Genomic DNA, 72089 nt, shown 5'->3' on the forward strand with positions numbered 1-72089 from the left:
TACAAGTGATTAATGACGTTAGATAAAGCAAATTAAAGATATGGTAATTAGCCACTGATTTTTCGCTGATACGGGCCGAAATTCACACCGTGATATCCGGTTGGCCCTTTGTTAATCGTGTGCGGCAGTTTGGTAGTGCTCTATGAGGTTTAGGGACTCAGACAGGACCCTGGGGACGTGGTCTCGATGGCTCTGAGGGCAAATGTTTTGCTCAGGCCCTGATACGGGAGCCTCCTGGTTCTGATTCTAATTCCTTGCAATCACATCCTAGCTCAATTTGCCTCACCGAAAAATTGGGTTGCTCATTGGACTCGGTGTTACCTATATACAATACTATACAATAGATGGTGACCTTAATGCTGTACTTAGATGGAGGTACAAGTCAGCAGCAAAAACAGACATGATTTTTTGCTAGTGGTATCAATCTATTGTATGTGTCTGGGGCGATGAGTACCAACACTTCACTTAATTCCTCCCCCAAATGGTGTTTATTTTGAAACATTATCAAGAGATTTCGATCTATATTATATATGCATGTACAATCAAAGAGCTATTTCAACGATTCCCATGTTTGTAGTTTGAAAAGAAGATTCCCATGCATCCCAGGAAATTTATTCGAAGCTAATTAAGAGATATTCGAAACAAATTACATGCTCGTGCCCCGCAATAACTAATAGGGCTAACATTTTAGAACTACAATTTTAATTTTGGCATATACTGTATTATTTTAAATTTAAAAAATGTTTTTCATGTACACACATTATTTTCAAAAATATATTTTTATTATGGTCATATTTATGTAGTTGCATTTTGTTCCCATTTATATTTTTCGCCTATATATATGTCATCCCTTTGTTTCTTGCCATAGTTTTATGGATCATAAAATCATAGTATATCTCAAAGAGATTTTCATTTCCATATAAAATCTGATATCATTTATGATGACGCGCTACTAGAAAATAAGCCTATTGGAACGGATATTTTAGCAACGATGACATAACTATTGCAATTGACCATCTACTGTAACGGTTGTTAACGTTGCATAAGACATTCCACCCTATTGAAACATTTCTAAGATTAAACCGTTGCCAAAGATAAATCAACAGTAACGGTTACTATAACTGTTCTAATAGATTCATCATTAGCAACGGTTATTTGAAAAATTGGGATATTGCAACTGTTTCATTTTCCCACTTCTAATTTTACTAAACTAGATTTTACTTTTTTCTTTTATCCATCCCTAGACCTATTTTTATTCCTCTAACTTACGTCTTAAACATCAGAACATATCCAGCCCCCTCTCTTTGCTTCGAACCCTAACCTCTTGCACCAGTCAATCCGGCAAGGCTTTTCGTCATGACTCCAGTGTATACGGTCGAAATAGATTTCGGCCTTCCTACGTTCGATCGAGTTCAAGTGTTAAAAAGTCAGAATGAGATTTTAGGAGTGAGCTACGAAGTCAGTACTAACGAGCCTCGAGTCCGAAGGTCGCTCGAGGAGTCAGCTCGATAACCTTATCAAGCCCATGACCTAATCGATCCGCAAGACATTGCTTCAAGGTAGGAAATGCGCGACACCCATCTCGAAGGTCGAACTTGAGCCATGACCGAAGGGCCCGATCCAGTAATGAGTTCGAGCCAGTATCGAGCTCACAGACAAGAGCCGTTGAACCGCACCAAGAGAGAGAATCTTGACGGAAATCGAGGAAGAGACAAGTCATCATAGGCCTTCCACTATATGCTTTATTTTATTATTTTTTGTAATGACCCTCTACTATAAAAGGGGGAATCCTTGTAAACTATGGGAGCAAAAAAGAAAAACACACTATAACGAAAAATCACTTCTCATATTGAAAGATATCCCTTTGTGCTTGTTTTACTTTATCTTATTCATTCTTGTTGCTCACTATTTGCATTCTCATGGTCAAGAATACACATATCTCTATTTCTCTACACGATTTATATCGAATTGTATCGTATATCCTTAGAACCATATACAAATCTAACGTTATCCAATTTTTCCGGTAAACAGTTTGGCGTCCACCGTGGGGCTAAGGGTAACAGTGATCGTTTGATATAAATTTTAAGTGCACGGCAGCTTGCAACTTCAAATCAGCAATGGCTTTACCTATCGACCATGAAACCGGCCTTCAAGATGAAACCAACAACTTGGCACCCGGGGCCGGAAGGCCACTTAACGATGGCACCGAGGCTCAAATCGAAGTACCCTAAATTCGAGCCGAAGTACAATTGGATGTCAATTCACAAATAGCTTTGGAGGCAAATCAGCGTTCCAAACCGGAAAGAAGGATTCAAGGCGGTACTCGATCCGAAGCCCGAGACACCCATAATGCGGGGAAAATCGGGGCCAGCTTACGTATGATCTTCGAGATACTACAAGCTCAACAAGTAGCAATAGCTCAGTTATAGAGCCAAACTCGCGTACAAAGAAGGCCGGATTCTAATCCACTTAGAGAAATCACCCCCAGAACGGAGCCCGCCATAGTGAAATCAAACGAGCAAGAATCGGGGACCACTCCCGGAATTACTAAATTGCTCGAGGAACTCATAAAACGAGTCGAAGCCAACGATAAGGGAGTGGAAACATACAATTCCAGGTTCGATCAAATTTCGGGGGCATCACCAATGATAAAAGGGCTTGATTCGAAAAAATTCATACAAAAGCCTTTTCCCTCGAGTGTGGCACCGAAACCAATCCCCAAAAAATTCCATATGCCCGAATGTCCCAAATATAATGGTACGACCGATCCTAACGAACATGTCACCTCTTACACATGTGCCATCAAAGGTAACGATTTGGAGGACGATGAGATTGAATCCGTGTTGTTGAAAAAGTTTGGGGAGACCCTGTCGAAGGGAGCGATGATCTTGTATCACAATTTACCACCACATTCCATCGATTCTTTTTCCATGTTAGCAGATTCGTTCGTAAAGGCACATGCTGGTGCCATAAAGGTTGCAACAAGGAAATCATACCTCTTCAAAGTAAAGCAAAGGGGTAATGAAATGCTGAGGGAATTCGTATCCCGATTTCAAATGGAACGCATGGAATTGCCACCGGTCACAGACGATTGGGCCGTACAAGCTTTCACCCAAGGGTTGAACGAGCTAAGTTCGACAGCATCACATTGGCTGAAACAAAATTTGATTAAGTATCCAGCAATAACTTGGGCAGATGTACACAACCGATACCAATCAAAAATTAGGGTCGAGGATGATCAGTTGGGAGCTCCGTATGGACCAGTGCATCAGAACAGGACAGCTACTAAAAACCAAAATGAGATCAACAGAGAACAAAGGTCGAACAGAGACCGATATCAACCATACATCGCAGATCGGGTGAACAACGGTTTAGCACGCAATACAGTTCGGAACAATCGAAGGAATGATCGAGGGAAAAATTCTCGGGGACTTATGAGTAAGAGCGACTTTGATAAATATGCTGATCCTATAGAAGCACCTCGATTATTAGAATATAACTTTAGTGTTGGTGCATCCGCTATCGTGTCGGCTATCGGACACATCAAGGACACTAAATGGCCTCGACCCATGCAGACCGATCTTGCCCAAAGATATCCCAATCAAATGTGCGAATATCATGGCACCCATGGCCACATAATGGAAGATTGCAGGCAACTAAGAGAGGAAATAGCCCGCTTATTTAACAAAGGGCACCTTCGGGAATTTCTGAGTGATAGGGTGAAGAACCATTTTAAAAATAGGGATTTCAGCAAGCAAAACGATCAAGAAGAACCGCAACATGTCATTCACATGATCATCAGCGGCATCGATACCCCTCAGGGACCAGTGCTTAAATGCACTAAAACATTGATTGTGAAAGAAAAGCGATCTCGGACTCAAGATTACGCACCCATGGGGACTTTGTGCTTCGATGATGAAGATGCAGAAGGAGTCATCCAACCTCATAACAACGCACTGGTAATATCCATACTCATGAATAAAACTAAAATTAAGCGTGTGTTAATCGATCCAGGTACCTCGGCCAACATCATCAGATTGAAGGTCGTAGAATAGCTCGGCCTGCAAGACCAGATCATACCCGCAACTCTGGTTCTAAACGGGTTCAATATGGCATGTGAAACCACCAAAGGCGAGATAATCCTACCAATAAACGTGGCTGAAACCATCCAGGAAACAAAGTTTCATGTGATTGAAGGCGATATGAGATACAACGCATTTTTTGGAAGGCCATGGATCCACAACATGAGAGTTGTACCTTCGACGCTACACCAGGCTCTCAAATTCCTGACATCAAGAGGTGTCAAGACGGTGTACAGAGAACAACTAGCCGCAAAGGAAATGTTCGCTATCGAGGAAGCTAAACCAATGCCCTTGCCTTCGCCGATAAAGGGATCCGGCTCAGAAGGAGAATGGGACACCAAATAGCAATCATAAGCATCGGCTTCAACCCAGCCAGATAACCAGAAGATCAAAGAGGATGATGATCAAAGGGTCCCTCGATCTTTCATGATTCCCGATGACTTAGACGCCACCAAATCAACAATCGAGGAACTAGAGCAAGTCACACTAATCGAGCACTGGCCCGAGTGAAAGGTATACTTGGGAATGGGGTTGAGCCACGAACTCAGGAAAAAACTTATTCAATTTCTTATCGATAACATCGATTGTTTTGCCTGGTCCCATTTAGATATAACAGGGATCCCACCGGACATAACGACGCATCGGCTAAGTTAGACCCTAGGTTCAGACCGGTGAAGCAAAAGAGAAGACCTCAGTCCGAGGGAAAGCACGCATTCATAAAGGACGAGGTAACCAATCTTCTCAAGATAGGGTCCATTCGGGAGGTGAAATATCCCAAATAGTTAGCAAACGTAGTTGTAGTGCCTAAAAAGGGAAAAAACATAAAATGTGTGTGGACTATAAGGATTTGAATAAAGCATGCCCCAAAGATTCCTTTCCACTGCCTAACATCGATCGCATGATCGATGCCACGGCCGGCCACGAGATCCTTACCTTTCTCGATGCCTATTCCGGGTATAATCAAATCCATATGAACCCGGAGGACCAGGAAAAGACTTCATTTGTCACCAAATATGGAACGTATCGTTATAATGTGATGCCCTTCGGGCTAAAAAATGCAGGGGCTATTTACCAACACCTAGTAAATAAAATGTTCGAAGAACAAATAGGAAAATAAATGGAAGTTTATATTGATGACATGCTAGTTAAATCCCTGCGCGTAGAGGACCATTTGACCCATTTGCAGGAAATGTTCGAAATTTTGAGGAAATACAACATGAAGCTCAACCCCGAAAAATGCGCTTTCGGGGTCGGTTCGGGCAAGTTCCTCAGCTTCATGGTGTCAAATCGGGGAATCGAGATTAACCCCGATAAAATCAAGGCCATCGAAGACATCAATGTTGAGGACAGCGTGAAAGCCGTACAAAGGCTAACGGGTCGGATTGCAGCTTAGACCGGTTCATTTCGAGATCATCTGATCGAAGTCACAAATTTTTCTCTCTATTCAAAAAGAAGAACAATTTTTCTTGGACCTCGGAGTGCCAACAAGCATTAGAGGAACTAAAACGATATCTATCAAGCCCACCACTACTTCACACTCCAAAAATAGACGAAAAACTTTACTTGTACTTGGCAGTATCGAAAATCGCCGTAAGCGGTGTCCTAGTTCGAGAAGAGCAAGGTACGCAATTTCCCGTTTATTATATGAGTCGAACCTTAGGAGAAGCAGAGACTAGATATCCGCTCCTAGAAAAATTGGCATTTGCATTGATAAGCGCCTCTAGAAAGTTAAGGTCGTACTTTCAATCTCATCCCATATGCGTATTAACCACTTACCCGCTTTGTAATATTTTGCACAAACCCGAGCTATCAGGCCGACTGGCCAAATAGGTCATCGAACTTAGTGGGTACGATATCGAATATCAACCCCGTACGGCCATCAAGTCTCAAATTTTAGCAGACTTCGTGGACTATTTCACTCCAACCCTAGTACCCGAAGTCGAAAAAGAACTCCTATTGAAATCAAGTACATCATCGGGGGTATGGATCCTTTTCATGAACGTGGCTTCGAACGTGAAACGATTCGGGCTAGGAATAGTTTTGAAACCACCCATGGGTAACACTATTAGGCAATCTATTAAAACAATCAGGTTGACTAGCAACGAGGCCGAGTATGAAGCCATGATTGTAGGTCTTGAGCTAGCTAGAAACTTGGGAGCATAAGTCATTGAAGCCAATTGTGACTCTTTACTGGTGGTCAGTCAAGTAAACAAAACCTTTGAAGTTCGAGAAGGTAGAATGCAAAGGTATTTAGACAAACTGCTTGTCACTTTGCACCATTTCAAACAATGGACTTTACTGCATATTCCACGAGAATAGAATAATGAGGCCGATGCGCTTGCGAATTTAGGATCGTCGGTCGAGGTAGATAACTTGGGCTCGGGGAATGTTGTTCAACTTTCGAGATTGGTAATCGAAGAAGGTCACGCCGAGATAAATTCTACAAGCTTAACCTGGGATTGAAGAAACAAGTATATTGAATACTTAAAGAGAGAAAAGCTCCCATCGGACCCTAAAGCTTCTAGGACCCTACGGACTAAAGGTGCTTGATTCACGTTGGCTTTGGATGGAACGTTGTACCGAAGGACATTCGATGGACCGTTGGCAGTATGCTTGGGTCCGGGAGATACCTATTACATCCTACGGGAAGTGTACGAGGGCACTTGCAAGAATCACTCTGGTGCCGACACATTAGTTCAAAAAATAATCAGAGCAGGGTATTATTGGATCGATATGGGAAAAGATGCGAAGGAATTTGTTCGTAAATGTGACAAATGTCAAAGGTTAGCGCCAATGATCCATCAACCCGAAGAGCAACTTCACTCAGTCCTATCCCCATGGCCGTTTATGAAATAGGGAATGGTTATCGTCGGCCCTCTACCATCGACCCCAGGTAAAATCAAATTTATTTTATTTATGACTTACTATTTTTCTAAATGGGTTGAAGCACAGGTGTTCGAGAAAATAAGAGAGAAAGAAGTTATAGACTTTATTTGGGATCATATCATATGCCGATTCGGGATACCCGCCGAAATAGTATGTGACAATGGAAAATAATTCGTTGGCAGCAAAGTAACAAGATTCCTCGAAGATCACAAAATAAGAAGGATAATATCAACGCCATACCACCCCAGTGGGAATGGACAGGCCGAATCAACGAACAAAACTGTCATTCAAAACCTAAAGAAGAGGTTGAACGACGCTAAAGGAAAATGGAGAGAAATCATGCCCGAAGTCCTTTGGGCATATCGGACGACATCAAAATCCAGTATGGGGCGACCCCATTCTCCTTAGTATATGGGTCCGAAGCATTGATACCAGTCGAAGTTGGTAAACCCAGTACTAGATTTTGATTCGCGATGGAAGAATCAAATAACGAGGCTATGAATACCAGCCTCGAATTATTGGACGAAAGACGAGAAGCTGCTCTCGTCCAATTGGCTGCCCAAAAGCAACGAATCAAAAGATATTATAATCGAAGAACCAAGCTCCTCTATTTCAAGCCCGAGGTCTTAGTGTTAAGAAAAGTCACCATCAATACCCGAAATCCGAACGAAGGAAAACTAGGACCGAATTGGGAAGGACCATATCAGGTGCTCGAGAACATCGGAAAGGGATCGTACATGCTCGGCATTATAAATGTCAAACAGCTATCAAGCAGCTGGAATGTATTACATCTGAAATGGTACTACTGCTAAGAAGTCCGAACAAGGGCTATGATGGATCTTTCGATTGAAAGCACGCATTGCACTCTTTTTCCCTTAGACCGGTTTTATCCCAAATGGGTTTTTCGGCAAGGTTTTAATGAGGCAACCATTGATCGTGCTGCACTTACAACAATATCTAAGGCCTCTTTACAATCGACCTCGAATATTGAAGGGGCATTAGGCCCTCAAATACATTGAGTTCAGATGCAAGAGAGTTATTTTACAACAACAGGGTTCCAATAGGAAAAATTGTAAGAGCCAAATGGTCAAAACGAACCATGCTCATTGGCCCGAACCCAGGCGTGAAACATGAACACATATGTAATGACATGCGAAGAAAGTTCTCTTCTTTATAGACATCTTATATCCAAGGAAAATTACTCTATTTGGAGATTTATTATGCAAACACAATCGAGTTAAATTCGACCGTTATGCCTACGGGCTACCTTTTATTTTTTGAATTCGAGCAAGAGTGCTTTTCGGGCACATGTTCTTTGAGGGTTGGGGCTGAGTTTCTGGCTAAGCATTATCATGAAGTTAGTATTCCTCGCTCCTTTTCCCTTTATATGTCTAAATCAAATGGACACTTCTATAAGCGTCTACTGTTTGTTTTGTTGCTAGCATACTATATATATACCACAGCAAACATGGGGAAACCATCCAAAAGTTTTCACTTTAGCTGGGCTTTAAGTAAAATATTACCGTTACTACGATCCAGCAACACGAGGCCTGGATTTCCAAGGTACTACTTTAATCAATGTTCTTAAAGTTCTACAGTTGTAAGTAAGAACCGATTTCTCTTTTTCATGGACAAGTGAACTTGCTCCCCATCCTCGGATCCTCTCTTGCTACAGTCATCATCATCATCGCCATCAGAAGCCAAGGCTTCAGCTTCAACTTCGAGCTCTTTAGCCTTTTTTATTTCTTCAGTAAGGTCGAAACCCCAAGCATGTATCTCATCGAGCATCTCCCTCCGAGACCTACATTTAGCAAGTTCGGCAATCCAATGTGCTCGTGTGTCAGCAGTGTCCGCCGCCTCTCGTGCCTGCATCTGAGCAGCCTCGGCATCAACCCGATACATGGCAATGGACTTATCTGCCAAGATTTTTGACGACTCAACCTCCGCCTTGGTTTCAGCAAGATGGGCTTCAAGCTCCTCGATCCTCATAGCTTGAGCCGAACCCTTTTACTTAACGTTTCGAAGCTGAATATCGGGCGATAATAAGTTGGTCAAAATGGTCTTTTTTTCCGCAGCCAGGCGATCGATAGTCTCCTTCCACCGATTACATTCAGCTTTGATTTGATCGACTTCTTCCCGAAGTGACCCGATCTTTTCAACCTTTTGCTACAGCTGAGACAACGAAGGGTTAACTTCCACAGTCGAGTCAAACCCATACTTTAATAGAACGAGGATCACATGCTTGTCAAGTTCGGCCTCTTCTTCACGAGCCTTAGCCAAATCCGCTTGGAGGTCTTTTATAGCCTCGTCTTTTTAGCTGCAAAGAATCCGCAAGGCGTCTCTCTCCCACGAGACCTTCTGAAGCTCGACCTCACACTGGCTAAGGTAGAATCGAAATCTACTAATGGCCTGCACAGTAGGGAAAGAACACGAGTCAAATTCGGAAAAGAACAAAGAAATCAAGTATAGTAAAATCATTACCCAAGTAATGAAACATTGTCCTCTTCTAGTAGAAGAGAAGCGTCCCTAATATAGGAAGCATCATCGACTCCAGTAAAGCAATCCCGAAAGGGATCCCCTGTACTAGAGCCTCCGCCCATATCGGGGGTCTTCAATTCTCGAGCTTCCTTTAATGCCTCCTCAGAAAAGGTAGGAAGAGAAGGCGAATAACCCACTGTCATAGTCCCAAGCGAATCACTCGGGGCGTTCCGATCAAGACTCGGGATCCCGGGGTCAACCCCGACCGGTACAGCTGCCATCGACTTAGGAGCTTCGGTGACCTCGATAGCTCTCGCAGATCGGGTCACCAAAGCCGAGGCACCTCCTTCTTCCTCTTCTTCTTCTTCTTCTTCGTCTTTATCTTATTCTCTCAGTCGTTGGACCGAGTCAATCGAAAGGGCAATTGCCTTCCTCCTCACCCTTCGAGTTTTGGGCTTGGGGCCCTCTGACCGAGAGGCAGCTTTTCGCTTCTTGTCTTTCCTCGATTTCGGGACCGGGGACTTGGTTCCTTCTTCACCACTCGAAGGACTCAAAGCGGCGTCCTTGGTCATGCCTGCGTGAAAGGAAATCGGTAAATGGAACACAAAGAACACTTCGAAGGAAACGAGAAGTAAAACCTTACCATGGTTCTTGACTTCCCATCTGCCTTTTTCCAAATCACGCCAAGCGCGTTCAGCATAAGAGGAAGTCAAGGCTAACTTCCAAACCCAATCCTCAAGGTTGGTCACCGCTTGTGGCATCCAAGGGACAGCTGTATATCGGGAAGAGACATCAGAAAAAATCGAGAAAGGATACAAAAAGCAACGTCTTATGAGAACAACTTACGGTCGAAATTCCATTCCTCGGGGAACGACATCTTATCTTCCGGAATAAGGTCATGGGTCCTCACCCGAATGTCACGCCCCATCCAACCCCGATCCTTATCTTTGCCGATGATCGACATCAAAGCCTTCAGTGCCCGATGATGAAGTCTAATTAATCCTCGAAAGATTTGAGGCCGATACAACCGTATGAAGTGATTCAGGGAAAAATCCAACCCCCCGGCTTTGATGGAGAAGAAGCGAAGTAGGATTAATATACGCCATAGAGAGGGATGGATTTGACCGAGGGTGACCTGATATCTCTTGCAAAAATCAATGATCACTGGGTCGACCAAACCCAATGTGAAGGGATAAGTGTAAACACTTAAAAACTCCTCTACATGGGTGACGACGCTCTCTTCGGGGGATGGAATTTGCAGCACAACCTCGGAACCCCAGTTGCATTCTTTTCTAACGGCCTCAAGATGACCCTCCGTTATAGAGCACATATACATCGACACGTGCTCGCATCGACCTGGGACGGATGAAGGATTCTCAATCTTAAAATCGATCTTTAGAGTACACGGGCCGGGAATGTAGTCATAGGTGGACGGCTCCACCGGTGGCTTATCGCCGGACGACTGTGAAAAAGAAGCTTTCTCCTTCTGAGGCACAGTTTTTGAAGTCTTGGCCATTGATATGGGAGGAAGAAAGACAAAGGAAAGTGAAAAATTGACGACACCAATACTCTGGTAGCAACAAGAAAGGAAGAAAAGATGAGAAAATTTGGGGGAGTGAATGCGTGAAAGTAGTAAATGATAGATGGAAGAGCTATTTATAGGCTCGCATCATGACGGTTCAATATCACAGGTGGCCGACCGCCATCTGACAAGCATTAAATACCTTAAAAGGCTGAATCGATGGGACAGCTAACCCATACGTCTTAATCAATCCCTGTGAAAACGTCGGCTTATGACCCGATCGAACCACCAAAAATCACATCGATTCTCACCGCATCCTTCATGAGAAAGGAGGGGACTATCTGTATACGGTCGAAATAGATTTCGGCCTTCCTACGTTCGATCGAGTTCAAGTGTTAAAAAGTCGGAATGAGATTTTGGGAGTGAGCTCCGAAGTCAGTACTAACGAGCATCGAGTCCGAAGGTCGCTCGAGGATGCAGCTCGGTAACCTTATCGAGACCATGACCGAATCGATCCGCAAGACACTATTTCGAGGTAGGAAATGTGCGACGCCCATCTCGAAGGTCGAACTCAAGCCAAGACCGAAAGGTCCGACCTAGTAACGAGTTCGAGCCAGTATCTAGCTCACAGACAAGAGTCGTTGCGATCGCACAAAAAGAGAAAATCTTGACGGAAATCGAGGAAGAGACAAGTCATCATGCACTATATGCTTTATTTTATTATTTTTATAATGACCCTCTACTATAAAAGGGGAATCCTTGTAAGCTGTGGGGGCAAAAAAGAAAAACACAGTGTAACCAAAAATCACTTCTCATATTGAAAGATATCCCTTGAAAGATATCCCTTTGTACTTGTTTTACATTATCTTGTTCATTCTTGTTGCTCGCTATTTGCATTCTCATAGTCAAGAATACACATATCTCTTTTTCTATGTGTGGTTTCCCAGCTTCTATTGCTTTCTTTAGTTATCTCTATGTGTCACTATTGGTGACTTTGGGTCTATTGCTTTGTCCATTTCACTTATTAGTTAGTTCTAAATTAATTTTATGCTAAAAAGTTTTGCTTTAGTTTATGAGCTCTTTGAAGAAATATATCAACTGGATTGTTTGTGAATCTTCATGACACTAATAGGTATTGTTGCTCCTGCTTTTATTTACCAAAAGAATTTAACATCATAGAGATCAAATTTTTACATGAGTTAATAGAAAGAATTGTAATAAATTTATCAAGTATCTGGCAACGGTTGCTATATCATATTTGGTTTTCTGATTTGTAATCGATTTCTTTGGAATCATGGGAATTTGCATGTTCCTAAATCCTAGTTACAGTTACATGGAGCCTAATAGAAAGTAATACTGAAAGGAGCATTTTGTGGACATTATGGCCGGGGACTTATGGTAAATTTAAAGTCTGGTTTCTAACTTGTAGTTTTTGTGTGTACATCATCATTGGCAATGGTGGAATAAAATGCTATCGAATTTGTGCTGAGGCTTTTTGGTAGCAAACGGACACAACCAGTAGTGCAAGAATCTGCAGCTAAGGGCATTATACAAAGGTTACCTGCTGGCCATTTGCATAGTTTTGGATTCAAGATTATCTCGAATGTACTATACTGCTATCTCCTTTGTTTTTTCAATTTTGGGTCTATCTCATTGTCCCTTTGTTTTGTGGAATTGGTAATTTGTAGTTTATACTTAAGGTTCACTACTTCTCTTGATTTAATTAATAGATAAATGCTTATGATCGCTAAAAATATCTTTCTTGAAGAACTAGTTGACTGTATTAGTTATAACACAAATAGAATCTGTATGTGTTCTTCACTGTGTTCTTCACTGTGGAACTAGTTGACTGTATTAGTTGTCCTCGTTGTGAAGTGAAGGAAATTTATGGTTGATTTGTGTTGTTTTGCGTGAGTTTTTAGTTGTTCATTAATAGTTCAAAATTACCAGTCACTGCTTTGCAATGTCTCCGGGCCTTCAGCTTAAAACTTGAACAAAAGCTTCCACTTACATATTTTCAGAAATATCCTTGAAAGCTCGGGGGCAAAACCATTTAGGTTTCGATTTTATGGTTGAAACCATGAGATTTTCCTTGTTCGATGTTTGCTATCGATGTTCGATGTTCGATGTCTTGGTTATTCTTGTCACGCCTCCTATTTCCCGAGGATAGAAAGTTTTTCCAATTAAATTGACATTGTTCGAAATGAGATTATTTATTTAATTCAGAGTCGCCACTTGGAATAGTCATTGTGGTGTCCCAAGTCACCGGTTTATTTTAAAATCCCAAATCGAGGAAATTGACTTTATTTATGGTCCGCGAACACAGAAGATCGGGTAAAGAATTCTGTTAATCCGTGAGAAAGTGTGAGGCACTTCCGAGTTCCGTAGTTTTAGCACGGTCGCTTAACAATTAATATTTGACCTAAATATCTAAAAAAAATTTTACGTTTTAATTATCTGATTTATTACCTGTTTTAAACCTATTGTGCATTTTACCTTTGACCGCTTTTAATTATGTATTTAAATCGATTTTTAGTATTTATGAAATTTATTTGAACAAGCTATGATGTCGCACACTTGTCGTTTTGGTATTGCAAACTACGACATGTGAAACGCACCCGCGATTTACAACATGTTTATTTTATTATTATTATTTGAAGTTATGGTCAAATCGCATGAAACACGCACTTGAATTGGGGTTTACGTATCATGACTATGCAACGGGAACCGTACCCACAGTCACGATAATTTATTATTAATCGCACCTAAAGCAAGCTACGATGTTCGAATATTATTCAATTAGTAATTTTGAGATTATTGTAAGGTCATGAGGTATAGATATTGTTGTGGAGGAAATGAAGTAAGTTAATTATGAAAAAGTTGGCTAGCTTGAGAATGTTTATTTATTTTTGGTCCTGGGCAACAATTAGCCCATAAATACGTCGGGGAAGTCTAATTAAAGTCTTACACCAATCATGGCTCAACCTAATCTCTTATAATTTTACTGCTAACCAATATTTGAAACTAGACTAAATTTATGGTAGGAATAGATAGATACGGGCATAACCAATTTAGTCACTAAGATAGGAGATCAAAATGAAACTAAAGCATGCTAAAATGGAAAGCCATTACTTCATTGAATAAACAAGAAAAGTAACAAATTAATACATATTCATCAATAAGATTAACTATATGAACTACCAAAAAGGACAATAAATTAATCTTAACAAATACTCAACATGAGAACAAATTAATCTTAGCACACTCAGATGCAAACTCGACCATATCATACTCAAAGTTAAATTAAAACAGAGTGACCCAGAACATTAATGAGAAAATAAAATAGAAAGAGAGGTGAAACTTTCTATTGATGATTGTATATTTAAATTACAACCATTCAATGATCGGATAGCTCTCAACTGGACCGTTCGGACTTCGAAAAACACGAGCGGAAAATCTCAAACTTGCAACCTCAATCGACCTTGCAAAACCGACGATTTGGTGGTTATTTTTGGAGCTTTTTTTTGAGGGGGGAGGTGGGGGACTAATGATGGCTCAAAATTGGCCAAGGGGTGGTGGCTTTGGGGTAGTGAAGCTGCAGTTTTTTCGAAAGAAAGAATGACACGAATAGAATTTTCCTTAGCGTTGAAAAAGCAAAAACATTTCTCTTCAAATCGCTCCCCTCTTTTTTTTCTTTCTCTCTTTTTTTTCCTCCTCACATTTCTCTTCTATTTATAGAAAAAGTTTCGAAATTTTTTCAGATTTGTTTATATTATTTTATTATTGTTTTATTTTTTTAATTAAAAGGAATTCCCACTTCCTATTTTTTTTCTTTTTAAAACAAAATTCAATATTTTCCTTTACATTTATTTTTTAATTTCTCACTTTTTTACTTTAATTATATTTAAATTTTCACTTTTTTATACTTTTCTTTTTTTATGTACCACTTATTTTACTTTTCTTTTTTTTAATTTCCACTCGCTTTTACTTTGTTTTTAAAAAAATTCAACTACCTTTACTTTTATTTTTTAATTCCAACTTTCTTTTACTTTTCATTATTTAAAATTTCTACATTTTATACTTTTATTTTTTTAATTTTCCACTTTCTTTTATCTTTTTATTAAATATTTCCACCTACTTTTATTTTTATTTGTTAATTCTATATTTCTACTTTTCCTATTTTTTTATTTTTAAATTCCCATCCGAAAGTTTTTTTAAAAATATTTAATATTTTTATTCGGTTCTTTTTAATTTATTTTATTTTAAAATAAATAAAACAAATAATACTAATAGTAATAATTGATCTTTTAAATTATTATTAATATTTACCCTATATATATATATATATATATATATATATATATATATATATATATATATATATATATATATATATATATATATATATAAGTGTAACAAAGCTAAAAAATATATATTAAATTTCTAAAAATATTTACATAGTAAAAGGTGATAAAAATTCAAATATAGTAAAATATTAGGTGCTCACAATTGCCCCTCTTTGCTTGGAAACATGAAGAGTTTTCAGGCAAAGACTAAGTGAGTCATGTGACTAATTTTTTACCAAACCATTATTCAAAAGGAAAAGAAATAAAAGATAGGGCGCAACCGAGTCCTGGTTTTGGACAACCTACATATCCCGGGTTATAGGGGAATCAGGTTGCATATAGTTCAAGGACAATGGTGGAATGATGAATTGAGGAGTCGAGTGAGGTTCTGTGAAGCCTCCGATCTGTGATCCCGCTATTATATCAAAATATGAGTTATGAGTTACAAGATTCCTATGTATGAGTCTTCTGAAACTTGATCTTGAGTCTTGACTGGTTTTTCATGCAGACTCTGATCTAAACCTTGATGCTCACTAGTTGTAGGTTCTAGTTCATTATTCTATAGCTTCTTCTAATCAAAACGGGACTCAAATGCTCGTGGCTTCAGTCATGTCTTGAGCTTTTCACATCTTTTCAACTGCTTTTGCATGTTGGATTCACTTATTTTTTTCTTTTTTCTTTTTTTCTGAATTGAGACTTCTTGTATTGGTCATTTCGAACCCTGTTCCTCGAGGTAAAACTTAATCAGACACCAAAACAAACAAATAGGCGAAATTGTTCTATCGCAGTTTGCACTAGGAAAGTTTCGTGAGTTATTGTAACAAAATTCTAAACTACTTCTTTATTGAAAGCAATAAAAGGTCGGGAGTAGTGTACCCCGAAAAAGTCATGCTGTTTTTTTTAATTTTTATTTTTGGATGGTGTTCCTTTATTATCAAAAGAATGTCTCAACTAAGGATTGGTGTACCTTATGTTGGAAAAATGTGGCCAAGGAATAGGATACACTATATTGGCAAAGATATCAGGGAGTGGTGTACCCTACATTTAAGATAAAATCAACTAGAGTGTGAATACCCTATGTTAGAAAGGAGACTAGGGAGTGGAGACCCTATGTCTAAAATAAAATCAACTAGGGAGTGGAAACCCTATATTGGAAAAGAGACTAGGGAGTGGAGACCCTATGTCTAAAATAAAATCAACTAGGGAGTGGAGACCCTATGTTGGAAAAGAGACTAGGGAGTGGAAACCCTATGTCTAAAACAAAATCAACTAGGGAGTGGAGACCCTATGTTGTAAAAGGCGACTAGGGAGTGGAGGCCCTATGTCTAAAAATAAAATCAACTAGGGAGTGGAGACCCTATATTGGAAAAGAGACTACGGAGTGGATACCCTATGTCTAATACAGAATCAACTAGGGAGTGGATACCATATGTTAAAAAGGGCGACTAGGGAGTGGAGACCTATGTCTAAAATAAAATCAACTAGGGAGTGGAGATCCTATGTTGGAAAAGACGACTAGGGAGTGGAGACCCTATGTCTAAACATCATCAACTAGGGAGTGGAGACCCTATGTTGGAAAAGAGACTAGGGAGTGGATACCCTATATCTAAAATAGAATTGGAGTGGGATACCCTATGTTGAAAAGGGCGACTAGGGAGTGGAGACCCTATGTCTAAAATAAAATTAACTAGGGAGTGAAGACCCTATGTTGGAAAAGACGATAGGGAGTGGAGACCCTATGTTGGAAAAGAGACTAGGGACTGGAGACCTTATGTCTAAAATATCATCAAATAGAGAGTGGAGACCCTATGTTGGAAAAGCAGACTAGGGAGTGGAAACCCTATGTCTAAAAACACCAACTAGGGAGTGGAGATCCTATGTTGGGAAAGCGACTAGGGAGTGAATACCTTATGTCTAAAATAATCATCAACTAGAGAGTGGAGACCCTATGATGGAAAACCAGACTAGGGAGTCGAGACCCTATGTCTAAAATAATCATCAACTAGGGAGTGGAGACCCTATGTTGGAAAACCAGAATAGGGAGTAGAGACCCTATGTCTAAAATAATCATCAACTAGAGAGTGGAGACCCTGTGATGGAAAAGCAGACTAGGGAGTGGGGACCCTATGTTGGAAAACTAGACTAGGGAGTGGGGACCCTATGTCTAAAAACGTCAACTAGGGAGTGGAGACCCTATGTTGGAAAAACAGACTAGAGAGTGAAGACCCTATGTTGGAAAAGCGACTAAGGAGTGGAGACCCTATGTCTAAAAATCATCAACTAGTGAGTGGAGAACCTATGTTGGAAAATAAAAAGATTAGGGAGTGGAGACCCTATATCTAAACATCATCAACTAGGTAGTGGAGACCCTATGTTGGAAAAGAGACTAGGGATTAGAGACCCTATGTCTAAAAATCATCAACTAGGGAATGAAGACCCTATGTTGGAAAAGCGACTAGGGAGTGGAGACCCCATGTCTAAAAATTATCAACTAGGGAGTGGAGACCCTATGTTGGAAAGGCGACTAGGGAGTGGAGACCCTATGTCTAAAAATCATCAACTAGGGAGTGGAGACCCTATGTTGGAAAAACGACTAGGAAGTGAAGACCCTATGTCTAAAGATAAAAACCAACTATGGAGTAGAGACCCTATGTTGGAAAACGCAGCTAGGGATTGGAGACCCTATGTCTAAAAATCATCAACTAAGGAGTGAAGACCCTATGTTGGAAAAGCTACTAGGGAGTGGAGACCCTATATTGGAAAAGCAGACTAGGGAGTGGAGACCCTATGTTGGAAAAGCGACTAAGGAGTGAAGACCCTATGTCTAAAAAGCATAACCTAGGGAGGAAAAGAGACTAGAGAGAGGAAGACCCTATGTCTAAAAATCATCAACTAGGGAGTGAAGACCCTATGTTGGAAAACTAGACTAGGGAGTGGGGACCCTATGTCTAAAAACGTCAACTAGGGAGTGGAGACCCTATGTTGGAAAAACAGACTAGAGAGTGAAGACCCTATGTTGGAAAAGCGACTAAGGAGTGGAGACCCTATGTCTAAAAATCATCAACTAGTGAGTGGAGAACCTATGTTGGAAAACAAAAAGATTAGGGAGTGGAGACCCTATATCTAAACATCATCAACTAGGTAGTGGAGACCCTATGTTGGAAAAGAGACTAGGGATTAGAGACCCTATGTCTAAAAATCATCAACTAGGGAATGAAGACCCTATGTTGGAAAAGCGACTAGGGAGTGGAGACCCCATGTCTAAAAATTATCAACTAGGGAGTGGAGACCCTATGTTTGAAAGGCGACTATGGAGTGGATACCCTATGTCTAAAAATCATCAACTAGGGAGTGGAGACCCTATGTTGGAAAAGCGACTAGGGAGTGGAGACCCTATGTCTAAAAATCATCAACTAGGGAGTGGAGACCCTATGTCTAAAAATCATCAACTAGGGAGTGAAGTCCCTATGTTGGAAAAGCGACTAGGGAATGGAGACCCTATGTTGGAAAAGCAGACCAGGGAGTGGAGACCCTATGTTGGAAAAACAACTAAGGAGTGGAGACCCTATGTCTAAAAATCATCAACTAGGGAGGAAAAGAGACTAGAGAGAGGAGACCCTATGTCTAAAAATCATCAACTAGGGAGTGAAGACCCTATGTTGAAAAAAAACCAGGGAGTGGAGACCCTATGTCTAAAAATCATCAACTAGGGAGTGGAGACCCTATATTAGAAAAGCAGACTAGGGAGTGGAGACCCTATGTCTAAAGATAAAAACCAACTAGGGAGTAGAGACCCTATGTTGGAAAACGCAACTAGGGATTGGAGACCCTAAACTACCATGATTTGGAACTTTCTTTCTTTTTTTGTTTTTCAGAGAATGAGTAAAATGGGGGAAAGAATTTGGAGAAGACTGCCCTTTTTTGTTTTTTTAAGTGGTTGTTGATGCAGAGCTATTTCAGTCTCCACATGATTTTCTTTTGGTTGCACCTGCTTCTTGCAAGGTTGCTTTGGATTACACCTCTTTCCTGTTTCTCAAACAAAGAACAATTTGTCAGTTTGAAACAGTCGTTGGCTTTGTGGCCTTGAACGTTTCAGTCACTTGATCTTGGCCCTTTCAGCTGCAACTGGTTATTTCCTGAATACCGATTGCATTTCTAACCTCGAAGAACTTTTGGCTTTTCCAGACTTTTCCATGACAGTTACTCATGTGGGACTTAACCTTTTCAACTTTATTTTGCCTTTGTGAACATTTGACTTTGAATTTCCTCTTTCAACAATTTTTGATTTTGAAGCAGCGGCCACCGTGGCTAGTCGGAGTCGACTTGATGCCCTTACCGAGGCTGGGTGCCTTTTTTTGCATATTGGCTTGTATCAAGTGAGAACACTGTAAATTAGTCTTGCCATCCCTTCTTCGTCTTAGTTTTGGAACAGAGTTAGACCGAAAGGGATTCAAAGAAAAGCAAACAATGGAATGGACAAATGAATTTAGACTAGAGGTATCTCTTTCGGGGAAAAGAAAGAAGGATTTATCTGGAGTGCATGCGTACTTCAATGAACATGACATGCCTCTTGGACTGGATGCCTGATCTGTGTAAATCGTCTAACTCTCAAAAATTCATCACAATTAATGCCTCAAAATCGAGAAACCTTTCCAGGACTCTGTCGATACCTATGGTTGTGAGGATCCTCTTTTCGATCAGTGGCGCCCTCTGCGGGTTTTTACCAGCTGACCTCTCTCATTTCCCTTCTCACCGTCGCCTTATAGTGCTCTTGTGAGTTTTCACAAATAAAACTCTCATTTTCAATTTTTCTGCTTAGCAACGCCTTATGGTGCCCGTGAGGGTTCGCACCGATAAGACTCTCTTATTTTATTTCTCTGCTTACCATTGCCTTATGACACCCGTGAGGGTTTTCACCTATAAGACTCTCTCATTTTATTTCTCTCATTTTGTTGTATCAGATCTAGGTAACTGTATCCTCCCATTTCGAATCTCTTTGCCGATTGATCAGAAGGAATTGAACAGGGTTTTTGGGGTAAAAAGCATTTGGATTGAATTACAACGTTGGAACCTTTTAGGCGAACCCATCGCCGAATCATTGTAACTTCTCCCAAGTTTCAAATTTTGGGGGAATTTTGTCACGACCCAAAATCCCACCACAGGCGTCGTGATGGCACCTAGTCTCTAAGACTAAGTAAGCCGATTTCAATTATATTTTTGAAGCCATTTTTTTGTTTGAATTAAATAAGTAATCAAAACTAACTACAGAACAAATATGAATATACAACTTCCTAAGACTGGTAGTACTGGGTCATGAACTCTAATTGAATACATGGAATGATCACAAGGACCGAATATACAATACTGTTTGATTAAAACTAACAGTACAATGAAATGAAAAGACTCCAAGGGACTGTGATGAACAAGCAGCTCTACCTTGAATCCTTACGATCCCGCTTAACTCTGCTCAAGTCTGATATCTCCAATACCTGGCTCTGCACAAAAATGTGCAGAAGTGTAGTATGAGTACATCACGGTCGGTACCCAGTAAGTATCAAGACTAACCTAAGTTGAGCAGAAACGAGGTACAGTTAAGACACTCACTAGCCTAAAAACCTATGAAATATGATATACAAGAATAATAGAAAGCAAATAACAATAAGGGAAACACAAATCAACCAGTGATATGCAGAATAGGGCAATAATAACACAATTAATATCGCTCAAAAATTTATAAATATAAGTATACCCAATTAAATTAAATCCTTCAAATAAATGTCTTTCACATATAATTCTTCCAAATAACTCTCTTTCAAATATAGTTTCTTCAAATAAATATTTTTCCAAATATACTTCCTTTAAATAAATTTCTCTCAAATATAATTTCTTTAAATAAATATCTTTCGAATGTAATCCTCTTCAATAAATCTTTTTGAATAAAAACCTTCCAAATAAATATTTTAAATATAATTCTTTCAATTAAAAAGTCACCATGTGACACCTTATTTCATAATCATAAAAATACGGGTCTCAGCCCATTTACATATTTTTCGTTAACACGGGTCTCAGCCCAATTTCATATTTCCACTGCACTTTGTGCCCATAATTAAATCATCATATTTTTCCGGCACCTCGTGCCCACTTTTCATATAACAGTTGCACAGACAGTTCGCGTGCCAATATTATTATCATTTACTCACGGCAACTCGTACCCATATTTTATTTTATAATCCGCCTGGCAATAGCCACAGGCCCTCAATTTCAACATAAATCAGATTGTTATCAATTTACCAACAACAAGACAATTTACACAAGGTATAAAATAAACACAAGAAAATCACAACATCACATGAAAATCACCAACATCACATAATCACATATCGTCCCTAACAATAGTCGCCCTTATCGCTCTTATTGCCACCCTTATCGCTCTTATAGCCACCCTTATCGCTCCGCCCAGACAATATCAATAGTCACCCTTATCGCTCCTATTGCTACCCTTATCGCTCCGCCCAGATAATATTCCAACAAACACAACAATAATATAATGCCACCCTTATACCCTCATAATATCAATGATGAAATGCCGCCCTTATCTCCCCAAAATAATAACTCACACAACGTAATAATTTACACGGAAAATTATCACGGCATAATAACAAAATCAATTCATATCACAATTTGCCCAATGGCCACAACCAAAGTTCCAAAGATACAACCAAATCAATTAATTTCACAACAAATAGCCGAAGGCTACACACAATGTGTATATCACCACAAAAATAATTAACCGAGATAGAAATTATTCAACCTAATGCAAAGCCTTCATTAATCCAAATTTAGATAATTATATTAACACTTCTTTTTAAACTTGCTTATTTAATTATTTGCATAAGGAAAATTCGTATTGAAATTTGATTCCAAGAAATATCAAAACCAACAATACTCATGAAATTACATAAGTTTTCAAGTAACCACATCAAATTGTCATATAAAAACAAATGCAACAACAAGGATTTAGGCATGGCAAATAGATGATTTAATAAATACTAACAATTATCCAAATTACTACACAATATGCCCAACACTTCAACTCTATGAATTTTGCACATACAAGCCCGAGCACGTACTCGTCACCTCGCGTACACGGCTTTTCACATTTCACAAATGGTACATAAGACTCGATGCCTAAGGGGTAATTCCCCCACTCGAGGTTAAGCAAGACACTTACCTTTTTGAAGTTATGTCGATATTCTAAAATCACCTTCTTTCTTGAATTGACCTCCGGACCGCTCAAATCTATCCAAATTAATTATATAACTTCATTAAAATTCATCGAAAATAATTCCGGATAATAATACGTCGACTTAAAAATTTATTCCAAAAAGTCAACCAAAAGTCAATGCGGGACCCGCCCCTCGGACCCAACATAATTTTCATGAAATTCGAACATCCATACTGATACGAGTTCAACCATACCAATTTTATCATATTTCAATAACAACTCGACCTCCAAATCATAAATTTTTGTTTTTGGAAGATTTTACAAAAATCTTGATTTTTTCTCCATTAAAATCTGAATTAAATGATGGATTCAAAGGCAAAATCATGAAAATTAATCAGAACTGGACAAGAATCACTTACTCCAAACACCCACGCAAGAATTTCTCCAAAAATAGCCTTCTACCGAGCTCCCAATTTGATTTTGTGTTATGAACTCAAACCCCCATTTTTAGGACTTTTAATTCTGCCCAGATAGCCCTTCTTCACGTTCGCGACCTCTGTCTCGCATTCGCGAAGGCCAAAAAATCAGCTGCCTCAAATTCTTCTTTGCGTTCACGTTACCAGCATCGCGTTCGCGAAGGCATTCCCATGCATAGCATCGCGTTCACGTTCCAGCTCTCGTGTTCACGATGCCCTCAAGTCCTACTGCTTCGCGTTCGTGATTAAATCTTCGCGTTCGTGAAGGCTAATGACTCCAAGTCAAGTCCCCTCCTTCCTTCTATGCATTCGCGACTGCCCCTCGCGTTCGCGTAAGTTCTTCAGACATACCTTCGCGTTCGCGAAGGCTAAATCCCAACAGCCTCAAAACTCCTTTTCGCGAACGCAAGATTCTCTTCGCGTTCGCGAAGAAGGAAACCAAATACCAGATACAGCAGTTCCGAAACAGCCCGAAATGATCCGAAACACACCCGAAGTCCCCGGGACCCAGTCCAATCATAGCAACCAGTCCCATAACATAATACAATCTTCCTCGAGATCTCAATTAACATCAAACAACATCAAAATCATGAATCGCACCCCAATTCAAACTTAATGAACTTTGCAACTTCAACTTCTACATTCGATGCCGAAATATATCAAATCAATCCAGAATGACTTCAAATTTTCCATACAAGTTATAATTGACATAATGGAGGTATTCAAATTTTCAGAATCGGATTCCGACCCCGATATCAAAAAGTCCACTTCTAGTCCAAATATCCAAAAATTCGATTTTCGCCATTTCAAGCCTAAATCAGCTACACACCTCAGATTCACAGTACGGACATGCTCCTAAGTCCAAAATCACCCAATGGAGCTAAAGGAATCAACAGAACTCCATTCCGGATTCGTCTTCACATAGTTCCAACTACGGTCAAAATCCTAAGACTTAAGCCTCTGTTTTAGGGACTAAGTGTCCCAAATCACTCTAAATCATCTGGTAACTGAATTCAACCACGCACGCAAGTTAATACACATAATACGAAGCTGCACAGGGCCTTATGCCATCGAACGGGACTTGAATTCTCAAAACGACCGACCGGGTTGTTACATTCTCCACCTCTTATACAAACGTTCGTCCTCGAACGTGCTAAGAATTATTCTGAGATTACCAAATTGATGATTTTGCTTTTACACATATACTCACGGTTGATCCCACGTTACCGCTTTAGAAATAAGCCCGACAACACTATATCATTTGAGGTTATTTCTTTTCTCCGTTCTTATAAGCTTTAAAGCAAAATCCCTAACTCTCCAATCACTTCCAAAATGCCTGATTTTCACTTTGACGTACGGTATTAGTCTCGACTGGCTATAGCAACTCGTGCCTATGCACACATCAACTTTCTTGATAGTGTTGAAATACCCCAGGGTGTTACATTCTCCCCCGCTTAGGATCATTCGCTCTCAAACACATAACATAATTTATCTCTTCTTTCGCATATATCAATCTCCCAAATTTTTCTAACTCCCAAATTTTCAGAAATTTCGGCAGAGTCTCCCCTATAATTGGGCCTAACCACCTGCTAGAGTAACACCAAAATAACTCCTAACAACACATCCACAACCAAAAAAAATACCACAAGGTATATATCAATAACACTAATCTCAGCATTACAAGTACTGCATTATCACAATGATATCAGGACATGAAGCACGTCATATGTATGCTCATCACCAGATCTCTGGTCTTAAAAGCTGTTCATAATTAATTCCAACATCATCAATTAATCTCATATTAACCAAAATCTCGTTGCGAATTTTCACAATACTGACGATAGAATGTGAGGCATGAAGACCTCATAACTATTTACCCAACTTAATGAGTCACATTTAACGCCACTTGGGCACTCACCTTATAGGCTAAAACTCAATGTTTACAACATAAAAATGGCTGAATATGAACAAAAAATTATACAAAAATTATCAAATAAGCCTAACAAGTATGACTCCCTATTAATACTATTGTACAAATTAAATTTCACAAAGAGAGAATTTAAACTCATAAATATTTCACCACAAGAACCTCGTCCTTATATAACTTCCACCGCGGCTTGTAGTCCGGTTTAAATAATTCACATCATATATAAAATGCGAGTATCTCGTCCTCAACTCCGAATCATAAGTATTTGCACATTGTGCCAACTGGAATTTCAATTTCCTTTCCTTCTTCTTTTCAATACATTTCGTAAACAGTTTTCACAACACATAATGAACCCTCATACCGATAGGGCATATAATTCATAAAAATTGGAATCAATTATTCCAAAAAACATTAAACCCACTGTGATGAATAATAAAAATTACTTTTGGACTTATAGCCCTCAATGGTGCATAAAAATAAAAATGACAGACACATGCTCACATCCTCAATTCTCCCAACAGGGATAACATATAAGTGGGTAACAAAATTACGAAGCTCACCCATAAGGAGACCATAATAGGAGGACTCACCGCAATATTCATAACCGAATCAAATTAAGGGAAAATATCCTTTTATAACAAAATCAGGATCATACCTGTAACGACATCATCTGGTGTATTGGCCTCAGCCAAATCATAGCGATTATATCAACGGGTTAGGCCTTCACCTCTTAGGCTGTTACACCCCATATTTTCGTACATGAAAGTACGCCATAAAAAATAATCGATGAAAGCTCGAAAATGAGATGTTACATCCGGCATTTTTGTACGTTAAAGTTTCATCGTAAGTTAATCGACGTAAGTTCGGGAATGAGATTATTTTGAGATTATAAGCATTATACTATTTCAAATAAGTGATGAGTAAATTCGTGAAGGTGAGAGGGTAAACAAAACAAAGAAAATAAATTTTCGCCAAAGTTTGACATGTTAGGATAAAATACAGTCCGAACTAAAATACCCGGTATTTATGGACTAGTGCCATACAAGATACCACATGACCATGATAGTAAGGTGTATAAAGTGTATTACAAGTGAGCAGTATTTTACGTAATTTAAAATAATTCTTAATTATATGGATATTTGGTTAATTATAGATCTTGGTGAAAGATTAACAATATAATTAAGGAATTAGGGATAAAGACTAAAGGTCCCCAACGTGGCAGCCCATAAAGTCTTATAATGTGACTCTTAAAGTGCATAAGATAGGTGGAACAATTAGGGAAATTGTTTGGCAAAGTCATCCCTATCAAGTGGGGCCCACAAAACTCCACAATTTTAAGAGATTTCTTATTAAGGTATGATGCTAGATGTCTAAGTAACGGATCTCTTTGTATTGGAATCTCTTTATATTTACTTCATTAAGGAATTCATAAGAGATTATCAAAGAGTCTCTCTAATTCATTCAAGTTAGATTCATACAAACTGGCACTGGTAACGTGATTCATACAAATTTACAACGAATTGCTCTCATCTACTACATTAGGAAAAAAAGCTTCAGCAAGGGTAATAGTTTATAATAGCAACGTAGTTGCTTCAAACCTTTCATACGAAGATTATTTAATATTATAGCAACATGGGGTTTGCGATTCTAAGGAAGTACGGTGCAATCTTTCTCAAGATAATCGTCTCAGGTATGTTAAGGCTATCCCTTTTTTCTTTTTTGCATGATCCAAATGAAACAAGCGAAATACGCAACTTTCATAAATGACTCTATTCATAGAAATACTAGGGTGTAAATATTCTTGATTCCCCATGTGAATTATTATTATATCTTCTGTTCATGGGTCTTAAAAAAATACGTATTTGATAAAGTTTATCTGATAGGCATATTATTTTTATAACATTCCGATAAATCTTATTAACGTATTTCTTATGCATTTCATGCATTTATACATATATATTGACCCATAACCAGATGGCGTTATATACGCGTATATTATATATATGGGATATGGGAAAAGGTTACGGCGTTATATACACACCACCACCTGATCAGTTGGTATACGTTGATGAATTTCCCACAGTGGACGAAATGATATGATGGGATGCCCTCAGAGGCTTGATAATGTTATGAACACCTATACCTATGCATGTAATGACCTTTATACGCATATGATAAAGTTTGAGTCGTGTATCCAAGTCCTAGTATTTGATAAAGTTTATGTCGATCCTCGTGTATCCAAGTCCTAGTACTCCCCTAAATGGGGGAATATGGATTGATGTGGTATTAAGTCAGAATTAAGTGGTTCTAGTAACTATGGATTAATAAAGGAAGAATGTGATAAGAATGAGAAAAGGGATAAGATTGCACTTATTCAAATCCTACAGATATTCTACGATTCCAGAACATTATGCAAACACGACATCAAGGAGAGGAAGTAAGGGTTCCTGCATGAGAAGTTATTGATAGATAAGGAGCCAGTGCGGGACGTAAGTTAAGATAAAGGAAATGACCCATGAAAGACTACACAGAATATTGATATGAGAATGAGCCAATGAGTATTTGATTCAGGAAGAGCCTAGTTATGGCTAGACAAGAGGATACAGACAAATTAACAGATCGTGCAAGATAAACATAGTGAACCCCAACATGGCGAATTCAGTCTCGCAGATATGACATTATAATACTTGAGAAATATTCAGATATGAGTCGGGGTAGTTAAAGGTACCGTATGAATGTTATGGAAATGAAAGATAGTCTCACTGGGAAGACAGTCAAAACCTCACTTCAGGAGCAACCCTACAAGCACAAGGGCGTGGAAATAAGTAACTAAGGATAATTATAGGCAAGGAAGAACCTCAAAAATTCGGTCAAGTATATGATGTAATAAGCTCGCAGCTTCACGAGAGTCATAAGGTCTTCCCTAAGTACTACAATGAAAGACTAGCTGAGGATAAAGGAAGATGACTTCAACCTAAGCACAATGACCTAAAGAGGAAATAGTCATGTAAAAACAGTCCCACTACAACATTGTATGCACTCCATGAGAAAGTGGCACCTACCATAGCTAAGGAATAGGGAAAAAAATCAAAAGTAATATTCGAGAACATGTGAGTTGCACAAAAATTCCAGCATGCATGGAAACTAAGATAAGCTAAGTATACACGCAACAGAGGGGCAGAAAGACCAGGAAAAGTAATAGCTTACATTTAAAGGAAGCTCAGAGGGAACAAAAGGGATTATGCACTTAAGACTTCAGAGTGATATTCATGCACCATATATGTTGACATTCATATAGCCGTAGAAGACTCTAATATAAGTTAAAAGAAAGAATTGAGCCTAGGGCATAGACAAAGGATTGAAATATCAAAAGATTGTATCATGGATATTCCATAGCACCCATGAAAGGCTAAAGTAATAACTAATGTCGTGAGCCACCGATCAAAAGATAGCTTAAGCCTACATAAAGGCTGATCAGAAGGAAGAGGAAACTAAAGAGTTACAACAACGAAGTAAATTAGGAGTCTGATTATTGGACCCAAAAAATTATAGAAATCGTGATTGAGAACATTACAGGATCGCTCTTAATATCAGAGGTACAAGAGAGATAGTACAGTAGCTATATTCTATAATGGTCTACGATAAAGTTAGTTAGAAGAGTACCAACATCGTAAGAAGTTAATATGGAACGCCCACCAGAGTGTGTATGCACCAGAGGTGCAAGTATTATAATAGAGCTTCAAGTCGTGGATGTGAATTATACTTATGTGGAAGGGAGGTCATGAAAGAGATAGAAGATGTGATGCGAGATTTTAAGGTAAGTAAGGTAAAGGTGAACAACGTACAAGATACTCAAATGCAGAAAATCGTGAATAGTCCATACTTCGGATAGAAGGCTAGAAGCACTGGGATTCAGTATCTAGGAATGATAGTGGCGTCGTCAGTGGTATATATCTTCCAGCCTATGGTTTCTAGGTACCGAGAGGCCTAGTTAAGAGAGTAAAGAAGAGTTTGAGACGATGTGATTTCTCGCTTGATGTTCTAAAATAATACAAGGAAATCTATGATGCAAGCAAGTTGAAAGAAGGTTGCGAGTAGTATAACTAGATATGTGTAGGTCGCAAGCTAAAGTATTGTAAAGCGTCAAGGTTTTAGGAAGACAGGAGTAAGGATAAGAAAGGGCGAGTGAGAAGGTGATGAGAATGGATAAGTCCTTAGGATTAAGCCCATGAAAACAATAGAGCCGATGGTTTCTCTAAGTTATAGAAAGCCCAGTACAGCATGAATGAACTCAAAGGAGTCTAAGACTAATAGCATTTAAAAGAGATGGAATATTGCCCTGATAGTAAAATGAGAGTATACTTGTGATAAATGAAGGATGACGTTTGGGCCTTCGATTGAGTAATGATTTGAAAAAGAAAAACAAAGGGATTTCAAGAATTGTACAGGATTAAAATACCCACGTAAGTGAATCACATTGGGACGCTATGAAATACAGTTATGGAAGTATGGTATCGCCCCTAGGTGGATCAGTCTAATTACTTCAAATGTTCCACGATGCAACGTGAGCCCTAGTAATTACGTAAGAAGTTTCAAGTTATCAATGGAAGATTGTAGATCAACATTGAGGTAAATCAACAATGGATGGGTAAAAGCTGCAAAGTACGAGATGAGATTAGGCCATCAGTCTTAAGATGAACAGTAATGAAGAAGCATTAAAAGACTTAGCTTTATGCATATAGGATAAGCAACGAGAGTAACTTTGAGTTTGGTAGCAAACCTCAGTAACGATAAATTAAAGTAAGAGTTATGGTATAATATGACCTACCTAGATGCAGTAAAGTCATACGAATGGATAACCGGATCTATGAAATAAGATATAGCAATATTCGTAAGTTCAATAAAGTATCTAGCAAAGAACTTCAGTATACCTATAGATGCCCAGTGAGACATCTTATCAAGCTAAGTATATGCTTACAAAGTGAGGCCTAGAGATTGGCTAAAAACTGGAGGAAAAAGGAGAGAAGAGTCGCATAGGCGCACATACAAGGAAAAAGTCGTACCGGCTGCATGACAGAAGGTAGCAAGAGTTACAAGATTTAAAAAATTTCGACCACAGACCGTGGTGTGAGAAAGAGGCCTAAAGGAGGGAATGCCCTGACCTTTGGATTTATTCATAGAACAGTTTCCTAAATGGCAAGAAGAGTATTAAAGTATTTGCAAGAGCTATGGGTTATGAGAATGATAAGTGCACCAGTCAACATTCAAGGACGAATGTTCCAAAGGGGGTAATGATGTTACACCCCATATTTTTGTATGTGAAAGGACGCCATAAAAAATAATCGATGAAAGCTCGAAAATGAGATGTTACATCCGGCATTTTTGTACGTTAAAGTTTCGTCGTAAGTAAATCGACGTAAGTTCGGGAATGAGATTATTTTGAGATTATAAGCATTATACTATTTCAAATAAGTGATGAGTAAATTCGTGAAGGTGAGAGGGTAAACAAAATAAAGAAAATAAATTTTCGCCAAAGTTTGACATGTTAGGATAAAATACAGTCCGAGCTAAAGTACCCGGTATTTATGGACTAGTGCCATACAAGGTACCACATGGCCATGATAGTAAGGTGTATAAAGTGTATTTCAAGTGAGCAGTATTTTACGTAATTTGAAATAATTCTTAATTATATGGATATTTGGTTAATTATAGATCTTGGTGAAAGATTAACAATATAATTAAGGAATTAGGGATAAAGACTAAAGGTCCCCAACGTGGAAGCCCATAAAGTCTTATAATGTGACTCTTAAAGTGCATAAGATAGGTGGAACAATTAGGGAAATTGTTTGGCCAAGTCATCCGTATCAAGTGGGGCCCACAAAACTCCACAATTTTAAGAGATTTCTTATTAAGGTATGATGCTAGATGTCTAAGTAACGGATCTCTTTGTAGTGGAATCTCTTTATATTTACTTCATTAAGGAATTCATAAGAGATTATCAAAGGGTCTCTCTAATTCATTCAAGTGAGATTCATACAAACTGGCACTGGTAACGTGATTCATACAAATTTACAACGAATTGCTCTCATCTACTACATTAGGAAAGAAAGCTTCAGCAAGGGTAATAGTTTATAATAGCAACGTAGTTGCTTCAAACCTTTCACACGAAGATTATTTAATATTATAGCAACATGGGGTTTGCGATTCTAAGGAAGTACGGTGCAATCTTTCTCAAGATAATCGTCTCAGGTATGTTAAGGCTATCCCTTTTTTCTTTTTTGCATGATCCAAATGAAACAAGCGAAATACGCAACTTTCATAAATGACTCTATTCATAGAAATACTAGGGTGTAAATATTCTTGATTCCCCATGTGAATTATTATTATATATTCTGTTCATGGGTCTTAAAAAAATACGTATTTGATAAAGTTTATCCGATAGGCATATTATTTTTATAACATTTCGATAAATCTTATTAACGTATTTCTTATGCATTTCATGCATTTATACATATATATTGACCCATAACCAGATGGCGTTATATACGCGTATATTATATATATGGGATATGGGAAAAGGTTACGGCGTTATATACACACCACCACCTGATCAGTTGGTATACGTTGATGAATTTCCCACAGTGGACGAAATGATATGATGGGATGCCCTCAAAGGCTTGATAATGTTATGAACACCTATACCTATGCATGTAATGACCTTTATACGCATATGCATGAAGTTATAAAAATGAAATGATTCACAGAGCTATGCAGACGTACATGTCGAGTCTTTTACTCCATGTTTCTCTCATGTCTATTATTTACTGATTTTTATTCCTTACATACTCGGTACATTATTTGTACTGACGTCCCTTTTGCTTGGGGACGCTACGTTTCATGCCCGCAGGTCTCGATAGACAGGTCGAGAGTCCTCCAAGTAGGCGATCAGCTCAGCGAAAGATATTTGTGCACTCTATTTGCTCCGGAGTTGCTTGTTTGGTCAGTATGATTTAGATATATATTGTTTGGTATGGTGGGGCTCTATCTCGACTTTTATGATAATTATGTATTTTTAGAGGCTTGTAGACAGATGTCATGTACGTAAATGATTGTATGGCCTTGTCGGCCTATATTCAGTGTACGTGTAGTTATTTTTGTCTTAGAGGCCCATATGTCTTATGTATAAGTTGGTATTACATGTTGTATTCTACCTATCTCACTGCAGCCTCTCCGGCCCAGTTATCTATGATAGTATGATATGAAAAGATACATTATGTTGGTACTCGGTTGAGTAAGGTATCGGGTGCCGGTCGCGGCCCATCAGTTTGGGTCGTGACATAGGCGCCCACTACCCGCATGTCCTCCTCCTCTAGCTGACTGTGCACGTGGAGTATCAACTAGAATAAAGCTTGTAGCTGGAGTGTTCTGATGAAATCTACCCCTCCCAAGTTTGGGACAATCTCTCATGATGTGCCTAGTATCACCACACTCAAACCAATCCCTCTGAGGTCGTGGCTGCTCGTACTGAGTCTGTGCTGGATAACTGGAATACCCACTATAAGAATCTCGTGTCGATGGTCCACTATAAACTGGAGCACCCCAAGTAATCTGATGTGCAAAATGAGCTGATCGACTACTCGAGCCTCCGCTATAATGGGTCCTAGCTGAAGAGTTAAATACATTAAACCCTCCAGATCTTCGAGACCTTTTGGCCTTCTTAGACTCCATTTCCTTGCCTAAAAGACCCTCAATCTTCCTTGCAATCTCCACTACTTGTTGAAATGGAGTATCAGTTAACAACTCTCGAACCGTGCATATTTTAATATCATAATCGAGCCCCTCAATGAATCTGCGGACCAGTTATCTGATTGTAGGAATTAAGATAGGTGCATGATGGGCTAACTCACTGAACCTGATAACATATTCTGACGCTGTCATAGTGCCCTGGCGCAATCGTTCAAACTCTGTGCGCCACGCATCTCGAAGAGTCTTGGGAACAAACTCTTTCAAGAACATTTCCGAAATTGAGCCCAAGTTGGTGGTGTTGCATCGGCTGGTCTACCTTCTTTATATATTTTCCACCACCGATACGCTGCGCGTGACAGTTAAAATGTAGTAAAGGCAATTCCGCTCACATCCACAACACCCATGGTGCGGAGAATACAGTGACAATTTTCTAGAAATCCTTGGGCATCCTCTGTAGTTGTGCCACTGAAAGAAGGTGGACTTTACCTCTTAAACCTTTTAAGTCTCTTTTGTTCTTTTTCTGATGCCTCTGGTCTGACCTCAAGCCGAACAGGAATAATGGGTTGTACCGGTACTACACCCAAAACCTGTCCAACGTGAACCTTCTACTCTGAAGTTGTGGTAGGAGTGCGAAATATTTGGTGCAACAAAGATCAATCCCGCTTGGGTTAATGTACCAAACATACTTAGGAACTATGCAAAAGTCTCTTGAAGTCCGGGGGGTAACAACAGGTGCTTCTGGTACATGTCACCCAACTGCAGCTACTGGTGGCTCCTTCACTGTTGTTCTGACAGGTGCTCTAGTCATGGCACGTGCCCTTCCTCGACCTCTACCTCGGCCCCGGCCTCTTGCAGCCCTAGAAGTATGTGCAGATGCCTTCTCAGCTAACCCGGTAGCACGTGTCCTCACCATATGTGAGAGAATATAGATACAATGGTTCAAATTCTACAATCAACAAATCCACACGACAGGAATGAAAGAAGTGGAAATTTCCTAACAGTTTTGTAGCCTCTCGATGATAAGTACAGATGTCTCCGTACCGATCTGCAAGACTCGTTCGTGACTCGTAGAACCTATGAACCTAGAGCTCCGATACCAACTTGCAACGACCCAAAATCCCACCACAGGCGTCATGATGGCAACTAGTCTCTAAGACTAGGCAAGCCGATTTCAATTACATTTTTGAAGCCATTTGTTTTTGAATTAAATAACTAATCAAAACTACGGAACAAATATGAATATACAACCTCCCAAGATTGGTAGTACTGAGTCACGAACTCTAATTGAATACATGGAATGATCACGAGTACCGACTATACAATACTGTTTGATTAAAATTAATAGTACAATGAAATGAAAACACTCCAAGGGACTACGACGACCAAGCAGCTCTACCTTGAATCCTTACGATCCCACTTAACTCTGCTCAAGTCCGATATCTCCAATACCTGGCTCTGCACAAAAATATACAGAAGTGTAGTATGAGTACACCAAGGTCGGTACTAAGTATCAAGACTAACCTCAGTGGAGTAGAGACGAGGTACAATCAAGACACTCACTAGTTTCAAATCATTCACTAAGTACACCCAATTAAATCAAATCCTTCAAATGAATGTCTTTCACATATAATTCTTCCAAATAACTCTCTTTCAAATATAGTTTCTTCAAATAAATATTTTTTCCAAATATACTTCCTTTAAATATATTTCTCGCAAATTTAATTTCTTTAAATAAATATCTTTCGAATGTAATCCTTTCCAATAAATCATTTTGCATAAAAATCCTTCCAAATAAATATTTTGAATATAATTCTTTCAATTAAAAAGTCACCATATGACACCTCATTTCATAATCGTAAAATTACGGGTCTCAGCCCATTTTTATATTTTTCGTAAACACGGGTCTCAGCCCAATTTCATATTTCCACGGCACTTCGTGTCCATAATTAAATCATCATATTTCTCCGGCACCTCGTGCCCACTTTTCATATCATAGCTGCACGGACAGTTCACGTGCCAATATTATTATTATTTACTCACGGCACCTCATGCCGATATTTTATTTTATAATCCTCCTGGCAATAGCCACAAACCCTCAATTTCTACATAAATCAGATTGTTATCAATTTACCAACAGTAAGACAATTTACACAAGGTATAAAATAAACACAAAAAAATCACAACATCATATGAAAATCACCAACATCACAACTCCACATCATCACATATCGTCCCAGACAATAGCGGCTTTTATCGCTCCTATTGCCACCCTTATCTCTCCTATAGCCACCCTTATCGCTCTGCCCAGACAATATCAATAGCCATCCGTATCGCTCCTATTGCTACCCTTATCGCTCCACCCAGATAATATTCCAACAAACACAACAACAATATAATGCCACCCTTATACCCTCATAATATTAATGGTGAAATGCCGCCCTTATCTCCCCAAAATAATAACTCACACAACGTAACAATTTACTCGAAAAATTATCACGGCATAATAACAAAATCAATTCATATCACAATTTGCCCAATGGCCACAACCAAAATTCCAAAGATACAACCAAATTAATTAATTTCACAACAAATAGCCGAAGGCTCCACACAATGTGTATATCACCACAAAAATAATCAACCGAGATAGAAATTATTCAACATAAAGCAAAGCCTTCATTAATCCAAATTTAGATAATTATATTAACACTTCTTTTTAAACTTGTTTAATTAATTACTTGCTTAAGGAAAGTTCATATTTAAATTTAATTCCAACAAATATCAAACCAACAATACTCACGAAATTACATAAGTTTACAAGTAACCACATCAAGTTGTCATATAAAAATAAATTCAAAAATAAGGATTTAGGCATGGCAAATAGATGATTTAATAAATACTAACAATTATCCAAATTACTACACAATATGCCCAACATTTTAACTCTATGAATTTTGCACATACAAGCCCGAGTACGTACTCATCACCTCGCGTACACGGCTTTTTACATTTCACAAATGGCACATAAGACTCGATGCCTAATGGGTAATTCCCCCACTCGAGGTTAAGCAAGACAGTTACTATTTTAAAGTTATGCCGATATTCCAAAATCGCCTTCTTGCTTTTATTGACCTCCGGATCGCTCAAATCTATCCAAATTAATTGTATAACTTCATTAAAATTCATCGGAAATAATTTCGGATAATAATACGTCGACTTAAAAATTTATTCCAAAAAGTCAACCAAATGTCAACGCGGGACCCGCCCCTCGGAACCCAACATAATTTTCATGAAATCCGAACGTCCATACCGATACGAGTTCAACCATACCAATTTTATCGAATTCCAATAATAACTCGACCTCCAAATTGTAAATTTTCGTTTTTGGAAGATTTTACAAAAATCTTGATTTTTCCTCCATTAAAATCCGAATTAAATGATGGATTCAAAGGCATAATCATGGAAATTAATCAAAACTGAACAAGAATCAGTTACCCCAAACACCCACGCAAGAATCTCTCCAGAAATCGCCTTCTACCGAGCTCCCAATTTGATTTTGTGTTATGAATGCAAACCCCCGTTTTTGGGACTTTTAATTCTGCCCAGAAAGGCCTTCTTCGCGTTTGCGACCTTTGTCTCGCGTTCACGAAGGCCAAAAACTCAGCTGCCTCAAATTCTTCTTCGCGTTCACGTTACCAGCATCGGGTTCGCGAAGGCCTGCCCATGCATAGCATCGCGTTCGCGTTCAAGCTCGCACATTCGCGATGCCCTCAAGTCCTACTGCTTCACGTTCACGAAGGCTAATGACTCCAGGTCCAGTCCACTCCTTCCTTCTACGCGTTTGCAACTGGCCCCTCGCATTCTCGTAAGTGCTTCTGACATACCTTCGCGTTTGTGAGCCCTCCCTCGCGTTTGCGAAGGCCAAATCCCAGCAGCCTCAAAACTCCTCTTCGCGAACGCGGGACACTCTTCGCGTTCGCGAAGAAGGAAACCAGATACCATATACAACAGTTTCGAAACAGCCCGAAATGATCTGAAACCACCCCGAAACACACCCGAGGCCCTCGGGACCCCGTCCAATCATACCAACCAGTCCCATAAGATAATCCAAACTTGCTCGAGACCTCAATTCACATCAAACAACATCGAAATCATGAATCGCACCTCAATTCAAACTTAATGAACTTTGAAACTTCAACTTCTACATTCGATGCCAAAACCTATCAAATCAATCCGGAATGACTTCAAATTTTCCACACAAGTCATAATTGACATAACGCAGGTATTCAAATTTTCAGAATCGGATTTCGACCCCGATATCAAAAAGTTCACTTCTAGTCCAAATCTCAAAATATTCGATTTTCGCCATTTCAAGCCTAAATCAGCTACAGACCTCAGATTCACTGTCCAAACACGCTTCTAAGTCCAAAATCACCCAACAGAGCAAACGAAACCGACAGAACTCCATTCTGAAGTCATCTTCACATAGTTCCGACTATGGTTAAAATCTTAAGACTTAAGCTTCCGTTTTAGGGACTAAGTGTCCAAAATCATTCTTAATCATTCGGTAACTCAATTCAACTATGCATGCAAGTCAATACACATAATACGAAGCTACGTAGGGCCTTATGCCACCAAACGAGACTTAAATTCTCGAAATGACCGATTGGATCGTTACAAATTTGGATTTTTGTTTTGGTGTGACTGAACCCCAGAGGGAGGCTGCCTACGTATCCTTTCGGAATCAAGTCGAACGTAGTTCAAGTAACATGAACTATTTCGATTTTGTTTTTCTTTTGTTTTGTTTTGTTTTCTTTTTCTTTTTACTTTCCTTTTCCTCTTTTTTTTTCATTTTCCATTTTATTTTCTTTTGTCTCTATTATTTTTTTATTTTTTTTTCAATAACACTTTGAGGTTCCAGAGAGGGTAGTCAAAGAAAAGGTAACCGGCTCAAAGGGTTTGCAAAGGATTGATAGTGTTTAGGTAGTGAGAATGAAAGCCTTCGTCATCCCAATCAGAGAGCATTAAAGTTGCGTAAAAGGGTCAAACATAATACCTTTTGATCGTGTCTGTATTGACAGCTGGCACGGAGACATTTCCTTCAATATCTCCCAAATACAACGCTCCCTTTTGGTACAACTCTTGTTACAATATATGAACCTTTTCAATCTGGAGCCAATTTTCCATTAGTTGTTCCGAGTCTTTGTTTTATTTCCTTAAACTTATCTTCATTGCATTCTGATTCTTGATTCATTATTTTGAAGTCTGACAGCATTTTAGGATCTGGGCATGAAGTCCGCAAGCATGTCATGTTATTGTGTAACGACCCAACTTATCATTTTAAGAATTAACGCCCCGCTCAGTGACTTAAAGTCTCGAGAAGCTTCGCAATATGTATTATGACCCGTGGGTGTGGTCAAGTTTGATTTACTGCAGATTCGAAATTAAATTAAAAGAACAATTCTTATTTAAGAAACTTAAAAGAAAAAAGTTGAGCGGAGAGTTGACTTTTGAGAAACCGACTCCGGAATATAGTTTTGATGATTCCAATATCTCCGTATGGTGGTTTTAGACTTAGGAGCGTGTCCGAAAAATTATTTGAAAGCCCGTAGCTAAATTAGGCATGAAATGGCTAAAATAGAAATTTTTGTTTGGAAGTTTAACCGGGGATTGACTTTTTGATATTGGGGTCGGAATCCGATTCTAAAAATTGGAATACCTACATCATGTCATTTATGACTTGTGTGCAAAATTTAAAGTCATTCTGGATTGATTTGATATATTTCAGCGTAAAACATAGAAGTTGGGAGATTCGAAAACTCATAATTTGATACGAGGCGCGATTCATAATTTTGACGTTGTTTGACGAGATTTGAAGCCTCCACTAAGTTCGTATTGTATTTTTGGACGTGTTGGTATATTTGGTTGAGGTCCCGAGGGGTTTGGTGTATTTTTGGATCATTGGTTAAGAGATTAGTAAAGTTAAGAAATTTTGGAGTTTGGCCATGGTCAATATTGGGTCAATACGACCTCTTTTCAGTGTTTTGAGAGCGCGAGCAGGTCCGTAGCGTGTGTTTTGATTGAAATTCATATATAGTTTGTGTCCGGGAGGTTCCGCATGAATTTGGGGAGTGCTAAAGCAAAAGGGAAGTGCGGACCTCAGGGGAATTGTGCGGACCGCACAATTTTGGTGCGGCCGCACTTCAGTCCGCAGAGGAGTGTGCGGGCCGCACAATTTTGTGTGCGGCCGCACTCATGAAACTCTCAGATTCGATGGTACGACTTCGGAAGATTAAATCTTTTGATCCACAAGGAATTGTGAGATGATTCAAAAACGAAAATTGTAGCCCTTCGTGTCTAGTTACCAGAAAGGTAAAGAAATCATCATTTGGACATATGTAGAGAAAGTTATGGCCAAAGTACTAAATCCTAGCAGTGTAGTCACCAAGAGAGTGCGGCCGCACAATTTTTGTGCGACCGTAGGAGCTTTGATGTGCGGCCGCACTTGGAATTGTGCGGACCGCACATGGTGAGTTCAGAGAATGTACTATATAACTGACGCTTAGGTTATTATTTTATTTTTGGACCTGGGAGCTCGGTTTGTGATGATTTTTTATGGGTTTTTCAAGAAATTCATTGGGTAAGTGTTCTATAACCAAGTGTGATTATATTTCATAAATCCATGTCTATATTCATCATTTATTTCGGATTTAGATGGAAGAAATTGGAAGTTTTGTAAAATTTTCCAAAAACGAAAATTTAAGATTTTAAGGTCAATTTGACATCGGAATTTGATAATTTTAGTATGGTTGAACTCGTATCGGAATGGGTGATCGAATTTCGTAAAAATTATGCTGGATTCCGAGAGGTGGGTTCCGTATTGACTTTTGTTGACTTTTTAGGATAAATTTTTAAGTCGACGTCTTATTATCCGGAATTATTTTCGATGAATCTTAATGAACTTATACAATTAATTTGGTTAGATTTGAGTTGTCCGTAGATCAATTCAAGCAAGAAGGTAATTTTGAAATATCGGCCTAACTTAAAAAAGGTAAGTGTCATGCCTAACCTCGAGTGCGGAAATTACCCCTTAGGGATCGAGTCTTATGTGCCATCAGTGAAATGTGAAAAGTCATGTACGCGAGGTGACGAGTACGTACTCAGGCTTATATGTGCAAAATGTATTGAGTTAAAGTCTTGGGCAAAATGTATCTACTTGCCATGCCTCAATTCGCGTTCGTTGAGTTTATTTTTGTATGACAATTTGAGGTAATTATTACTTGTATAATTATGTGGATTTCGTGTATTTGATGATTTGATATTTCTTGGAATTTAATTTCATTATGAATTTTTCGTCTCAAATAATTAAGTAAGCTTAAGAAGAAGTGTTAATATAATTATCTAAATTTGGATTAATGAAGGCGTTGCCCTATGCTGACTGTTTTCTATCTCTGTTGATTGATTTTGAGGTTTTATATACGTTGTGTGGAGCCTTGGGCTATTTGTTGTGAAATTAATTGTATTTTATTATATCCTTGGAGTTGATTGTGGCCATTGGGCAAATTGTGATACAAATTGATTTTGTTACGTTGTCGTGATAATATTCCGTGTAAATTGTTGTGTTAATTGAGTTATTATTTTGAGGACATAAGGGTGGCATTTCATTGTTGATATTATGTGGGCATAAGGGAGGCATTTCACTGTTGTTATGTGTGTTAGGATATTATTTGGGCGGAGCGATAACGGTGGCTAATGGAGAGATAATGGTAGGTATAAGAGCGATTAGGGTGGGTATTGATATTGTCAGGACGGAGGGATAAGGGAGGCTATTATAGAAGTGATAAGGGTGGCTATAGGAGAGATAAGGGTGGTTACGGTCAGGGATGATATGTGATGATGTGGAGTGGTTGCATTGGTGATTTTATGTGATGTTGTGACTTTCCTTGTGTTTATTTTTATACCTTGTGCAATTTGTCTTGTTGTTGTTAAATTGATAATAATCTGATTTATGTGTAAATTAGGAGCTGGTGGCTATTGCCAGGCGGATTATGAAAACAAATGTGGGCACGAGGTGCCGTGAGTAAATAATGATGATATTGGCACGTGAATTATTCGTGCAGTTGAGATATGAAATGTGGGCACGATGTGCTGGGGAAAATATTATGGTTTTATTATTGGCACGTGAATTGTCCGTGTTGTTATGATATGAAAAATGGGTACGAGGTGCCGGAAAAATATGATGATTTAATTATGGGCACGAAGTGCCGTGAAAATATGAAAAGGGTTGAGACCCTTATTTTTATGATTATGAAATGAGGTGTCACATGGTGACTTTTAATTGAAAGAATTATATTCAAAATATTTATTTGAAAGGATTTTATTCAAAAAGTAGTATTTGAAGGAATTGTATGTGAAAAATATTTATGGAAGAAATTATATTTGGAAGAGATTTATTGAAAGAATTATATTTGAAAGATACCTATTTGAGGAAATTATGTTTGAAAGAGATTTATGGAAAGAATTATATTTGAAAGATATTTATTTGAAGGACTTGATTTAATTGGGTGTACTTGTATTTACTATTTGTTGAGTAATATTAATGGTGTTCTTGTTGCCCTGCTATACATATCACTGATTGATTTGTGTTGCCATTATTGTTATTGGTTTCCTATTATTTTATATACTATATTGCACAGGTTATTAGACTAGTGAGTATCTTCACTGCACCTCGTCTATACTCCACTGAAGTTAGTCTTGATACTTACTGGGTACCGACCATGGAGTACTCATACTACACTTTTGCACATTTTTGTGCAGAGCCAGGAAGATATCGAACTCGAACAGAGTTTGAGTGGGATCGCAAGGATTCAAGGTAGATCTGCTTGGTCGTCATAGTTTTCTTGGAGTCTTTCCATATTATTGTATTGTTATTTATTATTGAAGCAGTATTGAGTATTCGATCATTGAGATCACTTCATGTATTCAGTTAGAGTTCGTGACTCAGTATTACGAGTCTTGGGAGGTTGTTAAAATTGTAATTATTTCCGCTGTTAGTTTCTATTTTAAAAAAAATGGCTTGAGTTGTTATAAAATCGACTTACTTAGTCTTAGAGACTAAGTTCCATCACGACACCTATGGCGGGATTTTGGGTCGTTAAATATTGAAATCTTTGTTTAACAGAACTGAAAAGGAATAAAAGAAGTGACAAAATTAAGAAGAGACATTCATGGACAATGATATATTAATTTAATTTAATTTTTTTTTCTTTTTGATTTTGATTTTTTTTTGAATTTTAAAGATATAAGGGTTTTCATCGGAAAGTTAGACAATAAAGTAAAATATCCGGATCACACTCTGAGATAATCCGGATGCAGAAAGGATAGCAAGATTGGCTACCGAAACTCCCGTATGATGGGGAACTTTCAGGCTTGGCGACCGTTTTTCGGCTTTTCTTCTGTCTCGGCAATGGCTGCAATGACCTTTAGTGCCGGATCAAATTCCCCATCTCTCCATTTTTTATTCATCAAACCCTCTGAACCACTCTGAACGGCCTGTGATGTGGCCTTAAAGGCAGCATGACTCAAGATTTGGCCCGTTTTAAAATCATATTCGACCATCTCCCCAATTTTGATAGCCTCGGCGAATGGTCTACCCATAACAGACATCATGTTCTGGAAGTAGTCTGCCTCTTGGGCCTGTAGGAAAACCGTAACCAATTCTGCTTCGTCCATTGGAGGCTTTACCCTGGTGGCTTGCTCGTGGCATTTGACAGCATATTCACGGAAATTTTTCGCGATTTTCGTTTTCAAATTGGACAAAGCATTCTCTTTTTGGATTTTTTTTTTACTTTTTCTTTCTTTCTTTCTTTTTTAGTTGTTTTTCACTCTTTGTTTTTCTTTGTTATTTTGGTCACTCCTTTATCCGATAGGGATTGCCAACGTATCATGACGCTGCAAGAATAAGATCTTGCGTAGTTCGGGGAAAGATCAGGAATAAAGGAAATAAACTAACTCCTATTTTTGGATTTTAAATTTTTTCTTTTTCTTTTTTTTTTTAAAAATCCGAAAGAAAGACTTATAAAGAACAAATAAAATATTTTTGGATTTCGATTTTTTTGTTTTTTTTTTTGAGAATTTTTGAAATCAAAGACTTCTAAAGAAGAAAGGTTTTTTTTCTTGAAATTAGATTTATATTTTTTCGGAGAAATACTTCTAAAGGAGGAAAGAAAAATAAAAAAATATATGTTTTTGGATTTAGATTTGATTTTCTTTTTCGAATAAAGACTTCTAAAAAGAACGAAAATATTTTTAATTTTAAAATTTTATTTATTTGGGATTTTCTGAAGAAAGACTTCTAAAGAATGAATTAAAGAAAAATATTTTTGGATTCTTTAAAATTGGGGCCAGAACCGATGAGGTTTGCCTACGTATCTCACATCCGGTGAGAATCAGACCTGCGTAGTTCGGTAAGTTTTGACGCACAAGAAAATTGTAACGACCCGACCGGTTGTTTTGAGAGTTAGAGTCTCGAACCCCTATTAACTGCTTTCCCCATATCTATTTCTGCTATTATGACTTGCCGGGATGATTGGTTTTGAGTTTTGGGGTATTTTGGGACACTTAGTCCCTAAATGAGAGCTTAAGCCTTAGGATTTGGACTGTAGTCAAAACTACGTGAAGACAACTCTGGAATGGAATTTCGTCTGTTCTGTTAGCTCCGTTAGGTGATTTTGGGTTCAGGGCGTGTCCGAACTGTGTTTTGGAGGTCCGTAGCTCATTTAAGCTTGAAATGGCGAAAGTTAAATTTTGGAGTTTTGGGTCGGAAGTGGAATATTTGATATCGGGGTTGTTTTACGATTCTGGAAGTTGGAGTAGGTCTGTAATATTGATTATGATTTGTGCGAAAATTTGAGGTCAATCAGACGTGATTTGATAGGTTTCGGCATCGGTTGTAGAATTTTGAAGTTTCAAGTTCTTTAAGTTTGAATTGGAGGGTGATTCGTAATTTTACCATTGTTTGATGTGATTTGAGAGCTCGACTAAGTTCGTATGGTGTGTTAGGATTTGTTGGTATGTTTGGTCGACATCCCGGGGGCCTCGGGAGTGTTTCGGATCCTCAACGGGTCATTTTTGGACTTAGAGAAGTAGTAGATTTCTGGTGTTTATTGTAGAAAGCTCCTTCATCGCGTTCGCGAGAGGTGCCTCGCGATCGCATAGAGCATCTGGGAAAGGCAGCTAAGTTGTTCTTCACATTAGCGATGTTGTTCCCACATTCGCGAAGGTGTGTGACCTTAAGCCTACGCGTTCGCGATATGGTCCTCGCGTTCGCGTAGAGGAACGGGGCAGAGGAAGCTTCGGGCGTTAAGCCTACGCGTTCGCGAAGAGGTTCCCGCATTCACAAAGGGTCCGTCAGTGGAAGGTACGCATTCGCGAGAGTCTCCTCGCATTCGCGAAGGAGGAATTTTGGGCCAGTGGAAGATTGTTCATCGCGTTCGGGTTCGTGATGTCACGTTCATGAAGAAGAATGCACCTGGGCAGAATTTAAGGTTCAAAATCGAGGGTTGAGTTCATAACACAAAAATTTGATTGAGAGCTCGGTAGAAGGCAAAATTTGGAGAGATTTTCGGAGGATGTTTTTGGGTAATGATTCCTAACTCCTTTATGGTTATATTCTACTAATCTATGGTTGATTTCATCATTTAATATCGGATTTTGGGGATGAAATTAGGAAAAATTTGGAAGAACTTCTTCAACAAAGATTTCGAGCTTTGAAAGGAGATTTCTCGTTGGATTTAAGAAATTTTTATATGGTTAGACTCGTGAGTGAATGGGTGTTCGTATTTTGTGACTGTTACCTGATTCTGAGACGTGAGCCCCACGGGCAATTTTTGAGTTAATTTCGGAATTTTTGTTAAAGTGTTGATTTCATTAATTAGATGAGTCTATCATGGTTGTATTTATGATATGTAATTGCTTTTGGCTAGATTTGGGCCATTCGGAGCCGGATATTCGTGGGAAAGGCATTGTGACCGATTGATTTAGCTTGGTTCGAGGTAAGTGGCTTGCCTAACCTTGTATTGGGGACTTTTCCCTTAGGATGTTTGATATAAATTGATGTGTGGGCGCCGTGTATGTGAGGTGACGAGTACGTACACGGGCTATTATTGCAAAAATCCCGTCTTTCCTTTCTAAATCATAAACTGTTTTCCCTTTTTAAATTGTACTAATACGTTTAATTATTTAGCTTAGATTAGAGAAGCATGCTTACGTGTTTTAACTGCCTATTTGACATTCTGTGCGCCATGCTTAGTTAAGTCCCTACTTTCCTTATATGTGTTATGTATAAACTTTATAACTCGATGCCTTACCTGCCATTTCATCTTGCGTTGCATATTTAAATTGGGACTACGGACGTATTCCGGGAGATCCCACTGTCTTGCATATTTATTTTGGGACTACGGACGTATTCCGGGAGATACCCCTGTATTGCATATTTATTTTGGGACTACGGACATATTTCGGGAGATCCCCCAGCATTGCATATTTACTTTGGGACTACGGACGTATTCCGGGAGATCCCCTAGCACCGCATATTTACTTTTGGGACTACGGACATATTCCGGGTGATCCTCATGTACTGCATATTCATTCGGAACTACGGGACGGTATCCCGAGAGATTCCCCATTGTGTTTACCTTATTTTGAGACGAGGGCTCCTTTAACTGTTAAATTTTAGAGAATTTTTTTAACTGTGTTACTGTAAATTTTATTTATATCTTTTACTGTTTAATTTATTATATTTACTTCGGTAGGGCCTTGACCTGACCTCGTCACTACTCGATCGAGATTAGGCTTGGCACTTGCTGGGTACCATTGTGGTGTACTCATGCTACTCTCTGCACATGGCTTTTTTTCATGTGCAGATCTAGTTGCACCTTATCAGCCGCACTATCAGTGAGCCGGGATAGTTTTTGAGACTTCAAGGTATATCTGCTGCGTCCGCAGACCTCGGAGTCCCCTTCTACTCTTTCACATGTCCATTACCTTCTGTATTTTTCCTTGTTAGACTCCGATGTATAGAGATAGTAGATCTTTCCTTCTGTAGTTTGTAATTCACGATGTTCTAGGTTTTTGGGATTTGTTGTGTATTTTTGAATAGTTGGTTAAATTTATATTTTTATTTCATTATTCTGCAAAATATTAGGCTTACCTAGTTGTAGAGACTAGGTTCCGTTATGACGTCACACGGAGGGGAAATTGGGTCATGACAAGTTGGTATCAGAGCTCTAGGTTCATAGGTGTCGTGATTCACAAACCGGTTTATTAGAGTCTAGGGGATTGGTGCGGAGACGTCCGTACTTATCTTCGGGAGGCTATGTAACTATTAAGAACAATCATATTTCTTTGATCTCCTTGTCGTGCCAGTTATTGACATCAAAAAAATTCTAAAATTCTATTTTATTCTTTCTCACAGATGGTGAGGACCCGTACCGGGAGGACCGACGATCAGGCACCCGAGCCCCCTATCAGAGCCGTCAGAGGCCGGGGTTGAGGTGGAGGATGACCACACAGTGTTGCCCGAGCACCTGCGAGAACTGCGTCAGAGGAGTCCCCAGCAGCTCTAGCTGGAGGGCCAGCACCGGAGATCCCTATTTCTACTCCAGCCCTCCAGGAGACTTTAGCTCAGTTCATCAGCATGTTCAGCACTCTAGCTCAGGCTGGACTATTTTTGATAGCTCCAGCTACATCTCAGGTCGGGGGAGGTACATAGACTCTCGCAGCCCGCACTCCTGAGCAGAAGGTCAAGGTTAATCAGGCCCCAGAGTATATTCTTATGCCCCTAGTGGCTCCGGTTCAGCATGAGACCAGGGTAGCTGCTTCTGAGGCAGAGCAACTCAGACTGAGAGGTACAAGAAGTACCACCAACCTACTTTAAGTGGACTAGCTTCAGATGATGCTATGGGTTTTCTTGAGGAGTGTTATCGTATTCTTCGCACTATGGGCATTATGGAGACGAGTGGGATTTCTTTCACCGCTTTCCAGCTGAGGGGATGGGCATATCAGTGGTGGAGTGCCTATGAGCTAAGTAGTTTGGATGAGGCAGCCTCACTCACTTGGACTCAGTTTTCATAGATGTTCTTACGTGAGTATGTTCCTCAGATCCTCAGGGATGCTTGGTGCGTAGAGTTTGAGCAGCTACGTTAGGGTGCTATGACTGTGTCAGAGTATGCAGTCTATTTCAGTGAGTTAGCTCGCCATGCACCGGCTCTGGTTGCTATAGTTAAAGAGAGGGTTCGTCGCTTCATTGAGGGACTCCACCCCAGTATTTGGACCAGTATGGCCAGGGAGTTGGAGATGGACATCACTTATTAGCAGGCGGTGAGAATTGCCAGGAGAGTGGAGGGCATGTTCGCCCAGGACATAGAGGAGAGAGAGGCCAAGAGGTCTCGAGAGACTGGTCATTATTCAGGAGCTCGTGCACCAGCAGCACACAATGGTAGGGGTTTTGTGAGTCACCCTGTTGATTCATCTCTTCCAACAGCCAGCGGTATTCCAGCTCCTTCTAGACCTCAGGAGCCCTATTATGCACCGCCAGTATCCAGTATGCCTCCTACTTGAAGTGCTATTACCGGCCAGTCCAGCAGGCCAGGTACGAGTCAGTCTCAGCCGCCGCGTCCTCCGAGGGGTTGTTTTGAGTATGGTGACACTCGTCACATGGTTTGAGATTGCCCTAGAGCCAGGAAGGGTGCACCTCCACAGACTTATCAGCCTTCACATGCTCCACCAGGTCCTCTGGCCATTCTTCCATCCCCAGCTGCCACCCCACCTCCTCAGCCACCTCGAGGTGGAGGTCGGGGAGGTCGAGGTCGCCCTAGAGGGGGAGGCCAGGCCAGGTACTATATCCTTACATCCCGTTCGGAGGTCGTTGCTTTAGATTCAGTCATCACATGTATCGTCCCTATCTGTCATAGGGATGCATCAGCATTATTTAACCCAAGCTCTACATATTCATATGTGTCTTCTTATTTTGCTCCACATTTGGGGATATCTCGGGATTATTTGAGTTTCCCTATTTATGTATCTACTTCCGTGGGAGATTCTCTCATTGTGGACCATGGATATCGGTCGTGTTTGATTGCTCTTAGTGGTTTTGAGACCAGAGCTGATTTGTTATTATTCAGTATGGTAGATTTTGATATTATCTTGGGCATGGACTGGTTGTCACCCCATTATGCTATTCTTGATTGTCACGCTAAGACTGTGATGCTGGCTATGCCAGGCTTGTAGAGATTAAAGTGGAGAGGTACCTTAGAGTATACTCCCCGCATGGTCATTTCATTTCTTAAGGCTCAATGAATGGTTGAGAAGGGGTGTGATGCGTATTTGGCTTATGTGAGAGATGTCAGTATTGATACCCCTACAGTTGAGTCAGTTCCAGCAGTGAGGGATTTCCCTGATATGTTTCCCGCTGATCTTCCGCGTATGCCGCCCGATAGAGATATTGATTTCGGCAATGATTTGTTGCCGGGAACGCAGTCCATATCTATTCTTCCTTACCGTATGGCTCCTCCTGAGTTAAAGGAGTTGAAGGAGCAGGTGCAGGAGTTGCTTGATAAGGGTTTCATCAGGCCCAGTGTATCACCTTGGGGTGCTCCGGTCTTATTTGTGAAGAAGAAGGGTGGTTCTATGCATATTTGTATTGATTACCGGCAGTTGAACAAGGTTACAGTGAAGAACAGGTATCCTTTGCCTCGCATCGATGATTTATCTTTCAGTTACAGGGTGCCAGGGTGTTTTCCAAGATTGACTTGCGTTCAGGTTATCATCAGTTGAAGATTCAAGAACCGGATATCCCGAAGACTGCTTTCAGAACCAGATATGGTCACTATGAGTTTCTTGTCATGTCATTTGGGATGACCAATGCCCCAACAGTCTTTATGCATTTGATGCACAGTGTGTTCCAGCCTTATCTTGATTCCTTCGTCATTGTATTTATTGATGACATCCCGATATATTCCCGGTCTCGGGAAGATCATGAGCAGCACCTGAGGACCGTGCTTCAGACTTTAAGGGAAAAGAGGTTGTATGCAAAATTTTCTAAGTATAAATTCTAGCTTGATTTAGTGGCATTCTTGGGCCACATAGTGTCTTGTGATGGGATCAAGGTAGATCCGAAGAAGGTGGAGGCAGCGCAAAGTTGGCCTACACAGTCATCAGCTATGGAGATCCACAGTTTCCTTAGTTTGGAGGGGTATTACCGTCGCTTTGTGGAGGGATTTTCATCCATTGCAGCACCTATGACTAGGTTGACCCAGAAAGGTGCTCCGTTTAGGTGGACCGAGGAGTGTGAGGACAGCTTTCAGAAGCTCAAGGCAGCTTTGACTACAGCCCCAGTATTAGTATTGCCTACAGGTTCGGGGTCCTACACTGTCTATTGCGATGCATCGCAGATTGGTCTCGGTGCGGTGTTAATGCAGGACGGTAGGGTGATTGCCTACGCGTCCAGACAACTGAAGGTGCACAAAAAGAACTATCCTGTCCACGACCTTGAGTTAGCAGCTATTGTTCATGCCTTGAATATATGGGGACAATATTTGTATGGTGTTCCTTATGAGATTTACACCGATCATCGGAGTTTGCAGCATCTGTTTAAGCAGAAAGATCTTAACTTACATCAGCGGAGGTGGTTGGAGCTGCTTAAGAATTATGATATCACTATTTTGTACCACCTTGGGAAGCCAATGTGGTGGTCGATGCTTTGAGTCGCCGGGCAGAGAGGTTGGGGAGTTTGGCATATCTTCCGGCAGCTGAGAGGCCCTTAGACTTGGATGTTCAGGCTTTAGCCAGCTAGTTCGTAAGATTGGATATTTTAGAGCCTAGCTGGGTATTAGCTTGTGTGGTTGCTCGGTCTTCTCTTTATGACCGTATCATGGAGCGCCAGTATGATGATCCTCATCTTTTAGTTCTTTAGGACAGGATTCGGCGAGGTGATGCCAGAGATATGACTATTAGTGATGACGGTGTGATGAGGATATAAGGCCGAATATGTGTGCCAAATATATCTGGGCTTCGGGAGTTGATTCTTAAGGAGGCCCACAGCTTGCGGTACTCCATTCATCTCGGTGCCGCGAATATGTACCAGGATTTGAGACAACACTACTGGTGGAGAAGGATGAAGAACGATATAGTTGGGTTAGTGGCCAAGTGTCTCAACTGTCAGCAGGTCAAATATGAGCACTAGAGGCCGGGTGGATTACTTTAGAGGTTAGAGATCCCAGAGTGGAAGTGGGAGCGGATCACCATGGACTTTGTAGTTAGACTTCCACGGACTTTGAGAAAGTTCGATGTTATTTGGGTGATCGTGGATCGACTGACCAAGTCAGCTCATTTTATTCCAGTGTTAACCACTTATTCTTCTGAGAGGTTGGCTGAGATTTATATCAGAGAGATTGTCCACCTTCATGGTATTCCAGTATCCATCATTTCAGATAGAGGTACACGGGTTTGGAGAGCCGTACAGCAGGAGTTAGGTACTAGGGTGGAGCTGAGCACAGCCTTTCACTCTCAGACGGACGGGCAGTCCGAGCGCATGATTCAGATTCTTGAGCATATACTCCGTGCCTGTGTGATGGAGTTCGGAGGGTCATGGGACCAATATTTGCCACTTGCAGAGTTTGCTTACAACAACAGTTACCAATCCAGCATTCAGATGGCACCGTATGAGGCTTTGTACGGTAGGCGGTGCCGGTTCCCAGTGGGATGGTTTGAACTGGGCGAGACCCGATTGTTGGGTATAGACTTTGTCCAGGATGCCCAGGATAAGATGAAGGTGATTCAGGAGAGACTTCACACGGCCCAGTCCAAGCAGAAGAGTTATGCGGACCGGAAGGTTCATGATTTGGCATTTATGGTTGGTGAGCGGGTCTTGCTTCAGGTATCGCCTGTGATGGGCGTCATGAGGTTTGGGAAGAAGGGCAAGCTGAGCCCGAGGTTCATTGGTCCTTTTAAGATATTGTGGCGCGTTGAGGAGGTTTCTTATGAGCTTGACTTGCCTCACAGCCTAGCAGTAGTTCACCCGATATTCCACGTGTCTATGCTCTGGAAGTATCACGGTGATCCAACTCATGCATTGGATTTCAGCTCGGTCCAGTTGGACAATGATCTATCTTATGTTGAGGAGCCAGTGGCTATTTTAGACAGGCAGGTCAGAAAGTTAAGATCAAAGAACATTGCTTCCGTGAAGGTTCATTGGAGGGGACAGCCGGTCGATGAGGCAACTTGGGAGACTGAGCAAGATATACGCTACCATTATCCTCATCTTTTTACCACTTCAAGTATGTCTATATGCTCGTTCGAGGACGAATGATTGTTTTAAGAGGGAGAGGATGTAACGACCCGGTCGGTCGGTTTGAGAGTTAGAGCCCCGAACCCCTATTAACTGCTTTCCCTATATCTATTTCCGCTATTGTGACTTGCCGAGATGATTGGTTTTGAGTTTCGGAGTGTTTTGGGACACTTAGTCCCTAAATAAGAGCTTAAGCCTTAGGATTTGGACTGTAGTCGGAACTGTGTGAAGACGACTCCAGAATGGAATTCCATCGGTTCTGTTAGCTCCGTTAGGTGATTTTGGTTTAGGGGCGTGTTCGGATTGTGTTTTGGAGGTCCGAAGCTCATTTAGCCTTGAAATGGCAAAAGTTAAATTTTTGGAGTTTTGGGCCTGTAGTGGAATTTTTTATATCAGGGTCATTTTTCGATTCCGGAAGTTGGAGTAGGTCTGTAATGTTGATTATGACTTGTGCTCACTATTTGAGGTCAATCGGACGCGATTTGATAGGTTTCAGCATCGGTTGTAGAATTTTGCAAGTTTCAAGTTCTTTAAGTTTGAATTGGAGGGTGATTCATGATTTTAGCTTTGTTTGATGTGATTTGAGAGCTCGACTAAGTTCATATGGTATTTTAGGATTGGTTGGTATATTTGGTCGAGGTCACGGGGGCCTCGAGTGTGTTTCAGATGCTCAACGGGTCATTTTTGGACTTAGAGAAGTAGCAGATTCCTAGTGTTTTATTGCAGAAATATCCTTCATCGCATTCGCGAGAGGTACCTCGCAATCGTGTAGAGCATCTCGGAGAGGCATCTAAGTTGTTCTTCGCGTTCGCGATTTTGTTCCCGCATTCGAGAAGGTGTGGTACCTTAAGCCTATGCGTTCGCGATATGGTCCTCGCGTTCGCGTAGAGGAACGGGGCAGAGGAATCTTCGGGCATTAAGCCTACTCGTTCGCGAAGAAGTTCCCGTGTTCGCAAAGGGTCCGTCAGTGGAAGGTACGCATTCGCGAGAGTCTTCTCGCGTTCGCGAAGGAGGAATTTTGGGCCAGTGGAAGATTGTTCATCGCGTTCACGAACGTGATGTCGTGTTCGTGAAGAAGAATGCACCTGGGTAGAAATTTAAGGTTCAAAAACGAGGGTTGAGTTCATAATACAAAAATTTGATTGAGAGCTCGGTAGAAGGTGAAATTTGGAGAGATTTTCGGAGGAAGTTTTTGGGTAATGATTCCTAATTCCTTTATGGTTATATTCCACTAATCTATGGTTGATTTCATCATTTAATTTCGGATTTTGGGGTTGAAATTGGAAAAATTTTGGAAGAACTTCTTCAACAAAGATTTTGAGTTTTGAAAGGGGATTTGTGGTCGGATTGAGAAATTTTTATATGGTTAGACTCGTGAGTTAATGGGTGTTCGTATTTTGTGACTGTTACCTGATTCCGAGACGTGAGCTCCACGGGCGATGTTTGAGTTAATTTCGAAATTATTGTTAAAGTGTTGATTTCATTAATTAGATGAGTCTATCATGGTTGTATTTATGATATGTAATTGATTTTGGCTTAGATTTGGGCCATTCAGAGCCGAATATTCGTGGAAAAGGCATTGTGACCGATTGATTGAGCTTGGTTCAAGGTAAGTGGTTTGCCTAACCTTGTGTTGGGGATTTTTTCCTTAGGATGTTTGATGTAAATTGTACATACACGGGCTATTATTGCAAAAATCCCGTCTTTCCTTTCTAAATCATAAACCGTTTTCCCTTATTATATTGTACTAATACGTTTAATTATTTAGCTTAGATTAGAGAAGCATGCTTACGTGTTTTAACTGCCTATTTGACATTCTGCCTATTTCACCGACTTTGCAACTTGTCCGATCCTCGATCTAAAATTAGGGTATGACTCTAACAGAAAAGAAGCCACTCGAAGTGCACGCTTCCCAGAAGATTTAGAAGACTCAGAGAGAAGAATGGTTTTCGTAATAGTTTATATACAGTTCACAAAATATCAAAGCGGTAAAAAGCGGCATTTAGCACATTAAGCTTAAATACGTCAAACTCATATAATAAACAAAAGCCAAGTATAAAAGTCATCTAAGCTCGAATTCTGAACCCTGAACAAGAGATTTTGGGTTCTTGTTCCCCAGCAGAGTCGCCAGAGCTGCCACACCTCCTTTTTCCCGGGGGAATAGGGAGTTTTTTCCATTAAAGTGACATTGTTCGAAATGGGATTATTTATTTAATTCAGAGTCGCCACTTGGAATAATCATTATGATGTCCCAATTCACCGGTTCCTTTTAAAATCTCAAATCGATAAAATTGACTATTTATGGTCCGCGAACACAGAAGATTGGGTAAGGAATTCTGTTAATCCGTGAGAAGGTGTGAGGTACTCCCGAGTTCCATGGTTTTAGCACGGTTACTTAACAATCAATACTTGACCTAATTATCTGATTTTTTTTACGTTTTAATTATCTGATTTATTGCCTGTTTTAAACCTATAGTGCATTTTACCTTTGACCGCTTTTAATTATGTATTTAAACCGCTTTTTAGTATTTATGGAATTTATTTGAACAAGCTATTATGTCGTACACTTGTCGTTTTGATACACATTGCAAACCGTGCCACGTGAAACGCACCAACGGTTTACAACATATTTATTTTTTATTATTATTTAAAGTTATGGTCAAGTCACGTGAAACACGCACTTGAATTGGGGTTTACGTATCATGACTATGCCACGGAAACCGTACCCACATTCACGATAATTTATTATTAATCACGCCTAAAGCAAGCTACGATGTTCGAATATTATTCAATTACTAATTTTGAGATTATTGTAAGGTCATGAGGTATGGATATTGTTGTGGAGGAAATGAAGTAAGTTAATTATGAAAAAGTTGGCTAGTTTGAGAATGCTTATTTGTTTTTGGTCCTGGGAAACAATTAGCCCATAAATACGTTGGGGAAGTCCAATTAAAGTCTTACACCAATCATGGCCCAGACTAATCTTTTATAATTTTACTGCTAACTAATATTTTAAACTAGACTAAATTTATGGTAGGAATAGATAGATACGGGCAAAATTAATTTAGTCACTAAGATAGGAGATCAAAATAAAACTAAAGCATGCTAAAATGGAAAGTCATTACTTCATTGAATAAACAAGAAATGTAATAAATTAATGCATATTCATCAATAAGATTAATCATATGAACTACCAAAAAGGACAATAAATTAATCTTAACAAATACTCAACATGAGAACAAATTAATGTTAGCACACTCAGATGCAAACTCGATCATATCATACTCAAAGTTAAATTAAAGCATAGTGACCATTCAAATAGAAAGAGAAGTAAACCTTTGTATTGATGATTGTGGATTTAAATTACAACCATTCAATGATCGGATAGCTCTCAACTGGACCCTTCGGACCGCGGAAAACTCAAGCAGAAAATCTCAACTTGCAACCTCAATCGATCTTGCAAAACTGACGATTTGGTGGCTATTTTTGGAGATTTGTTTTTTTGAGGATAAAGATGACTCAAAAGTGGTCAAGGGCTGGTGCTTTGTGGTGGTGAAGATGCTGGTTTTTTCGATAGAAAGACGAAGAAAGAATGACACGAATAGAATTTTCCTTAGTGTTGAAGAAGCAAAAATATTTCTCTCCAAATCCCTCCCCTCTCTTTTTTTCTTTCTCTCCTCTTTTTTTTCTCCTCGCATTTCTCTTCTATTTATAGAAAAAATTTCGGAATATTTTCAGATTTCTTTTTATTATTTTATTTTTTTAATTAAAAATAATTCTCACTTCCCATTTTTCTTCTTTTTTAAACAAAAAATTCACCACTTTCCTTTACTTTTATTTTTTAATTTCTCACTTTTTTTATGTTTCTTTTTTTATCTTTCACTTATTTTACTTTTCTTTTTTTTAATTTCCACTCTCTTTTACTATTCTTTTTAAAATTTTCAGCTACCTTTACTTTTATTTTTTAATTACAACTTTCTTTTACTTTTTATTTTTTTAAAATTTCTACATTCTTATACTTTTATGTTTTTAATTTTTCACTTTCTTTTACCTTTTTATTAAATATTTCCACCTACTTTTACTTTTATTTTTTAATTCTATATTTCTACTTTTCCTATTTTGTTTTTTTAAACTCCCATCCGAAATTTTTTAAAAAATATTTAATTTTTAATTTCGGTTTTTTAAATTTATTTTATTTTAAAATAAAGAAAAAAAATAATACTAATAGTAATAATTAATCTTTTAAATTATTATTAATTTATATATATATATATATATATATATATATATATATATATATATATATATATATATATATATATATATATAAGTGTTACAAAGCTAAAAAATATATATTAAATTTCTAAAACTATTTACATAGTAGAAAATGATAAAAATTTAAATATAATAAAAAATTAGGTGCTCACAATTTTTTTCTTTCTCCGGTAATATTGTTGATAAACACATTCTTTTACTTTTGTCCGATTATGCGTGTGCTGCTTTCACTTAAAATGAAAGGGACAATGGATAGAAGACATGGAAGCACCTTTTACGATGAACTTATAAGTTTGTATTTACAGTCCAATTGAAATCAGAGTTGCGGCTCGTGGCTGCTGTTTTTTCCCTTCTTTTTCTATACTTCACTGTTATTATTTTTTTTTGCATCTTTCACTTGCTTGTTGCTACTGCTGCTTTGTTTACCCGAAAAATCAAATAATCGTTGAATTTGTATATGGTTCTAATGATATGTAGATTTCTTTGATCTGAATGTAATAATACACGTATTTGTTATGTGAAATAGAAATGATGAACGAAGATACTTAGTGAGCTTAGAAAGATAAATACCATGAATTCTTGATATCCTGGAGAAGATTCCTTCTATTACAATCTATCTTGCCTTTTATAGCCAAGGATCACTACTTTATCTATAATAACATAATAGAATAATATTACTAGTGGAGGACCCATGATGGTGTGTCTCCTCTTTAATTTCCGCCAAGATTCTCTCCTTTGGTGCGGTTGTAACAACTTTTTGTCTGTGAGCACGATACTGACTCGAGCTCGGTGTCGGATCGGAACCTCGGCCTTGGTTTCGAGCTTGGTGATCACTTTCGGGCATCGATGTTCGGGACCTGTATCGGTCGATGTTGCCTCGGTCGATTCGTACGCCCCGACGCTCGACGCCCCCATCTCGGAATTCGTTTGACCTCTCCATATAAATACCGCTTGACTGAGATGCCATCGACGATCGATCTCCATGATCGAGGACCGGTTTTAACCGTATACATGCTGTTTTCCTTCTTTTACTGTTTTTTCTTTGTCGAAAAAGCTGTGCATACTCGTTGCTACTGTTTTTTTCCCTTCTTTTTCTACTTCACTGTTGTGCTATGTTTTGCGTCTTTCACTTGCTTGCTGCTGCTACTGTTTTTTCATTCTTTTACCCAATTATGGCATAGGTACTCTGTCATATTTCTTATTATAGGAAAGTGTTTAGGACGTTAGATAAACATGTTCTATTTAGTACCATGAATATTAAATAAATCTGGACATTATTAAGTGATAACAAATTTGCTTGGAATGAAAATGTTTCCTGACCAACGATACTCTGCAAGTTCAATATTGTTGCTAAACCAACTCCAATTCTAAATGATCAAAAGAACCTTCACTTCTTATGACTTCTTATAACATAATGATATTTTGAGTAGGTTAAAAAATTTGGGATATTCGTATTTACAAAGGAAACTCTACCGAAAATTCTAGAAATTTAGAGAGTTAGAAAATTTCTGAGTTATCAAATTTGTCATTCAATTACTTTGTCATTCAATTATTTTTAAAAAATCTGTTTAATTATTTTTGATTGTCTTTTGTAGGTGCAACAATTGCCGATGAAAGCAGTGATGAAGACCTTACTTGAAAGTTTTTTGATTGTTGTTAGACTTTCTATTAGCATGTTCAAAGATATTTTAGTTTAGAATTTTTTATATGCAAACTCATCTATTTTGACTTTTGAATTGTTGACCAAACAATGTATTCATATTTTATTTTTGTATATGGATAAAGCTAGTTGGATATTTTAATTTTATTTCGTGGTTTATAAAAGTTATGGTGTATGAAATTACATTGCATAGGAAAATATTTCTCATTTTGCTTCCATAAATATCAAAAATGATAATTGTGGTATTGTTGCAATAGAGAATATAACCGTTCCAATAGACATAGAAATAATAACAGCAGCCCCTAATAATCATTGCAATATATTGCAATAGCCATTGCAATAGGATAATGATAATTGTTCCAATATATTACAAAACCGTTGCAATATATCATGAAAACCGTCACAATAGACTAATAAAATCTCTGGTATAATTATACCACAATGGTTTAAAGCTGTCCCAATAGAACCGAAAATCGTTCCCAAAGATGGAACAATGGTAGCAGTTCCATAACTGTTACAATATCCCTATATGGAGACGGTTTTGAAACCGTTACAAATACTCGTTCGAATTGACCTATTGTAACGCTAGATCCCGAAACAGTGCTGAATCTGTCTCAGTATCCCTACAAGGACGGTTAATGTATCTATTGCCACGGTTTTAGAAGGGTTGTCATAAGCATAATTTCTAGTAGTATCATCAGGCTCGCGTATTTCGGCCAATAAAACAAACATACTCGTCACTACTCTAAAGAGAATTGCCTTTATTCCCGAACTATTGTATGTGTTGATTTTTGGTCCAAGGGCATGAACATAACTCTCGGGTTACACATTGCAACGATGAGGAACCACGAATTTCATTCAGCTAGTCACCACTGTTAGACTTCCTTTGACCTAATGATGTACTAGAAAGAATTAGATCGGAAAATAGAGTATTAGTAGTTATTTAATTCTTTAATATTTCTAATTTTAGCTGTCTTATTAAATGTTACTCATTTTTCATAAAACAAAAAAATTTAAAATCATTTATGTATGTAAGTAAAGCTAATTGTAAATGAACTTTAATTAATATTGTCATTTTCTTAATTAGAAACTCAAAAATACTTTTTAGATAAATTAGCCAAACACAATTATTTAAAATAATGCTTCTCTTCAAAAGTATTTTTCTGAATAACTATTTGCATAATTTTTTTTTTCATAAATAAGCAATTTTGAGAAGTTTTGCCAAGCAATATCTACATGGAGCGAATTTAAATTAACCGAGCCCAGAATTTTCGAATGGAAATGCTTAAAAGGAAAAAAGAAAAAAAGAAAAGACAAAGGCTAAGCAATTGGAAGTAGACTCAAAAACTAAATTGCATCCATCCACTAGCACAACTGTACAAGTAGGCAATATTTGTTACAGCAGGACACACGAAAAAGAGAAGTACAAAATTCACCCACATATAGATTTTATCATATGTAACAATCTTGAAGGAAAAAAAGCATACGTTAATTCACTAGTATAATAAGTAATTAACTAGTCACTTCCTACAGCAAGCATAACCTAGCGTATAACCATGTTTTCTTGCATGATTTTATCGGGGGATTCAAACAATAAAAAAGTATATATGAAAAAATATATAACTTTATTTATAGTGTAGGATTTTGGCCCCTCCCGTTCACCTAAGCTCCGCCCCTCGTTGTCACTACTATTTTTCCGTATATGTGCTTTCTTAAACATAAATGAAGTTAGAAAAAGAGGGTTTCTTGTACGAGGATATATATTGCTAATACTGAAATTATGAGTATTTAGACGAAGGAAGGATATAATATGTATATAAATAACAAGTTCTTAATTGAAGAGCAAATTTTTTCATTCTACGACTGGCCGAGTCGTACCTTAACTAAATTTCTTTTGACTAATTACTTTTTCACCGGTGCTTTCTTTATCTTCTGTTATTCCTCTTTTTTTTTAAAATTGTATGCACAAAATTGATGTAAAAAGTCCTTTAAATTATGAAATTTGTTAGATGACCCCTTTTAGGTTCAGAAATTTCAAAACTTCCGACTTAGTGGAATAAAGTTGCAGATGCCCGTTTTAGGGACGGAGCTAGCCAATCGAATACGGATTCGACTGAACCAGTCTCTTTGGTCCAATCTATATATTTGTGTTAAAAACTTGATTGAATATGTACAAAATATGGATAAATATGCTCACTTTCTATAAAGTGAATTCTGTTATAAAAAAAATCAAATTATGGTGGATGTCTACTCTTCCTCCATGATCTTCTCAAATGCTTAATGACATATTCAATGACATATTTCTATGCTTAATGACATATTCAATGACATATTTTTCTTTACCTTTCATGCCTATATAAAGGCCTTGTAATAGATAAGAAAATACACACAATTGAAGAAGAAAATCTTTTCCTTCTCTCTATCTCTATTTCTTGTTCATGTTTTACTAAATTAATTTTATTTCATAACAACATATCTTGTTCATGTTTTACTAAATTGCTTTTATTTTATAACACGTTATCAGCACGAATTGCTCATTTCATGATCTTCTACGTCAAGACTATGTAAATTATAAGCAGACAATGAGATCAAGTACAATGAAAAACGTCTTGGATGATAATACAAAGATAAGTTTTACATCCATCTAAACCCATTCATATTTTCATATCTTTGCATTAACTTTATGTGCAGTATTTAGTTAAAATATTTTTTTCAATTGTATCCATTGAAATAAAGAACTGGAAAGGTATGTCTTTATTTGCTACATCTCTTATAGGACAAATATAATATTCCAACGTATATATATGTTCTGACCTTTTACATACTATGATAGATAATTATTAAGATAATTTAGTAATAATATTTTTACCATCACATGATGTATTTCATTGAAAATAGAATTATCAAATATGTAGATGATTTTACAGTACCTTGCAAATTTGGCATTCGAATATACAATCAATATAAACTTATTATAGTTATAATTTATAATAGTCACAGTTATGCATTAAGCCTTAAATATTTTTGTTTGAAACATAAGGCTCATTCCTCCGTATTGAATTTTTTTGGTGAAGTTCTTATAGTCTTTGAAATATAAGTGGTTATAGGTTATCTGCACCTTTTCCCTAATTAATTTATTAAAATATAAAAGTGATTGTATCATTTAAAAAAAAGAGAGGCATATATCCTAACTAGCATTTTTGTTGCAGAGGAACTGTTTCAAGATTGAGATAGTTATATATGTCTTCTTGAAAGTTAATTTACTTATGCCTATAATTATGAAGTAATATTATTTTAAAGGCTCGAATGCGAGTCCTAGTGAATTTTGGCCTATTATGCCAAATATTAAGGGTAAGACGATGGGTTCAAGTCCCAACGCACTATGTTGATAAAAGGACGCTGGATTCAAGTTCCAGCACATTATGGCCTAGCATGCCTTTATATGGGTAAGGCATTGGGTTTGAGTCCTAATGCACCATATTGATAATAATAATAACTAAAGAAAAAATAATATATTTTTCATGAAAAAACATGAAGCTTGTCCCACTTGATTTGCTCCATTCTTGAAGTGAATGTGATAGCAGTGCATGATAAGTCTAAATAAAGACAAGTGGTTGAAAAATGAATGTGGGCGTGCGAAAGGCCAAAATAATAATAGTTATCACTATGGTAATTATAAAAAGGGAGAACAAGACAATGTTTACCATCAAATTGGTATGAAAAAAATAAAATAAAGCACATTGTATGATTATACTCCATTCTTTGAAGAGAATGTGACATGTGATAAACATTGAGAATGCATACTCATTCCTGAAAGTGAATGTGAATATATATATATATATATATATATATATATATATATATATATATATATATATATATATGATAAAGATTATGCATAATAATGTACTAGTGCATGGTTGAATAAATACTACAACTGACCTCTAAGGGGGGGTTGAGACAAAGAAAGATAATGAATATTATTGTATACTGATGTTCGGCATATTTCGATATGTGTTGATGTTACTTTACCCATGTTTTAACCGCTTTTAGATGTTATTTGATCTTTAAAATGCCCAATATAGTTTAATTATTTGTTTTATGACTAATTGAGTTGTGTGTGATGATTTAGGGTGTTTGGAGTGCAAAAATATGAAGAAAAGGTGCTCTAGGTAGAGGAAGAAGGGTTGGATTTCGTGCACCCTTAGCAGTGAAGTCGGCCCATAGCATCCGCCATAGCATCCTCACCTGGGCAAAGCTGAGAAGGAGGAACAAAGGGTGGATGCGACGCATCCACCCTAGCATGCGAAGCTGAGAAGTGGAGGACGAGGTGGATGCGATGCATCCACCCCAGCATCAATCCCTGTAGCCAAGTCGGATTAGGAATAGGAGAACTTTGGCCCACGACTTTTGTACGCAATATATAAGCCAAAAATGCCTCTTTTAGGGCATCTAACATATTGAGAAGAGGGAAAAAGCCACGACAATGCTGTGGAGGCCGGAATTCATCAAGTTCCATCTTTCTCCCACCAAACTTAGTAATCTTTATGTTTCTTTGTATGATTTGTTGTTTGGCTACCATGTCTATATGGAGCTAAACTTCACGTTCTAGGGATGTGGTTCTTTCATGAATATTGTTATTCGGATATTGATTTTGACTTATTTATTTATCATATTAGTTTATTTATTCAATCTTGCGCTTAATTATTTAATTGCTTGATCACCAATTGAATATAATCTACGAATATAGAATTGAACTCGAAAGTGAGAATTCTATATTGCATATAGGATTGAGTAGGGCAAGTTCTTGAACTCGGGCATCGGGGAACGGATTCGTGGTTAGGATAGACATATACCTAATTGCCTTGCTTGGTTGATTTACAGGAATTATAAATGCGTTCTTGTTGATTCTAACTCCATAGACATATAGGCGTTAGGTTAGCTTGAATAGGCGAGTAAGAACTCGATAGATTCTTATGAGCAATATTAACCCTGTCAACCAATAAGCTAGATAAATTAGTCGGTCAATTCAATTGAAGAATACAATAGGATTGTTAGATAGCCCATAACCCTAGATCGTTTTCATTACATTGATATCATAAAAATTCGATCTTTCTCTGTTCAAAGTTCATTATTTATATTTTTTTATTTAATTAGTTTAGAATCAAATATTTTTAGGTTTAATTCTTGTTTAGATAATTAGGATAGTCTAATTTAGTTAATAGTTAATCATAAGTCCTCGTGGGTTCGACATCCGACTTTTAGTCACTTTATTACTTGACGACCGCGTATACTTGCGTGAGTGTGTTTGGTCGCAACAAGTTTTTGGCGCCGTTGCCGGGGACTTAGAAATTAGCTACGCCAAATATTTTGTCAAGCCTCATGAAAGTTATTAAAAGAAAAATTAAAGCAAGAAATTATTTTACTTATGATGATTTTGAACATGACAATTATTATGATATGATTCTCTTTGTAAAGGAGACATTCATTATATAGATGGTGTGACAAAAGATCTTGTAGTACAAAAGCAGTTAAGAGATCTGAAAGAACTAATTTGTTACTACCCGAAAGAATTAAATTGTTCATGACATTAATCTTGTAGTAAGTCTCAAAAGAAACATTTTGATTTACAAATATATTAGCCAAAGTGGTTGGCATATTGAGACTATAAATGAAAAAAAAATTGAATATCTTTATATTACTATAATCATACTGGGTAAATATGAAATGTTACCTGACTTTTCTTGTATTTGTACTACACAAGTATAAGCATGATGATGCAATCACAAGCCACAAGTAAACTAGAGGTTTACTGAAATAAATATTAGTTGGCATGGCCGGTTGACCATCTAGGTTCAATTATGATGCGAAAATTTAACTGAGAATTACATTGGCTTATATTGAAGAAATATAAGATTCTTCAAGAATTATCTTCTACTGCTTATTCTCATGATATACCAGTTAAGGTTGGGATTGAATACCTTGATTTATGGAACGAATAAAAGGTGATAAATATGGGCCCAGTCACCTTCCATGTGGAACGTTTACTATTATATGATTTTTATAGATGCATCTATTCTATGGTCACATGTGCATTTGTTATCAATTTGCAGTTTGGCTTTTGCAAGATTGATTGCTCAAATTATTAGAGCACAGTTCCATAATATAAATTATGATGATTTATCTTGATAATACTGATTTAAATCCAAGTTGGTTTAGCAGAAATTGTATGCCTCCAATTATATCTAAACCATTGGTTTTGAGAACAAAATTGCCAAAATAAAATTTGGTATGTGATATATTATTTAATATACAACAACACTTGTACGCATCTAGCCAAGTTATGATAAGTTCTCCCTATCACAATCGGTTCAGGGTCAGAAACCAAATAATTTTCATCTAGAAATATGAATGTGCTATATGATTTAATTGTTCCACCACAATACACAAAGATGGATCCCCAAATAAAGCTAGGGATATTTGTTGGTGATCCTAACAATAGGGGGAGAAAATGGGTAGCTTAAAAAGTAATGCATGTAATGAATTATTATGAGTACATCTAGATCCTCGTACGAGAAAATGTGAACTTGAAGTTCAAGTGATAATTCATTTGCAAAATATTGCTAGGCGTATTTGCTGACCAAAAACTAAATGTCATATTCAGCTGCTAATGCTCCAAATAAAATAAAGTTCATAATGAATAGAGTCTATGGCATGCATGAAGCATAATAGAGTAATCAGTTCCAAAGATAAAACTCCTTGAAGAAGGAGAGGAGCAAATGTTCAAGATGGTCATAATAAGGAGGCAAGTGCTCTAGAAGAGCACCACGACATAACGCTTTATAAGACCTCATGGGATAGGCTTAGGTACCTGAAGATAATAAGATAAAGAGATCTCAATAAGTTATGTCTTTATTGGGTAATAGTAGAACCGATATAAAATGATCGTTGATGATATTGTTAATACAATATAGCGCTCAATATTATTAATATTGACGAGGATCTTGAGCTCAAATCTGTCATGAAATTTGGACAGATAAATGATTGGCCAAATGAAAAATACGCAATGAAAATTAATTTCATCTACAAAATATGAAGTTGAACGGATAGTCCCAACATCTGAAAGTATAAAGCCAGTGGAGGTATAAATGTGTTCTTGTGCGGAAAAAAAAAGGTCAAGTCGGTAAACATAAAGACGACTTGTGTCACAAGAAAATTCATAAATATCCTGGCATTGATTATATAGAGACATATTCTCCTGTGGTGGATGTCGCCATTTCAGGTTTTAATCTGGCAATACAAAAAAAATGTGATATGCGTATAATGGAAATCATTGAGGATTTAAATTGTTCTAAAGAATATTAAGGTTTCCAAGAAAATTATTAAATAAAGCTTCAAAAATCCTTATATAGATTGAAACAATCAGAGCGCATGTGGTATAATCGCTTGAGTGAGTACCTGTTGAAAGAAGGGTACAAGAATGATTCAATTTGTCCTTGTATCTTTATAAAAAGATCTGGATCTAAATTTGTTATAATCACCGTGTATGTTGATGATTTAAATATCATTAAAACTCCTAGGGAGCTTCCTAAAGCAGTAGACTATTTAAAGAAAGAATTTGAAATGAAAGATCTTGGAAAGACAAAATTTTGTCTTGGTCTACAAATTGAGTATATGAAAGATGGAATTTTTGTCCATCAACCAGCATACACTAAAATAATTTTAAAGTGATTATATATGGATAAAGCACATCCATTCCGACCTCATGAAAATAATGAAGAGCTTCTTGGTCCCGAAGTACCATATCTTAGTGCAATTGGTGCACTAATGTATCTTTCTTACATTACAAGGTCTGACATAACTTTTTCAGTTAATGTCTTAACAAGATATAGCTATACTCCTACAAGGAGACATTGGAATGGAATCAAACACATATTGCGGTATCTAAAAGGGACTACCGATATGGAATTATTTTATGACAATGATTGCAGTCCCGATCTTGTTGGTTATGCCGATGCTGTGTATTTATATGACCCACACAAGGCTCGATCTCAAACAGGCTATGTGTTTACATATAGGGACACTGTCATATCTTGGCGATCGACTAAGCAATCAATCGTGGCTACTTCATTTAATCATGCTGAGATAATTACTATTCATGAAGCAAGTCGATAATGTGTATGGTTGAGGTCTATAATAAATCTTATTCGAGACAAATATGGTTTGAAGTATGACAAACTACCCACAATTTTGTATGAAGACAATGCAGCATGCATAGCCCAATTGAAGGGAAGATTCATAAAGGGGATAGGACAAAGTAAATTTTACCAAAGTTATTTTTCACACATGATCTTCAAAAGAATGGTGATATCAATGTGCAACAGATCCGTTCAAATGATAATATGACTGATCTGTTTACCAAATCTCTACCGATGTCAACCTTCAAGAAATTAGTGCACAAGATTGGGATGCGAAGGCTTAAGGATGTGAATTGATACTCTCATCAGGGGGAGTTAATACACGTTGTACTCTTTTTCCCTTACAAGGTTTTGTCCCACTGGATTTTCCTTGCAAGGTTTTTAACGAGGCAACCAAAAGGCGTATTTCTAAACATGTGTACTCTTTTTCCTTCACTAGGATTTTTTTCCAATAGGGTTTTTTCCTAATAAAGTTTTAACGAGGCACATTATCTATGGACATCCAGGGACATCTAAGGGGGAGTGTTATAAGAAAAATCAAATTATGGTGGATGTCTACTCTTCCTCCATGATCTTCTCAAATGTTTAATGACATATTCAATGACATATTTCTATGCTTAATGACATATTCAATGATATATTTTTCTTTACTTTTCATGCCTATATAAAGGCCTTGTAATAGATAAGAAAATACACACAATTGAAGAAGAAAATCTCTTCCTTCTCTCTATCTCTATTTGTTGTTCATGTTTTACTAAATTATTTTTATTTCATAACAACATATCTTGTTCATGTTTTACTAAATTGCTTTTATTTTATAACAAATTCCCAATTATTTGATCCTTAACTCATAAACAAACTCTTGGGTGACTCCGAATCGGAACAACGAATTCTTATATAGGATCTTATCTAGTGACGGCCTTTATGCTTCCTTTTGACCTACCACAGTAACGATTTACTATTAAATATATATTTCTTCGTATGAAAGAAATATCTTTATTGTTTTTTGTTATTTCTAATTTGTCTTCAATTATTGAAATAATTGTACCAATTTGAAAATTTTATGACTTCTTAAGTCAAATGCAGATTTATTTATAGTAATTAATAATTACTAATAAGAAATCCATCTATTCTTATTGAGGAGGTTTAAAAATTACTTAGCAATTAAAAAAATTAAAATTTAAGCACGTATATCACCAAGGGTTATTTTATGAGGGATATGATCACTCCACCTTGAAAATGAGAAAATATCTTGGTAACGTCTTCTCTTTTAAAATGCATGAATCCGAATTAATTGGGACTGATCGGAATCACAAAAAAATCCTGACATGGACCTAAAAAGTAGTACTGTATTGAGTAAAAAATGTTATGACATGTGGTCGTCCGAGAAAGGGACACATGAAACCCAAGACAGGGGGATGACTGAAGACTGAAGACAATTATTTGTCACCGGGAAGTATAATGCTCATAAAGATGTGATAATTGCTCTTCTCCCGGTAGCATTCAATAGAGAATATTCATAGCATTAAGAGCAGTTATCCGTTACAAAGAATTTAGCATTTATGTTCACCGTTACATCCTCATCAATGCCCCTCATAATTGACATTAAAGAAGGGAACGACCCTAGGAACTTCTTCATAGCTATAAATAGTGAGCTCAGTTGTCATTGTAAAAGGGGAAATTTTCTAGCAAAGTTATACTATGTTTTATACAAAGCTCAATCCAATCTTATCTTCTGATTTCTCGATTCTTTTGTTGTTGAGCTAGGAAACCTTGTTCGCGGAATTGTTGATTATGTTGTTTCGTTTATATCTTAAGGCTAAGTATTGCGTAACTGTTCAATTATTTATTTATCTCAAGGTCAAATTAATTAACTTATCTAGAAATCATGTATGAATTCAACTGTACTGTTTTACGGGTAAATAGTTTAGCGTCCGCCGTGGGGCCTAGATATCCGTGTAATTAAATTGATCCTTGCCTTTTTTACTAACATGTTTTGATTGTTTCTGTCTTAGAAAAAATCATAAGAAATGGCAAATAATACTATTAATGACATGCACAACCCCGAGATTCGAGGGGATCAACCTCATTCCGAGGACTTAATCAGTGATACCCATAACGAATGGAGTGACGCTACACTAGTGCATGACAATATCATCGACATGTTCGGGGAACCACTCCCGTTGACGTTGATGAAGAGCATGTCGTCGACGCAGTAAGGGTCTTGCAAGAGCAACAAACAATCATTCTAGGCCACCTCACGCGACAAGATAAAGTTATGACGGAAATAAAACAAGTGGTGTCGGGAGCTTCAAATAATGCAAACAGACGAGATCTGATCCCTCCCAGGATTCCCTCGAATCTAACAACGTGGAGGATCGACAATAACACTCCCAGGGTGAAACTGGATCCGATGGGGTAGGGGGAACGGATCCGGTCTCAACAATGAGAACGATTCTTTCAAGAACGAACTTTTACGATTCATCCAGGAAGTAAACACCCGCATGGATCAGATCCCTGGCGCACCACCAGTGCTGAAAGGCTCAGACTCGAAGATGTATACCTAATTGTCGTACAAGCCAAGTGTTGCACTAGAGTTAATCCCGAAGCGGTTCAAAATGCATGAAATGTCAAAGTATGATGGAACTTCAGACCACCAGGAGCATATTACCACCTACACAACAGCGATAAAAGGGAATGATTTAGCTCCTCATGAAACTGAATCTATGCTGCTGAAGAAATTTGGAGAAACCCTCACGAGGAGGGCCTTGAGATGGTATTCGTTGTTACCCGAATATTCCATAGATTCCTTCGAAATGCTTACGGATTCTTTCATCAAGGCTCATGCTGAGTAAGAAAAGTACAGGCCCGAAGGCCAAAATATTCAGGATAGAGCAAGGAGGGTCTGCAATGCTAAGAGAGTTCGTTACCCGATTCCAGAAGGAGAGAATATTGCTCCCGGCTGTCCCGAATGAATGAGCGGCTGAGGCGTTCACCAAAAGATTGAATCCGAGGAGTTCAGACGCTTCCTGGAAATTGAAAGAGATGCTATTCGGGTTTCAAGCAACGACCTGGCGGACGTCCACAACCAGTGTGAATAAAAAATAAGCATCGAAGATGATCAATTTGGTTTTCCATCATCAACCAAAGGACGGGAAAAGAATAAGGAAAAATCAAAGGAAGATTATGACGCGGATAGGCGGACTTCGAGGGGCCGGATTTTGCTTTACGAATGAACCGAAGGCCACAACAGAGGTTTCCGGACAGCAGACAGGTTCGCGATCGACAAGAGGACCGATCGTGGTTGGAATAATCGATCACTACATGATAAAGAAGTGGCAGGATCACAGAATCCTTCCTACCCCAAATTATCAGAATACAACTTCAACGTCAGTATAGTAAAATTGGTAGGCCATGAGAAACATCAAAGAAGCACGGTTCCCAAGACCGATGAGATCTGATTCTAACCAGAGGGATCCCAACTTGTGGTATAAATACCACGGGATGAATGGTCACTGGACAGGGGATTGTTGACATCTCCCGGAGGAAGTGACAACGTTACTTAAGAATAGTCACCTCAAAGAATTCTTGAGTGACCGATCTAAGAACAATTATGGTCGTAAATGAGACAACACAGAACCCTTGAAAGAGGGAGAAGATCCCCCACATCAAACAATCAGAATGATTTTCGGAGGGAACGAGATTAACGGGGTCACCTTTTTAGCAACAAAGAAGACGAAAGTATCAATAACACATAGAAAAAGGCTTCAGGAAGACGATATCGCTTTTACGGAGGAGGACGCAGACCGATTGCTGATACCACACAATGAAGCATTGGTAATTTATTTAAATGTGCTAGATTTTAAGATTACATGTGTTTTAGTGGATCGAGGGAGCTCGGCTAGTATCATAAAATGAAGAGTATTGGAGCAAGATAAACTCACCGATTTGATGAAGTCCACAGTGGAAGAGTTGGAGAAAGTGGCATTGTTCAAGGAATTCATATAAAGGAAATTCTACCTGGGATAGGATTGCACCCGGAACTCAGGTCCGACTTCATTAAATTCCTTAAATCTAACGTCGATTGTTTTGCATGGTCACTTGAGGATATGACAGGTATGCCGATAGAGGTAGTCGTACAGAAGTTAAGCTTGGATCCTAACATACCTCCGATAAGAGAAAAGAAGCACCCGATCGCCGAAGCCAGGAATACATTCGTCAAAGAAGAGGTAACCTGCATACGCAAAGAATGGACCCCGAAGTACCATCAGGATTTGAGGGATTTAAAGAAATACTTGTCAAGCCCTCCATTGCTTTCAAAACCAAAAGAAGGGAAAACATTGCTTGCTTACCTCGCGGTCTCGGAAGTTGCGGTTGTGCGGTTATAGTCCGAGAAGATGAAGGTACGCAATCTCCCATTTATTATGTTAGTAAAGTTTTAACGGGAGCAGAAACGAGTTACTCACATTTGGAAAAACTGGCCTTAGCTCTCGTAGTTGCCGCTCGAAAGCTGAGGCCCTATTTCCAATTCCACTTGATAGCCCTAGTGTCTACTTTCCCTTTGCTGAATATCCTCCATAAACCCGAGCTCTCGGGTAGATTAGACAAATGGGCCGTCGAAATGAGTGAGTTCGACATAGAATATAAGCTGAGGACTGCAACTAAATCGCAAGTCTTGGCTAACTTCGTGGCTGATTTTAGTTTGGGATTGTTGCCTCAGGAAACCAAGGAATCAATGATAATATCACAATTGACATTAGGGGTTAGAACATTATTTATGGACGGAGATTCCAACATGAATGGGTCCGGGCTGGATAGAGTCTTAATCACGCCTTCGGGGGAAACCCTGAGGCAAGCCATCGGGACCGTCCATTTAACTAACAATAAAGCAAAGTATGAAGATTTGATTGCAGGACTTGAGTTGGCCTGAGGACTTGATTATGAGGTCATCGAAATCAAATGCGACTCACAACTAGTGGTAAATCAGGTCTACGGGATCTTCAAGACCAAAGAGGAGTGCATGCAACAATACGTGGTAAAGGTTCAAGCTCTACTGGCGCGATTATTAGAGTGGTCAATTATTCATTTCCCAAGGGAAGAAAACGTAGAAGCAGAGGCATTGGCAAACCTAAGATCATCAACAGAAACAAAGGGATCGAATTCCGGGTCGATAGTACAACTGATGAACTCAGTCCTGGATACAGATGTTTACTACTAAGTAAATTCAACTAGTCTGGTCTGAGACTGGAGGAATGAAATTATCGATTATCTCGAACATGGGAAGCTACTTGAAGACTGCAAAATGACCCGAGCGTTGTGCGCCAAAGCAGCGCGATATAGCTTCAAGGGAGTCCAATTGTATAGAAAATTATTTCAAGGCCTGCTTGCCCGATACTTAGAAGCGTTTGAAGCTAACTATGTCATGAGAAGGTCCACGAAGTGAAATGCGGCAACCACTCGGGCACAGATTCCTTGGTGTTGAAGATGGTAAGTGCAGGATATTATTGGCCCCCCCATAGAACAAGACGTGAAGGACTTCGTGCGAAAATGTGATAAGTGTCAATGCTACACGCCACTAGTGCATCAACCAGTGGAACCCTTACATTCAGTCCTATCTCGGTGGCCGTTCATGAAATGGGAAATGGACATCGTCGGACCATTACCACCGGCTCCCGAAAAGGTAAGATTTCTTTTAATTTTAACTGATAATTTTTTTAAGTGGGTGGAAGCAGGTCCTTATCAGAAAATCGGAGAATACGAAGTGGTGGATTTCTTATGGAAAAATATAATTTGTAGGTTCGGAATACCAAAAGAGATAGCATGCGACAATGGGCCACAATATATTGGTGCAAAAGTTACAAAGTTCCTCCAAGATTTGAAAATAAATAGGATCACATCCTCCCCTTATTACCCGAGCACAAACGGCCAAGCGGAGTCGACAAACAAAATGATTTTCCAAAGCCTCAAGAAAATGTTGGAAGCGGCTAAAGGATATTGGCCCGAGGAATTACTCGGAGTTCTATGGGCATTCCGAACTACGGCCAAGTCAAGCACGGGGGAAACCCCTTTTCCCCTCGTGTACGATGTAGAAGCTTTAATCCCGGTGGAAGTAGGGGAACCGACCTTGAGATACTTTCAGGCAGAAGAAGAATCGAACAACGAAGCAATGCTTGTCAACTTGGAACTGCTCGATTAATGCAGGGAATTGGCATATGTAAGAATAGTAGCTCAAAGGCAAAGAATGTAGCGGTATTATAATCGAAAAGCGAACCTCCGATATTTCAAATTAGGTGAATTGGTCCTAAGGAAACTAACTCACAATACCCAGCAGCTCAACGCAGGTAAGCAAGGTCCAACGTAGGAGGGCCCCTACTGGGTTTTAGCTATCACCGAAAAAGGTTCATACGAGTAGGAAAACCAAAACGGAGAGAAGTTTCCCAGCAATTGAAACGTGGCACACCTCAAAAGATATTATTTTTGATGAAAAATATTCAATCAGAAAGTATGTGCTATACCTTTTTTCCCTTCGTTCAGTATTTGTCCCAATTGGGTTTTTTCTATCAAGGTTTTTAACGAGGCAGCAACAGAAAGCATACTACGAAGACCGCAACAATAAGACTTTTTATAGCAAGGTACAAAAGCAGAGATCCACTTGGGGATAGTTAGATGATCTTTTGCTCTATAGCAAATTCCTACCGGGAAGTTAAGTTTGCAATTGAGCAAAGGCTATCAGTTCGTACACGATCACAAACCACTAGAGGGTTGTTAGATAGCTCTTCGCTTGATAGCATAAGTTCCTAAGGGGAAGTAAAGTGTGTTACCAAGTTAAGGATTATCTAACAATGCATTAGTGGAATCTTCGAAGATACAAGACTTCCATTATTCCAATTCGCATTCGAACATTGGGGGAATGATATGATGATAT

The 72089-nt window shown here is 38.4% G+C and overlaps 1 long non-coding RNA gene across 1 annotated transcript; it reads left to right on the forward strand.

The window, feature by feature from the left end:
• The first annotated feature begins 11906 nt into the window (after nt 1-11906).
• LOC138909095 (uncharacterized) lies at nt 11907-57113 on the forward strand. Its single transcript, XR_011415613.1, has 2 exons — nt 11907-12573; nt 56902-57113. It is a non-coding gene; the product is annotated as an uncharacterized lncRNA (long non-coding RNA).
• The last annotated feature ends 14976 nt before the right edge of the window (nt 57114-72089 follow it).

The sequence above is a fragment of the Nicotiana tomentosiformis genome, chromosome 4, assembly GCF_000390325.3.
Source record: "Nicotiana tomentosiformis chromosome 4, ASM39032v3, whole genome shotgun sequence".
Classification (NCBI taxonomy): Eukaryota; Viridiplantae; Streptophyta; class Magnoliopsida; order Solanales; family Solanaceae; genus Nicotiana; species Nicotiana tomentosiformis.